General features: G+C 31.0%; 7 protein-coding genes and 1 pseudogene across 10 annotated transcripts; 2 read left to right on the forward strand and 6 right to left on the reverse strand.

Moving 5' to 3' along the window:
- The first annotated feature begins 3,019 nt into the window (after positions 1–3,019).
- Positions 3,020–5,478, forward strand: LOC124926843 (nudix hydrolase 16, mitochondrial). The gene is made up of 4 exons (XM_047467153.1): positions 3,020–3,397; positions 3,764–3,875; positions 4,596–4,679; positions 4,967–5,478. Exons 1-4 carry the CDS (start codon positions 3,327–3,329, stop codon positions 5,207–5,209), a joined length of 510 nt encoding a protein of 169 aa, XP_047323109.1. The 5' UTR covers positions 3,020–3,326; the 3' UTR covers positions 5,210–5,478.
- Positions 5,479–6,172: 694 nt separating this feature from the next.
- LOC124925618 (mediator of RNA polymerase II transcription subunit 15a) lies at positions 6,173–18,839 on the reverse strand. Of its 2 annotated transcripts, XM_047465670.1 has the most exons (13): positions 18,385–18,839; positions 18,174–18,265; positions 17,948–18,063; positions 17,476–17,587; positions 14,356–14,479; positions 10,992–12,326; positions 10,640–10,710; positions 10,429–10,503; positions 8,077–9,327; positions 7,700–7,996; positions 6,875–7,081; positions 6,701–6,789; positions 6,173–6,585 (listed from the first exon to the last, which is right to left on the reverse strand). In XM_047465670.1, the coding sequence occupies exons 2-13, from the start codon at positions 18,186–18,188 to the stop codon at positions 6,375–6,377; spliced, it is 3,903 nt and encodes a 1,300-aa protein (XP_047321626.1). In that variant the 5' UTR covers positions 18,189–18,265; positions 18,385–18,839; the 3' UTR covers positions 6,173–6,374. The 2 variants fall into 2 exon arrangements, with proteins under 2 accessions (XP_047321626.1, XP_047321627.1); XM_047465671.1 differs by lacking the exon at positions 18,385–18,839 and having other exon boundaries at positions 18,174–18,283.
- On the reverse strand, positions 7,528–7,639 carry LOC124928323 (annotated as a pseudogene).
- An 18,105-nt stretch (positions 18,840–36,944) lies between the features above and the next one.
- Positions 36,945–40,830, forward strand: LOC124926084 (dr1-associated corepressor-like). The gene is made up of 6 exons (XM_047466249.1): positions 36,945–37,248; positions 38,880–38,952; positions 39,030–39,123; positions 39,538–39,654; positions 39,739–39,796; positions 40,024–40,830. The coding sequence occupies exons 1-6, from the start codon at positions 37,216–37,218 to the stop codon at positions 40,555–40,557; spliced, it is 909 nt and encodes a 302-aa protein (XP_047322205.1). The 5' UTR covers positions 36,945–37,215; the 3' UTR covers positions 40,558–40,830.
- Positions 40,831–41,012: 182 nt separating this feature from the next.
- LOC124927830 (protein LATE ELONGATED HYPOCOTYL-like) lies at positions 41,013–45,532 on the reverse strand. 2 transcript variants are annotated; one of them, XM_047468313.1, is made up of 7 exons: positions 45,307–45,532; positions 44,907–45,029; positions 44,632–44,743; positions 44,366–44,427; positions 42,645–42,866; positions 41,631–42,542; positions 41,013–41,555 (listed from the first exon to the last, which is right to left on the reverse strand). In XM_047468313.1, the coding sequence occupies exons 2-7, from the start codon at positions 44,943–44,945 to the stop codon at positions 41,163–41,165; spliced, it is 1,740 nt and encodes a 579-aa protein (XP_047324269.1). In that variant the 5' UTR covers positions 44,946–45,029; positions 45,307–45,532; the 3' UTR covers positions 41,013–41,162. The 2 variants fall into 2 exon arrangements, with proteins under 2 accessions (XP_047324269.1, XP_047324270.1); XM_047468314.1 differs by lacking the exon at positions 45,307–45,532 and having other exon boundaries at positions 41,014–41,555; positions 41,631–42,539; positions 44,907–45,113.
- Positions 45,533–52,427: 6,895 nt separating this feature from the next.
- LOC124924882 lies at positions 52,428–53,081 on the reverse strand. The gene has a single exon (XM_047464867.1). It carries the CDS (start codon positions 53,079–53,081, stop codon positions 52,428–52,430), a length of 654 nt encoding a protein of 217 aa, XP_047320823.1.
- A 2,755-nt stretch (positions 53,082–55,836) lies between these two features.
- Positions 55,837–56,493, reverse strand: LOC124924883 (NDR1/HIN1-like protein 1). Its single transcript, XM_047464868.1, has one exon. It carries the CDS (start codon positions 56,491–56,493, stop codon positions 55,837–55,839), a length of 657 nt encoding a protein of 218 aa, XP_047320824.1.
- Positions 56,494–64,726: 8,233 nt separating this feature from the next.
- Positions 64,727–66,163, reverse strand: LOC124927451 (transcription factor MYC2-like). 2 transcript variants are annotated; one of them, XM_047467859.1, is made up of 2 exons: positions 65,596–66,163; positions 64,727–65,512 (listed from the first exon to the last, which is right to left on the reverse strand). In XM_047467859.1, the coding sequence occupies exons 1-2, from the start codon at positions 66,122–66,124 to the stop codon at positions 64,890–64,892; spliced, it is 1,152 nt and encodes a 383-aa protein (XP_047323815.1). In that variant the 5' UTR covers positions 66,125–66,163; the 3' UTR covers positions 64,727–64,889. The 2 variants fall into 2 exon arrangements, with proteins under 2 accessions (XP_047323815.1, XP_047323814.1); XM_047467858.1 differs by having other exon boundaries at positions 64,729–65,515; positions 65,596–66,161.
- Positions 66,164–72,089: the final 5,926 nt, after the last annotated feature.

Genomic DNA, 72,089 nt, shown 5'->3' on the forward strand with positions numbered 1-72,089 from the left:
ATAATGATTGGGCTTCTTAGGGGATGTGTCCGTCTTTGCACATGGATTGACTAAATTTATTCTTATGAGAGTTTACTTGAAATTGTAAGAGTTTAATTGAATATTTTTTTATAATCATAATCATAATTTGTCACTATTCTTTATAATCATAATTCGTCTTTTTATAATCATGATTCTTCTGAAACATTTTTAAATGGGAATTAAACCTAAATATTTGGTCTTTTATGTAAGTCTGAGTCAGTTTGGAGCTTATCTTATACATTTGAAAATCAAGTCCTCTAATATGTGTTTTGTAGATTCTTTCCCCTCTACTAAGACTTTTGTTTTTATCTCGAAATAAAGGGTGGATATAATGTTCATCTTTTTTTACATATTGCTGGATAGAGAAATCTTTGTGAGTATGGTTTCTTATTTTGTCACATAATTGTTGGATTTAATAAAATATTTTTTTATATATTATTTTAATATTTTAGAGCTATCTAAGATTATTATTATTATTTTATAAAGACATCTAATCAATTGAGATTTACATATAAAAAAACTAATGAATAAATAATGTAAAATCAATATATAAAATCAATTCAAAAAATTGATGATTTAGATATTAAATTATGAAAATAATTTACAAAATTAAAATTCTTAATAGATAATATCTAACAATCAAATAATTTGTTGAGCGTCATTGGATGAGTCATTGGATGATTTAGATATTAAATTGTAAGAACAATTTACAAATTTAAAATTCTTAATATAAAATATCTAACAATCAAACAATTTGTTGAATTTGTTGAGCGTCACTTAATGATTTAGATATTAAAATGAACAAAATAAAAATTCAATATTTTTTTTTTTGAAAAATGTTTATGTATATTAAAAATGATAAAAATTGTTTGAACATAACGACAAAAGTATGACATGAAGAGAAAATAAATAAAAAAATAAAAAACAAAAACCAAAAACCAAAAACTAAAATATAACAAATGTTACTCAATAAATTATCGAACTCGTAAGTCTTTGAGAATAACAATTAACTTCACGATGGACCCAACCGACTTTTCGGAATGAATCTTAGAAAACATCATAATAATAATATTATGAATGATATGCATTAGACGACTACGATCAGTGAAAGTTCGACGATTTCTCTCCAACTAGATAGTCGACCAAAAAATAATTGGGATGGTAACCCAATTATGTAGGTCATCCATATTAGCCGCATTAATTCAAATTTCTCAACAACTACCTAAAGACTCGGACATCACCTAATGAATCCTAGTGATACTACACAAAAGACTCCAGATACTAGCCACCGCTTGACATGCAAAACTAAGTGAGTTGTCAATTCAACCTCATTGTAACACATACGACAACGATTAACCAAAATACAATATTTTTCATTCACATATCATCCGTAAGAATTCTACCGTAAATAACGCTTCATCCAAAGAACGAGAGGATGAAATATTTGACTCCCAAAGTTTATCCCAAAAAAAATTATATGAACTCATCTTAGCAAACAACTTGTAATGATGCCTCACGTGTAAACTATCCATGTCTTGTCAACGCATAACGTCTTGTTCAGACGGGGACACTTGTCTGCGTCTTACCAAAAATAAATTCTATTATGAAACGAACTCTACATAATGTTTAATCTCCTTGTATATCTAATTCGGCTAGAAAATCTACTAAACTGAGGATCAAACATGTCCTTAACTGTGACATTTCTACATATAGCAATAGAAGCAAGCTCATAATACGTCGTAGCTAGATTTTTGACACTACATCAACTATCGTCCCAAAAACTAATCGAAGAACCATCCCCCAGAATGAATCAAGATTGCTCACGAATTTTTTTTCCACAAAGAATAAATTCCCCTCCAAATACTGTACCCCGCTGGATAATTAGACATTTTTGTAAACCAACCAGACCAATCGTAACCATATTTACATTTGATCATCGATGCTCAAAGACTATTCGATTTTGTTGCAAATCTATAACGTCATTTTGATAGAAGAGCCTTCTTAAAGAAAATAAGATTTCAAATATCAAAACCTCTTTGATTTTTAAAACATTTAACCTTATTCCAACTAACTAAATGACAAAACGATGAGTTGAAGGATCCTCATAGAAATTTACACATTATTTTCTCTATTTTCACCGTCACACTCTTTAGAAAAATGAATAACGAAATTATATGTGAGCATAGATGACAACTGAAGATTAACCGACCCCTTTTCGAGATTATTTACTTTTCCATCTAAACAGATTACATTTTATTTTAGTGATAATCAGGTCTCAAGAGACATTGGATCGTAATTTAGCACCAAATGACATACCAAGGTATGCTGATGGAAGATCACCAATTTTAAACTCCAACACAATTGCCAACATCATCCTTCTTTTATTCAAAACAAAATTAATTTTTTTAATAAAGAATATCTAACCATCAAATAATTTGTTGAGAGTCACTCCAAAACGAACTCATTTGAGTTTCTAAACAATAAGTATTTAAAGTAGAGCAAGCCGAACGAACCAATGAAACGGTGTCGGAAGAATTTCTATCAAATAGTATGAGCGACAGTTTAAATTATCCTTAGGCGATGGTAGGTAAACAACGCCGAAAATGATCTGCCAAATAATAATTGATAATCTATATATACAACTGAAATAGTAAAAACTTCGTATAAATAATGGAAAGATATATGTAGGAGAATTTCATATGAAAGATCAAATCAAATAATTCATTATTTAAAATATAAAATAAAAAGATTATAAATTCGATAAATTTGTCACATTGACAAATATAAAGTCAAGAAAACATCACAAACACAATCAGAAGATACAAATAAATAGCAAACAACCCATCGAATATTCATAATATTATTTGGATTACAAAAATTCGGGAATAAAATTATTTATATTTCTTAATTGAATATGAAATTGTTTTATTTATATTTGTATGGAAGGAATATAATATATATTTCTCTAGAAGGAAGGAAGAAAGAAATATAGAGAATTTAATGTTATGTGTGTAACTGACTCCACTTTTCTCTCTCCTTTGTAACGCCCAACCGCACATCGGCGGCTGTGTATTCACATGCCAGAGAGAGGGCCCAGGGCGATTCATTATCGACGAGCTTGCGGAAAGCCTCCGAATCCATTCCAATGATGCCTCCGCACTCTATCAAATTGCCGCTGGATCCATTCTACTACCCACAACTTTAATTTCTATACAATACATGCTGCATGATCCCTGATCTCTCTCTCTCAATAACTATTACTACAACACTCGTATATCTACATTGTCCGTCGCATCTGATCTACCATGTCTGATCTCGTGGCCCGGACAGGTAGGCTTCAGCAGAGATACGAAGCCGGGTATCGCCTCATCGCTGGGTCAGTTTCCTTTTTCTTTCTCAATCTATTTAATTTGCCAATGCCCCCCACCCGCATAACACGCATGCATGTTCGTTCTTCTTTTCTGCTACAACTTTTTCTTCATTTTCTTCCATCCCCAAATTCAATTCTAAAGAGGAGGAGGGTTTGATGAATACCCCCTGTACTAGTGCTGCAGTTGGACATGTAAATTGAAAATCTTTCCTCATTATATTGTTTTCCGGATGTTTAGTATTGATTTTGTTTACTCTCGTTTGCTGTTCTATGTTCTGGATTAATTAATTTAGATGGGATTTCTTTGAAATGTTGTATTTTGTCTTAGATGTGAACCTTGACTCGTAAATGACATTTTTTTTGTTGTTGCAGGTGCATTCCTTATAGGTATAGAAAGTCTGAAGATAGTGATGCTAACTCGAATAAGGTAGTTGAGGTTCTCATGATAACCTCTGCTAGTGGACCAGGTCTTCTATTTCCTAAGGTACATTCATTTTTGTCTAATTGATCAGGTGAATTATCCCATTATATTTCTGTTACTTCTCCGGGTTCATGTTCAAGCTATGAAATCACTTAAAAGTATGTTTAGTTCACTTGGTGGAGTGTCTCAATGTCTCATTCAAATGTTCTTCTTTTCTTTACAAACTATGAGAAAGAATCCTTTAGATAGATCTATGTTGATTGAGTCTTTCCTTCAAATGTTTTATTTTCTTTCGCCCCCGATCAAATTCATCCTCCAGTCCTTTTTAAGTTAGGCTGTTTTCGCCCAACCAATCCATTAATCCCAAAATTAGTCAATGGATCTTGCTGCCATGACTCAGTTAATCTTGGGAACCTGACAAAAGAGTAGCATATGATGGATAGATTCTTACAGAATGTTCACACAAACAATATTTGCCATCTATCTTGTGGCAGAACCATATTTTGTATTGCTGACTATGCAAAGAATAAAATCTTAGTGGGGATTGTAGTTTCCTTATTTTCATCCACGGGAAACTAGGAATTGACTCATTTGAAAGTATCTCAAAAAATCATTATTTTTCCAGCACAACTGGTCTTTTTTTTTAAGTGATGAGATTGTGATTCTCTAATGTTTGTTAAACTTTCAGTTGACTGTCTCTCCTTTGTCAACTTCCTAAAATTCTGGAGAAGAATTATGAATGGGTGACTGACATGGTACAAGAATGCTGCTCTTGCTTTTCAGGGAGGATGGGAGACTGATGAAACTGTTGAAGAAGCTGCAGCAAGAGAAGCTATGGAAGAAGCCGGAATTAAAGGAGATTTAATGGTGAGTTTTATTTAACTTTTCATCTCCATATTTCTGAATTCCTCCTTTTTCTTGTATTAGACCTACTTTTGAAGCTGCAAATCTAAGCTTGTGCCCATTTGGAAACACTTTCTCTGGATCTAGATGAAAAATGTGGATCCATGTTATATCACGTTTGGAAACAGAACTTAATGACAAGCAAATTCATAAATTTTTCCTCATTCGCATCCAGATCCAAAAAGTGTCTCCAAATTGGACAACTTACAAAAAAAACAATTCTAAGAGATAAAATATGATATATATTATAGGGATTGCTGGGGTATTATGAGTTTAAGAGCAGAACCCACCAAGACGAATATAACAAGGAAGGATTATGTAGAGCATCAATGTTTGCATTACTAGTGAAGTCGGAGCTTGAGTCATGGCCGGAGCAGAGTACTCGAAGGAGGACATGGATGACTGTAAAAGAAGCAGTGGAGAATTGTCGACATTCTTGGATGAGAGATGCTCTTCTCCAAGGATTTGTCAAGTGGCATGATGAAAAAGCATAAAGAAGAAAGAACAACCCTTCTTCTTCTTCCCCTGATCAAACCAAACTACTGTTTGCTTCTTCTTCTTTATTAGGGTAAAAAAACCATTCACGTTTTCATATGAATTAAGATACTGTTGCTTCCTTCTTTAGGATTATGACAAAATTATTCAATATTTTATAATCCATTTGGATAGTTTTCATTTTTCTGCTGCTTCTAGAATTGAGATGGATGAATATTTAAGTGTTGTGGTATAATAAAAAGCATATATAACACTATTTTTATGTGTTCATAGGCTTTTTGAATATCCTCCCACTTGGAGCTAACAGCTTGATTCCTTTTTGATAACTTTCTCAAAAGAAAAGGAAAGTGAAGGGAACAAATCCTTATAAAGATATACTAATTGATTAAGGAGTAGTGGTGTGTACTCTTTTTTGTGATGAAAGTTCAAAAGTAGGGTTTGTTTATCTTTTCTTTTTTATATAAAAGTAATGGTCACATTTCCAAATACCTTTTTAGGTATAGGTCCTTGTTAGTTATTATAAAATGGCGTCTCATTGAGATTCATATTCGAATAAGAAACTTAACAAAAGAAAAAAAAATAGTGTTTCCAAATAGATTACCCAATTGGCTGGATTTGAATCAAGCTTGTTTCTATTTTTACAAGATTTTTTTTGTTGTTGGTTCACAAACTACAAACTGAATTTGACAAACAAAGTTGAGCTATGCGATTAGCAAATGATGACCTATCTTGTAGGCTATATCATACCTTCTTAAATAATGGTGAAAATGTAAATTGAAATGAAAATTATATATATAAAACTAAGATCATAAATATAGTCAAGAAGAAATAAACCTTGATAAAAAAAAATCTACTTTCCAACAATCATACATTTCAAAATGTTCAACTATTGTTCAAATATCATTATCCAAATTGTAAAATAAAATAAAATATTACATCATCCACAATACTGTTTTTTAAAAAGGTAAAACACTTTTTTTCATTGTCCCCCAATACTACTGCAACCAATAACACAAACATTAGAGTTTGAAAACTACACTCCAGAAAAATAAGGTACAGAAAAATAAGGTACAGAAAAGATAATGTACTTTGTTACATTTCTGTATAATGCAAAGTCTAATAAATAGTTTAATTTTTTCAACCTGAACTTGGTGAAAGAATCGATCATTCCACTGTGCTGAAGCAGTTATCCCAAGATCCATATTTCGAGCTGAAACTCCCACCTCCATTTTGTTGTGCATACTCTAAGATCACTGCACGAGCACATACATCCCACATCTTTGCAATTTCTCCGAGCGACATCGGTTGTGAAAGGGTTCGCAGAGATATGCTAAACCTTGATTTTGTCTTTGCAGATAAATCTTCACTCTCCTTACTGTAAACAAACAAAACAAACAAGCAAAACTCAGTAAGAAAATAATTTGTAAAGAAATATACACTTAGGGCTCGAATGACCAGTATTTACAAAATAATAATGATGAATATCTCACCTTGGCTCAGTTGGGAACTTGTCCATGAATATAGGAGAGCAATTTGGGTAGTTATTGGGAACAAGCAAACGTAAGGGCTGAATTTGCGACTGCAGCACAAATTTGAAATTGCATAAGTATAAAAATAAAACTAAAATGAAAAATAACATCATCACTAGGTTTGAAAACATTTACCATTTTTGCAGAAGCATAATGCGCTTTAAAGGTGGGGCTGAGAGCAACAGCTGCGTAAGAGCATTTAACTATAGTTCCTTCACCACCTTCAGCTGCAGCAGCTGCAGAAGCAATAGGATCAACTTCCTCGTCATCACTAATATCCACAACTGTTTCTATAAGTCGCTCATTTATCTTCCTTATCTCCTCCAAAAGGGAATGATTTGCCTGCCAAATGGGACAACAATATTAATATTATTCATAGTTATGACAAATCTGATGCGAAGAGAAAAATATTACATATTACAGATAAAATCTTTGCAGTTTCTGTATACTTTAGTAAATGTATTCATCTACTATCTCAAGATTCTTATCACAAGCTTAATGAATTGAAGTATTGTTTCAGACAGACGCACTTCACAAGGACCTTAAACAAATCTGGAAATTTGCATATATATGAAGAACCTAGATAAGCAAGTTGATAAAGCAACTAGTCCGTTGGTTCTTTTTTCCTTTTCTTTTTTTAGACCAGGGTTTTTTACATGGAGGAGGCTTTCGAAAAATCTCACCGCGTGACCTCCCACTTCAATGGAAGTGCTTTAGGTGGTAATCGAACATGAGATCTCAGTCTATTAGTTAAAAAACAATCACCACTTGAGATACCATGGGTGGGTATAAAACCACTACGTCCTAACCATTTTCTGATTTGTGCGTGTCATACTTGCGCATGGGCCATACTAATATTTTCTATCTCGTTCCAACTTTATCGAATGTCCCCCAAAGGACGGTTGTATTAAAATATATAAAAGAGACATAAAGGAAAAAAAATCATAAAAGAGATGATACCGCCAGTCGAGGCCATTTGACACCAGATGTAGCAGTTGACTCTGCGTCAGAATTCTCAGAGCCAGTCACAAAGTTGGCTGTTGTATATCGCTTCATTCTCCTCATGCCATTAGCTCCATCTTGCATTGCAAAATTCCTTGCTTGTAAACGGCACTTGGTCATCGCAGCTAAATCCTCTCCAACAGCAGCTCGGGAACCATTACCTGGTGCTGATCCAGCTATCCTATCAAACATACCGACAATTGAGCCGATATCCCTCACGGAATCACTCAATGCACTTGGCGACATCGACTTTACCTGATTAAACATAACAACACATGTGAGTATACACAATACAGAAAAGAGTGTCAAAATATCTGAATCAAAATCAAACTGACCACTCTAAGTAACCGATCCATAGGCAACTCTGTAATGCTGGACTTGCCAGAAGCAACTGCAAAAGGATTAACATGATTCTCAGGGCTAGTGGACTCGAGCAAAGGGGATGCAGATATTCCAGGAGTTCCAATAGCAAGCGACTGTGAAGAAAGGGCTGTAGGATGTCCAATATTTGTAATAACGACTTTTTCAGATTCCCCAGGCATTGGTGATGGAACAAGAGGAGTTGGAGGAGATGGAATGATGTAAGGCGAGTTTATAGACTGAAGAGGGGTTCCAGTCTTCGTAAGAGATGACAGCATGTTTTGCTGATCAATTTGCGGAGACGGATTCTGAAAAAGTTGGGGAGATGATGCAGTCGGAAGAAGCTGTGGTGACGAAATAGGAAATGAATTAGTAGTTGACTTCACCTGTTGATGTAGTTGACTTCTCTGCTGCTGCTTGTTAGCCAACTGCTGTCTGATCTTCAAGTCGCTCATGTCAGACATCTGATGAAGCTGAGAGATCTGGTGGGGCTGTAATTGTGCCGTTTGTTGTTGCTTCATTTGCTGTGTCTGTTGTTGCTGCTGCTGGTACAATTGTCTCTGCATCAACTGTTGCTGAATCTGACGTTGCTGTTGTTGCTTCATTGGCTGTTGATTCTGTAACATATTTTGTTCTTGTTTTATATGCTGGGATGGAAGACCGGAAGCATTTGACTGAACGACTGATGAGAGGTTCTGCTGAAGCACGTTGTTCATGTTAACTTGTTGGGGAACAACACTCATAGGATTTTGCTGCAAAGATCCGACAGAGACGGGCTGCTGCATATTATTTAGGTGATTACCTTGGCCTGAATCATTGGAACTAGGCTGTAATGAATTCTGAATGCCTGTTAAAGATGGCGGCATAGGATTCTGCTGAAGGCCTGTCATTGCTGTTATGGGATTTTGCATGCTCATCTGTTGAAGCTGCTGGGTGTTCATTTGATTCTCATGTGGCTGCATTTGAGAATGCTGTTGCTGCATGGATTGCATCTGAGATTGGCCAAGCTGTTGACCTTGCGGCATGATGGGACCCTGTTTACGAGGCCTATTTGAATTCAGAAAATTTATTATTTGTTTTTCATAAGAAGGCAGTTTGTCCCTGTAACTAAGCGAAATATTGTTTTTGGTAATCTGCAGCACCGAAATAATTCGCTCCAACATGGTCTTGAATATTTTGAGCCTCTCAGCTTGTTCATTTTTAGGTTGCTGAGGTTGAGGATCATGCTGAAACAATAAAAAAGAGGTGATGAAACAGGCCATAAGAATAAAAATCAAAATAAGGTCTATGCCAAATAATTGTGAACATGTGCACAAATAAGAAATGAGAGTCCTAGGACATTGGATTCTCAACATACAAATGGCATTCTTAAGGTGTATTCCAACAAAGTTTAATATAAAAACCAAAACTCATAAAAGTTTGAAATTTGACTTCATTTTTTGAAAAAGGATGGTTGATGTTTTCAAAAAATTGGGGACGTGTACGGGAAAGAGCGTAAGTGCACACCTTGCTCGTCGGAAAAGGTCTCTAGTCGGATAATGCCAACACTATTTCTCTACTAATTCTAAATAATTGTGAATATATACACAAATGAGAGTCCTAGGACATTGAATTCTCACATACAAATGGGCATTTTCAAGGTGTATGCTAACAAAGTTTGGCTTGGGATAATTTCCTAATCAGAAGCACTTCCAAAAATAATGAGAAATGGAAGAAAGGGCCAACAAAAAGAGTCCAATTGTTGAATCGGGTCTGGTCTGGTCGGTTTCGGGTTGGATTGGGTTCTGGTATGGATTGGGCTTGGGTTTGAAACCAGGTTTAGAATTGGATTTCAGGACTAGGTAGCTAGGTTGGGTTGGGTGGAACTGTGTTATGACATGGCTCAGATTTGAGTCAATATTGTATCTAGGTCGATTCATGGTCAGGACAAGATCCGGATTTGAAACCGGGTATGGATTGGGTTCGAGTACAGGTAACTGAATCTGGGATTTAGGTCACAAGTACTTGGGTCATGGCATGGATCTTGGATTCCGGCTAACAGGTTGTGGAATCGGATTCCAGGTTACGGGTCGCAAGGAGGGGGAATGAGTGTCTACACAGATGCATCAAGAATTTCACAGAAAATAACTTTTCGGAGTGAAGCTAATTAGGACAAAATTTTTCCATGTCATGCAAAATGGTTTAAAATGGACTAAAGATCATTATCCAATTTTACCAAGACTCCATTTATTCGAATAGATGATTAATATGTGATTTGATTAGCAAAGTTATTAGACTTCATCAGAAGCACTAAAATGAACAGTCTTCTGAGAATGATATATCATTACCTGCTGCAACTTGAAAGAAATCTTCTGATACATTTCAGCCAGCTCTGGTAAATATGTCTCCTTCAGGGATTTAACCTGCCATTAGAATATGTTGTACAAACTCATAAAACTTATCTACTAAGGATAAATGATTGATTGTTTTACATAAGTTATGACACCATTAATGTGACAATTGACCAAAACTATAAGGTGTAAGAAAATGGAGTCGTACCTTTTGAAATATTTCCTCTTGCCAATCTCCACTATTTGCAGTTCCTGTCTGAACTGTGGAGTCCAAAGAAGCTAGTGGAAAAAAAAGGTAATCAAGTGTCAATGTATGGCTTATACATGTAACTGATGCAAAAGACACATAGAAAAACCTACCAATCAAATTATCCAAGAACAAGTATCAAAATCTTGTGGAGCTGAACTAAATATAGCAAACTTTTTCTTTCTTTTTTTGTCTCAAAGACTACAAAATTATTTTCTACTTATTTTGGGAGAAATGATTTAAATCAAGGATGAGAATTTGTATTGATGCCATTTGCAAACATAATTTAAGTGAGGCAACTTGAGTAACATACTTGATGATGCCTCAGAGACAGCCCGTTGAGATTGAAATATTTGTTTCTGCTGATCAATCATATTCTGCTGTTGAAGCAAAGGGCCAGACGTTTGATGCCTTTGCTGCATATCTCTTTGTACAGAACTAGACTGCTGTTGCATGCCTAACTGTTGTTGCAACTGCCCAGTTTGAGACTGAATCTGAGCCATTGATTGTTGTGATGATGTCTGCTGCTGTGATGTCTGACCACCCAGGTTTGGCAACAATGTTGTGTTACCCTGCTGGCTTTGTTGCTGAAGAGGGATTTTAGGCTGTTGCATTATTGGTAAAGAATGCTGATTAGTCTGCAAATTTGAGCTACCCGGCTGAGTAACAAGAGATTGTTGTGGTAATCCAACAACATTATTTAGAGAACCCATTGACTGGTGATGCACATTTGAGAGATTATTGGTCTGGCTCATAAGCTGTTGTTGCGACTGCATATTGGGAAGATTATTTTGCTGACTGAGCATCCTTTGCTGCTGCTGTTGTTGTTGCATATCAGAAATGTTATTCTGCGGACCAGTTAGTTGTTGTTGCATATTGTTTGCATTTGACTGTTGCCCAATTAGCTGATGTTGCTGCATTGGCTGCCCAGTCTGCTGCTGTTGGTGAATCATTGAATTCTGCTGTTGCTGCTGCCTGAAGACCGCTTGTGAATTTTGCTGTAGCCCGGTCTGTGTAGGCTGTTGAACAGAAATCTGTTGATTCTGTTGAAGACCAGATAAAGAACCCGATTGTATGGTCGAAGGCTGCATAACTTGCTGCTGAGAAGACGACTGCATTATGTTGGGTTGTTGCTGGGACTGCTGTTGCTGCACGTGAGATTGCATGCTCGAATGGGATAAGTTCCCTTGGTATTTCGGTTTCATAAGTTGCTGCTGCAACTGCTGCTGGTATAGATAATTCTGAGACTGCTGCTGTTGTTGTTGCTGCTGTTGCGCCTGTTGGGGCATTATCTGTTGCCTCCCCGCTCCTTGCATTTGCCTCTGCTGCGAATTCACCATCATATTTGATGAAATCCCTTGCCCCATCGTATTTCCCACCAAATTTTGTTGAACTCCAGACATGTTTTGCATGTTTTGAATGTTAGGATTTTGGGAGGCCACATTTGGCATGTTGGTAGAGGGTAGACCATTGATGGAAGTCATTCCTGATGTTAATCCGGACGAACCTTGTTGAACTCCACCTGGCGCAATGTTATTCTGAATGTTCTGGGATATTAGCTGTTGTCGTGCTTGAACCTGGTTGTTTCCCATCGGCATGGGCATTTGTTGCCCTTGGTTTCCGGCCTGAGACTGCATACTGTGTGATCCTAGTTGAGGTGAAAGGACAGAATACACAAAGCAAAAATTAAGATAATGATAAATTAAAGAAATGTAGACAGGAAACATTAACAGATCAAGAAAATACCACTAACAGCTTGAATGTAGGAAGGATACATAATGAGGGTAGAGACTAGAGACCAAAGTTTAATTTACACTAGTTACAGTTAAGGAAACTGAGCTCATTGTAGAAAAAGTAGTGATGTAATAAACCAGTAGCAAGATAGAACAAAATGGGAAATAACTGTAACTATATTGTAATTTGTAGACAATAGACATCTTAGGTTAAGACATACAAATCTTAGTGTTCTTAGAGATTTTCCAAACATTAATGTCCCTTACAAAGTCAGAACTGCATATTAATTGCTAAATCCACAAATCATTTTTTTCCTCAGAAAACTCAAATCAAGAAGCCTCTTGTGTATAAAATATTTTTTTTTTCTGAAAAGAACCTTTTTTCATTAAGATAAGCTGTCAATGTGAATGTCACATCAACCGCATGGAAAATTGAACCAATTCAGAACAAATCACATGTATTTTCATAAATTAACAAAATAAGGAAAAAATAAACATCAGAACAAAAGACCAGGTGTGTCAATAAGGAATGTGTTGGTCAAACTCATAGTACTCCCAACTCCAGATCATCGTGCCCACTTGCGGAGCGGTGAAGTTCTTACCTTGATCATCGTTCATCTCACACTCTAACCTCTGCTGTTCATTCTCCTCATTGGATTTGATCAACATTTTTTTTCTTGCAATTTGCGTTTTGGACCTTTCTTAGATGAGACATCAATTCACTTTGTGATCATCAATCTTTCTTCCTGTGCCGAATTTTATAGATAAATATCTACTTTGGCACAGTCCTAGTGAGCTTATGTAACATCTCAATATATTTAGGGTTTACGATGATTTCAGAACGAAAGAGAGGATAATAGAATGAGAGAAAAGGGAGAATGGGAGGTGAGGCCAAGTTAAAAATATTCTTACAGATTTTCCAATACCTGGCTATCTATCTATAGTAAATAAAGATTCTGAAACAAAATAATATTTATCCTACCAACCCTCTAATTAACTTTCTAAAAGTAAAAACATAATAAATTTGAAAGGCTATTTTACTAAATTCGCCCTATCTACTAACCATAACTCCACTAACACATGACGATATAATGCTTAGAAAGTGAAAGACTTAGTGATCCATCCGATCTCCTAATTTTTTTTGTTTTGTAAGACCGGGATTTATTTCCTGGAGGAGGCTAGCACCCACCCACTCAATTTAATCAAGGTGCTTCCAATGGGAATCGAACTTAGACATCAACCTCTCAAGTCTAAACTTTTTCCACTTGAGCTACCCTTAGTGGGTATCTAATGTCCTAAACTATCCTTTAATTTTCTTTGAGAGCATTAGTGATGCCCAATAAGTATGAGTTATTCGTTTTCCAAAATTTCAGAAAACATGACCATATATACCTTTTCTAGTCATACAAGATTGTATGAAAAGTCCATTGCACTCAAGTCAAAAGAATTCATAATCTAGGCACATTTTTTAAGTATTACAGAGTTTTCCCAAATCTGAAGCATTGACAAGATTGTGTAAACAATAATTTATTTGAAGATCTACAAAGATTTTGTACCTTCCTAATCTAGTTAAGATTTCAGTTTTAGGCATGGTTTAATACTATCTTAAGATTATTACATATTCTACCTAATAAACTATTTCTTAGATTTGATCAACTATATCGACATGTGGTTTTTCTTCAAGGCAATAATTTATTTTCCTTGACCAAGAATTTGATCCTTGTTTCAGTTTTCTTCCAGTTGTTTCTTCAAACAATATAATCCAAAAATAATTAAATAAAAGAGGACTTGATCTTGAACAGCTAGAATCATTTCCACACAGATCATTTTGTAATCAAAATTTTTGTAGAGAAATAGAAGCTGAATTGAAAAGATATTTAGTTATTTACTAAACAATACGAAAATAATGAATAATAGTAATATAATGGCTCTCAGTGAAGTTACCTGGATCTTGAGGATTCTTGTTATTACTGATGGCAGAAGTAGGTTGTGCAGGATTCACCATGCTATTTTGAGATTTTGTCTCCATCGTTAGCATTTTCAGTGATATTTTTCTCAGATAATCCGTCTGCAAGAGAAACCAAGAAGATTTGTATTTAGCTTATATAAAATATTTTGAAGATTTGTAATTGAACTAGCATTCTCTCTTTTGACGTCTTTTTATGGACTGGGTGTTTGCATTTACTTTTGATGTCCGCATGATCTTTTATGATGATTATGTTCATCTTCATTGATGTATTTTCTTATTTCATTTGTGACAACTTATGCCGCAACTTGTACTGTATCTGGTTATGTTTTACCCATGCAAAGTGTAAGCCTCTCACCTTTCATGGACAAATGAAAAGTTTCTCACTTAGCAAAAAAACTCATTATTTAAGACAGGGTGACTCAGGGTGAGAACAAAATAAATTACTATATTCATACCGGAAGAGAAAGAACAAACAACTTTTTTTTTGAATAAAGGAGAGCTAGCATGACACCCTACAGCCATGACCCCCCACTTAAACTCAAAGCGCTTCCAGATGGAATCGAACCCGTGACCTTTTGGTCTCATAAGCCGACTCTTACCACTGGGCTACCTTAGTGGGATAAAGAAAGAACAAACAAATGTCAACCTGAATGAGCTTCAAATATGTTAACAAAGAAACTAAAAATGCTAGAATGTGTTTGTTGGAATATTCTCATTTCGTGTTATAAAACATGAGGACATAGAGTCTTAAAACCACCTAAATTCTCACTCCACGATGAGGACCATTGAGTCTTTCCCAAAGATAGTGTCACCTTGGTGCAACATGCCCAATGTCTGTGTGGATTCAAGATTGTAAATGAGAATGAATAAGACCAAGAAAGGTCGATGAGAGGGTTTAGACTTGCAATTATCCAAAATTACTTTTTCATATCATGGATAATCCTATACAAGTCATTGGAACATTTTCTTGCTCCTTGACCAATTCTTGCAATGCCTTCTCAAGTTGATGTTTTATTTTCTCAAATTGCAGATCCGTACAAATTTATTGTTGATGCGAACAATCAGACTCTTGTTACAGAAGACTGTTGTTGCACGAAAGCAAGATAATCTTACTAATATGTTTATTTGCCATTTTTTTCTACGGCTTCAAAAATGTCACATCTTCTTGTTGGGTTGATCTCTTCTTGCATCCAAGTTTCTTGTCATCATCTTGCAGATGGTTCTGAAAAAATTTCAATGATGATGGTTTTTTTTGGCAGCATATGAAAATTGAATCTGGTTGGTAGGAAGAAAACTGTATCGACTCTTTACAGGGGGGGAGATCGGTATATATGATGCCAATGGTACGATTCAAGATCGTAAATGAGAAGGAATAAGACCAAGAAGAGGAGATGAGAAGGTTTAAACTTGTAATTATTTAAAATCACTTTATTTCATATCATGGATAATCCTATACAAGTTTATCTTTCACCTATTTATACACCACAATAATCAAGAATACCAAATGTATTTCCAACTAACTTGTGTACTCTATTTATATCATAACTAATACTTTAGGGACAAATTTACATATTCTATCTTAAAGAACAGTTCCCCTCTATTATAACTAACCCTAAGACATTCTATCTTTGATGGAAGTTCATTGCAAGTTAAAGAAATTGGAACATTTTCTTGCTCTTTGACTGATTCTTGCAATGCCTTCTCAAGTGGCTGTTTTATTTTCTCAAATTGTTGATGCGAACGATCAGACTCTTGTTACATAAGACTATGTTGTTGCAATATGTTTATTTTCCATTTTCTTTTTCTACGGCTTCAAGAATATCACATCTTCTTGTTGGGTTGATCTCTTCTTCCAAGTTTCTTGTCATCTTCTTGCGGATGGTTCTGAAAAAATTTCAATGATGATGGTTTTCGGCAGCGTATGAAGACTGAATCTGGTTGGTAGGAAGAAAACTGTATCGACTCTTTACAGGGGGAAGATCGGCATATATGATGTCAATGTTACGATTCAAGATCGTAAATGAGAATGAAATAAGACTAAGAAGTGGAGATGAGAAGGTTTAAACTTGTAATTATCTAAAATCACTTTATTTCATATCATGGATAACCCTATAAAAGTTTACCTATCACCTATTTATACACCTCATTAATCAAGAATACCAAATGTATCTTGAACTAACTTGTGTACTCTATTCATATCCTAAAAAATACTCCGGTGACTACTTTACATATTCCATCTTCAAGAACATTTCTCCTATATTATACCTAACCCAAAGACATGTTACAGACTAATACAAGTATTGCATGTCCCCAGCATGTCCCCATATCAAGTAGACACCACCAACTATACCTCTTGACGTGAGATGTCACACATCGAGAAATTACAAGAAAATGTAAATTACTTATAAATGTGATGAGGTTATAGGTACAGTCATCTTAGAAAATATCTTTTCAGATGAGACTTGTTGGCTTAGTTGTTTTTCCTAAACAGTTTATATCCTCACAGTTTGTGTGGCATCAATAGGGCTTGATTGGTGGTGTATTTGTGGAAGGCAAAAGTGCAGAAGTGGAGTATCCATCTATGGTTCAATTGACAATAACTTATTTGGATAAGGAATCTACTTAATGAGATAGGGAGGGATTCATCAAATGTCAAAAATGCAAGTTTGGTGTGGTAAACCAAGTTGCAAATTTGTTCACTAAAGCCTGATATGGAAATTAAATAAATGACATATTTATTCTATATTTGTAACTTGAAGAAGAGTGATAACTGATAAGGAACTAGTAGAAAATAGTAAATTATGAGATTTGATTTCTATCCATATTCTTAGTATTGTAACAATATATATGATTACATAAGCAATTAATGAAATATTACATTGAGTGTTATACAGAATTTTGTCTTATACAAAATAGAATACATACTTATGTTTTCTATTTCTCATTTGACTCTTGCATATATTATAATAGAACAATTATTCTATACACAACTATTTTTAAGCTACTTCCAAATACCTTGCTAAAGAAGTTAGCATACAGTTTTTCATGGTATAAATAAGTTTGTCATAAGAGGGAGAAGTAAAGAAGGTCTATACCTGGCTTATGGCAGCAGAGTAGATCTTCTCCTCAAATCTTATAGCAATTTTCTTGAGTTCTTGAAGACCATCTGGCCCATGAAAGGGAAGATGCCTCTTCAGAGTATCCATTCTATCCAAGAAACACACAACTGATAGTTATCATCATGCCAACTTATTATTATGACAAAAAATTAAACAAAATAGAGGAAGGTCAGCTACCAAAGCTTTCAAGAATAAAAAATTTGATGGACAAAGGGGAGTAGTGCCAATCAGCATGCAAGAATTTACTGATTAGTATCATGTATAACAAGAGCTAAACACTTAAGGACAATTGTTTTTCTAAAGAAGCATAACATGATGCTTATAAATCTCGGCACCAACAGCTTGAAGCTGCAAACAGACCATTTTGCATGAAATGAAAAATAAATGAACATGAAAAGAAAACAGATAGATAGCCTGTAAATGATATTCAGCCAAGAAAACAACTCACATCTTATTCACAATCCGTTGCCTTGAATCAGGTGGTAATTGAGACCTCCAATCACCAGTATCAACAGCAGGCTCACCGCCTTGGGTGGATCGCCAATTGTTCGAATCCATTCCAACCTATCGAATTTAGCACTTACACAAATATTAAACATCTCGCAATATAAAGAGAAAAGATTGGTATTGAAACAATCAGAACTATAACTAGACAGGATGAATGTTTAACATACTAAGTCTGAGTCCATTTGTTCGTAGATCAGTGCATATAAAGAATCTTCAATAGTCCCTCAGACAGGCATGCTTAGTTATGCTGAATCCCGGTCTAGACAGAAACGCCTAAAATTAGTACAGAGAACTCCAAATACCGCAATCTATTGGAATCATTATCGAAATCAAATAGCTGAAAACGTATTTGCTAAAACAATAAATTACTCAAGTCACCTTAGAGATGTTCAATCGGTTGTTTGAATCACAAAGCCTGCTGCGAACTCTTCTTCTGAAGACGAAACTACTCAATCAGCTGGAAAACAACGCTATTCTTTCTTCCCTTTCAGCAATCGCTAAGAGATAATCGAGGAAATTTCACGCTGAAAATTGTGTAAGAATTGAAGAAGCGACCTAGAAAAGGACTAGAAGTTATGGTAATTACTAATTACCATATCTTCTTCTCCACCAATATGTCATTATCACTTTTCTCCTTTTCACTTCAAAGAACTTCCTTTTCACTTGAACAAAGTCTATGATTACTTGCAGCGTCGTAGAAGACGAAGTTTCTTCACCGGATAACGGCGATCGGAGATCGGCGATCAGCGAGCGGCGAGAGCGGCGGCGAGGACAGCGAGGCGGGATCCGGGGAGACGAAAGTGGGTATCGGATCTTTCTCTCTCTCTCCTCTTTTATTTTATAAAGATCAAATGAATTTTAAATTTACAAAAACAAATATTAATAATTTTCATGGAAGAATTATGAATAACAGGGAGAAAATACTAATTTTATCCTCATATAGTTATTTTGTGTATTAATTCTAAAGAAATTATTATTATTTTAAACAGTCATTAATATTATTTCTAAAATGATTTTTAATAAATAAAAATTGAAGGATTATTTTTTAAATGTCAATAAAAAAATCATTTTTTTAACCATTTCAATCCTATTTTCAATAATTCTTAAATGTAATTAATGATAATTATGATGAAATATATTTTATTAATAAAATTCACTTTTTATTTTATGACAGTCTTATCTAGAAAAATTATATATTTCTTAAAACAGATTAAATTGAATGGTCAAAATCAAACAGAATATAAAATAGAGACAATTTTTATTGAGATTATAAAGTATAAATTAATAACTTTTAACATAATTGTTTTAATGAAAAATTAACAACAATCTTTATCCATTTTAAAAAAGTCAATAATGCTTTTTTATTATCATATTGAATGTGGATTGTGTGGAGTGATTAATTAATAGTATTTTGATTTTCATATAATCATTTGTTGGGGATAAAATAAATAATTAAAATTATGAAGATTGTATTTAATGTAAAAAAAATCAAATTATTGTTAGGGAACTTTAAGTTGGTCTAATTTTTTTTTATAAAAAATATGTATTATTATTATTTTAAAAAAATTAGAATATATATAATAACTTCGTAGAACACCTACATATATTTGATCTTGATTATGTTTATGAAATTTTAAAGCTAGTATACTTAATTTTAATTTTAATATAATGTAAAAATAATTAAATTTTAAAGCAGTTGTACAATTAATTTCATAGATTAACCCAATATCTATTTTAATATTTGCATTTGGGTGGGTTAGGTTAGGTTTGTGATTACTTCTTAAAATTATATATTTATTTTTCATATTCAATCTCAGATATATGGTTAATAAACTAATTCACATGTGTGAGATAAATTTATTAGCTCATTTTTGTAATTTTATTGAAAAAATAACTATTTAACTATGGCTATATATTTGTTTAAATGTTTTAAAACATGATGAAGTTTTGAGAACAAAATTCTGACACAAATAATTTAATTTCATTTTAGCTCAAGGCTTTGATCTATGTCTAATTTAAAAAATATAAATTATCATCAACATAATTATTCCAAAAGGCTACCATCAAGGACGGGTCTAGGAACAAGTGTGATTTTGTATGTAACATAAGGACGGGATTAGGAACAAGGGTAAGATTTTGTATGTAGTAGGCATGTTTAATATTTGATATGAACTGAAAATCAATCGAGAATAAACTGAATCGAATTCATTTTCAAATTTGGGTTTTAACTCAAAATCCAAACAGAATTCATTTTTTATTATATATTATATATAATATATAATAATTTCTCTCTCGTTATTCAATTTAATATCATATATATCCTCTAACCCTAATTTATTTGTCGTTAACATCATTTATATTATCTAATCCTTTTATATTCTCTAATCCTTATCTAATTTATTTTCATCACTTATTCAATTTAATATTATATATATTCTCTAACCCTAATTTATTTGTCGTTAACCTAGTTTATATTCTTTTCCCTGTTTATCTAAACATAAGTTTATATTCTTTAACCCTATTTATCTAAACATAATTCTTCAACGGACCTCATATACCTTATATATATTCATTAAACATAATCTTTTCTTATTCTCTAACCTAATCAAATAATCTATTTAGTTTCCCTATTTTTACTCTCATATCAAAGAGATTATCATCTTCATTGGTAGACATGTTTAATATTTGATATGGACCAAAATTTGACGAATAAACTCAAAGTCGAAATTTTATTTTTGGTTTTCAAAATTCGAATTTTAACTCAAAATCCAAACCGAATTTATTTTATTATTTATTTTATATAATATATAATAATTTATTTATTTTATTATATATTATAGATAATATATAATAATTTCTCCCTCCTTCTCTTGTCGTTTATTCAATTTAATATCATATATATTCTCTAACCCTAATTTTATTTTTCGTTAACCTCATTTATATTCTCTAGCTACCTAATTTCTCAATTGTGCTCACCTCATCTTTATTATCTAAACATAATTCTTCAACGGTCACCTCATATACCTCATATATATTCACTCATATATATTCAGTAAACATAATCTTTTCTTATTCTCTAACATGATTAAATAATCTCTTTAGCTTCACTATTTTTACTCTCGTATCAAAAGATTATCATAATATTTGATATGAACCAAAATTTGACGAATAACGAAATTTCATTTTTGATTTTATAAGGTTTTCGTTTTTAAGTTTGGTTTTAACTTAAAATTCAAACTGAATTCATTTTTTATTATTTATTTTATTATTTATTATATATAATATATAATAATTTATTTATTTTATTATATATTATAGATAATATATAATAATTCCTCCCTCTCTCTTGTCGTTTATTCAATTTAATATCATATATATTCTCTAACACTAATTTATTTGTCGTTAACCTCATTTATAATTCTATAACCCTAATTTCTCAATCGTTGTCCACCTCATCTTTATTATCTAAACCTAATTTTTCAACGGCCACCTCATATATCTCATGTATATTCACTAAACATAATATTTTCTTATTTTTTAACATATTCAAATAATCTTTTAGCTTCCCTATTTTTACTCTCATATTAAAATATTAAAGAGATTATCTTAAAATATTAAAGAGATTATCATTTTTACTGGTAGACATGTTTAATATTTGATATGGACAAAAATTTGACGAATGAATTTTATTTTTGGTTTCAAAATTCGAATTTTAACTCAAAATCAAAACCGAATTCATTTTTTATTATTTATTTTATTATATATTATATTATTTATTATATATAATATATAATAATTTTTTTATTTTATTATATATTATAGATAATATATAATAATTTCTCACTCGTTCTCTTGTCGTTTATTCAATTTAATATCATATATATTCTCTAACCCTAATTTATTTATTAACCTCATTTATATATTCTCTAACCTAATTTATCTGTTCACCTCATCTTTATTATCTAAACATAATTCTTCAACGGCCACTTCATCTTCTCTATTTTTATTCTCATATCAAAGAGATTATCATCTTTATTGGTAGATATGTTTAATATTTTATATGGACCAAAATTTGACGAATAAACTGAATTTGAAATTTTATTTTTGGTTTTCAAAATTCGAATTTTAACTCAAAATCCAAACCGAATTTATTTTATTATATATTATAGATAATATATAATAATTCCTCCCTCGTTTGTCGTTTATTCAATTTAATATCATATATATTCGTTAACCTTATTTATATTCTCTAACCCTAATTTTTCTGCTCACCTCATCTTTATTATCTAAACATAATTCTTCAACAATACCCTTATATACCTCATGTATTTTCACTAAACATAATATTTTCTTATTCTTTAACATAATCAAATAATCTCTTTAGCTTCCCTATTTTTACTCTCATATCAAAATATTATCATACTGGTAGACATGTTTAATATATGATAGAAATTTCATTTTTGGTTTTCAAATTCTAATTCAAATAAGGTTTTCTTTTCAAGTTTGGTTTTAACTCAAAATCCAAAACGAATTCATTATTTATTTTTTTATTTATTTATTATATATAATAAATAATAATTTATTTATTTTATTATATATTATAGATAATATATAATAATTCCTCCCTCTCTCTTGTAGTTTATTCAATTTAATATCATATATATTCTCTAACACTAATTTATTTGTGGTTAACCTCATTTATAATTCTCTAACCCTAATTTCTCAATGGTTGTTCACCTCATCTTTATTATCTACACCTAATTCTTCAACGGCCACCTCATATATCTCATTAATATTCACTAAACATAATATTTTCTTATTTTCTAACATAATCAAATAATCTTTTTAGCTTCCCTATTTTTACTCTCATATTAAAATATTAAAGAGATTATCATTTTTACTAGTAGACATGTTTAATATTTGATATGGACAAAAAATTAACGAATAATTTTATTTTTGGTTTTCAAAATTTGAATTTTAACTCAAAATCCAAACCGAATTCATTTTTTATTATTTATTTTATTATATATTATATTATTTATTATTTATTATATATAATATATAATAATTTATTTATTTTATTATATATTATAGATAATATATAATAATTCCTTCGTCGTTTATCCCTAATTTATTTGTCGTTAATCTCATTTATATTCTCTAACTCTAATTTCTTAATCGTGATCAACTCATCTTTATTATTTAAACCTAATTCTTCAAAGCACACCTCATATACCTCATTTATATTCACTAAACATAATCTTTTCTTATTCTTTAACATAATCAAATAATCTCTATAGCTTCCCTATTTTTACTCTCATATCAAAAGATTATCATCTTTATTGGTAGACATGTTTAATATTTGATATGGACGAATAATTGGATTTTCATTTTTGGTTTTGAAATTCTAATTCAAATAAGGTTTTCGTTTTCAAGTTTGGTTTTAACTCAAAATCCAAACCGAATTCATTTTTTATAATTTATTTTATTATTTATTATATATAATATATAATAATTTATTTATTTTATTATATATTATAAATAATATATAATAATTCTTTTCTCTCTTGTCTTTATTCAATTTAATATTATATATATTCTCTAACACTAATTTATTTTTCTTTAACCTCATTTATAATTCTCTAACTCTAATTTCTCAATCGTTGTCCACCTCATCTTTATTATCTAAACCTAAATCTTCAACGAACACCTCATATATCTCATGTATATTCACTAAACATAATATTTTTTTATTCTCTAACATAATCAAATAATCTCTCTAGATTCCTTATTTTTACTCTCATATTAAAAAGATTATCATCATGTTTAATATTTGATATGGCAAAAAAATGGACAAAATTTATTTTTGGTTTTCAAAATTACGAATTTTAACTCAAAATCCAAACGAATTCAATTTTTATTATTTATTTTATTATATATTATATTATTTATTATATATAATATATAATAATTTATTTATTATATATAATATATAATAATTTATTTATTTTATTATATATTATAGATAATATATAATAATTCCTCCCTCGTTCTTTTGTCGTTTATTCAATTTAATATCATATATATTCTCTAACCCTAATTTCTTGCTCACCTCATCTTTATTATCTAAACATTATTCTTCACCTCATATACCTTATGTATATTCACTAAACATAATTTTTTCTTATTCTATAACATAATTAAATAATCTCTTTAGCTCCCCTATTTTTATTCTCATACCAAAAGATTATCATCTTTATTGGTAGACATGTTTAATATTTGATATATGGACCAAAATTTTAAGAATAATAGGAATTTTATTTTTGGTTTTTGAAATTTGAATTCATATAAGGTTTTCGTTTTCAAGTTTGGTTTTAACTCAAAATCCAAACCGAATTCATTTTATTATTTATTATATTATTTATTATATATAATAATTTATTTATTTTATTATATATTATAGATAATATAAATAATTCCTCCCTCTCTTTTGTCGTTTATTCAATTTAATATCTTATATATTTTCTAACACTAATTTATTTGTTGTTAACCTCATTTATAATTCTCTAATCCTAATTTCTCAATCGTTGTCCATCTCATCTTTATTATCTAAACCTAATTCTTCAAAGACCACCTCATATATCTCATGTATATTCACTAAACATAATATTTTCTTATTCTCTAACATTATCAAATAATTTCTTTAATTTCCCTAGTTTCACTCTCATATCAAAGAGATTATCATCTTTACTGGTAGACATGTTTAATTTGACGAATAAACTGAATTCTCAATTTCATTTTTTGTTTTTGAAATTCGAATTCAAATAAGGTTTTCGTTTTCAATTTTGGTTTTAACTCAAAATCCAAAATGAATTCATTTTTTTATTATTTATTATATTATTAATTATATATAATATATAATAATTTATTTATTTTATTATATATTATAGATAATATATTATAATTTCTCCCTCGCTTTTTATTCAATTTAATATCATATATATTCTCTAACCCTAATTTATTTAATTTATTTATCGTTAATCTTATTTATATTCTCTAACCCTAATTTCTCAATCGTTGCCCACCTCATCTTTATTATCTAAACCTAATTCTTCAACGGCCACCTCAATACTTCAGGTATATTCACTAAACATAATCTTTTCTTATTCTCTAACATAATCAAATAATCTCTTTAGATTCCCTATTTTACTATCATATCAAAATATCAAAGAGATTATCATCTTTACTAGTAAACTTTTTTAATATTTGATATGGACCAAAATTTGACGAATAAACTGAATTTGGAATTTCATTTTTGCTTTTCAAAATTTGAATTCAAATAAGGTTTTTAAGGTTTTCATTTTCAAGTTTGGTTTTAACTAGAAATCCAAACGGAATTCATTTTTTATTATTTATTTTATTATTTATTATATATAATATATAATAATTTATTTATTTTATTATATATTATAGATAATATATAATAATTCCTCCCTCGTTCTTTTATTCAATTTAATATAGTATATATTCTATAACCCTAATTTATTTGTCGTTAACCTCATTTATATTCTCTAACCCTAATTTCTCAATCCTTGCACACCAACTGCCACTTCATAGTAATATTCACTAAACATAATCTTTTCTTATTCTCTAACATATGTTTTCTTTTTCAAATTTGGTTTTTAACTCAAAATCCAAACAGAATTCATTTTTTATTATTTATTTTATTATATATTATAAATAATATATAATAATTCCTCCAGTAGTTTATTCAATTTAATATCATATATATATATACTCTAACCCTAATTTATTTGTCGTTAACCTAATTTATATTCTCTAACCCTAATTTCTAAATCGTTACCCATTCATCTTTATTATCTAAACCTAATTCTTCAACTACCACCTCATATACCTCATGTATATTCATTAAACATAATATTTTCTTATTCTCTAACATAATCAAATAATCTCCTCTAGATTCCTTATTTTTACTCTCATATCAAAGAAATTATCATCTTTACTTATAGGCATGTTTAATATTTGATATGGACCGAAATTTGCATGTTTAATATTTGATTTGGACTGAAATTTGACGAATAAACTGTATTCAAATTTTATTTTTCGTTTTCAAGTCGAATTCAAATTAATAATTCAAATACTGTGGTCAAATACGATGGTTTTCGAATTCAAATACGGTGATTAATGGTTTTAGAATTCGTTTTTCAAATTTGGTTTTAACTCAAAATCCAAAACGAATTCATTTTTTATTATTTATTTTATTATATATGATATTATTTATTATATATTATATATAATAATTTACATATAATATATAATAATTCCTCCTCGTTCTCTAGACATAATTTCTCTTCAACTTGGCTTATTCATTTTAATATTATATATATTATCTAACCCAAATTTATTTGTCGTTAACCTTATTTATATTCTCTAACCTTAATTTCTCAATCTTTATTATCTAAACCTAATTTTTCAACGGCCACCTCATATACCTCATGTATATGTAGGAATTTTCTTTAGTCCTAAATTCATGATTCTAAACAAATACATATTAGATTTCTTTTTTTAGATTGATAATATCTAACAGGCATGAATCACAATCCTAATACATAAATTTCTCTATGTCCATAAGTTGATTAAACAAGCGAAAGCGTACCCGAATTCATGATGGAAGATATTTGAGTTTGGGTTTGCTCTTCCGATTCTCCAAACGGTTTTCTCCCTTCTTTTCTCTTACGATGGAGTTTAAGAAAATGAAAACTATCAACTTGTGAATCTGGAACCACAACCCTTTTATATTATATTTCTTTATTTATTTATTATTTAGCCATCATAAATAATAATTATATTAATTATGTGACTTATTCAATAACAAATAATAAATATTAATTATATTAATTATGTGACTTATTCAATAAAAAATAATAAATACTTAATGATCACTCTATTTTTATTGAATTCCGAATAAAAATAACCCAAATACATTATTTATATTTATTAGTCTAATAAATCTAACAATCTCACACTTGTACAATATATATAATTAAATGTGTTCATCTTTATGCGCAAATAATGTGGCTATCATAATTTAAAGTTACTCTAAATCAATCTCGTCCATTAATCATATCAATATTGAACCAAAGCGGTTTAATTACATTAGTTCGTAATTCAACCCATCAATGATCACGAATATCAATATAATTAAATGACATAGATCATAGTACGGATGTGTAGCATAGAAATGACATCCAGTGTGATCCATCATGTCAACTTCTAACTGGTCCCTAATGAGATCAAAATTTTCCATAAACAGAGTGTAACGAAATTCTTTATTATCCATAAACTGTAGTAATCAATAAGTCTTTATAACATACATATATATAAAAACAAACTCTCACTAAATCTGAATATCTTCAAATAACATAACACTCATTTGAGCAGTATGCTCCAAAAAGACCTTGAGTGGTAGTCCCTTAGTTAGCGGATCCGCAATCATAGAGTTTGTACCAATATGTTCTATATATAAATGACCACTCTGAACTCTTTCTTTAACAACTAGGAACTTGATGTCAATGTGCTTTGACTTAGTTGAACTCCTATTGTTGTTCGAATACATGACTGCTGATTTATTGTCACAGAATAACTTTAGTGGTCTTTCAATTCATTTCACAATCTTTAGCCCAATGACAAAATTCCACAGCCACATTCCATGATTGGATGCCTCATGACATGCTATAAATTCAGCGGTCATAGTGGAAGAAGTAGTGAGTGTTTGTTTAACACTTTTCCATGAGATTGCTCCTCCAACAAGCATGAAGATATAACCTGAAGTGGATCTCCGACTGTCTTGGCATCCAGCAAAATCCGAATCCGAATATCCAACGATCTCCAGTTGGTCCGATTTCTTATATGTGAGCATGTAGTCTTTAGTTCTTTTCAAATAACGCATAACCCGCTTGACTACTACCTAGTGATCCATACCAGGGTTACTCAGATATCTGCCTAACATTCCGACAATGTATGCCAAATCTGGTCGAGTACAGACTTGTGCATACATCAAACTTCCTACTGCAGATGCATAAGGAATTTTATGCATTTCTTTAACTTCAAGATCATTCTTAGGACATTGTTGAAGACAAAATTTGTCTCCTTTAACAATAGGGGTGTTTCCTAATTTACAATCCTACATGTCATATCTCTTTAGTACATTTTCAATGTAACTCTTTTGTGACAATCCAAGTATACCCCGAGAACGATCTCGATGTATCTGAATTCTAATACAAAAGAGGCATCACAAAGATCTTTCATTTCAAACTTAGTTGAAAGAAATCTTTTAGTTTCATGCAGTAAGCCTGTATCATTACTAGCGAGCAATATATCATCAACATATAAAATCAGAAAAATATGTTTGCTCCCACTAAATTTGTGGTATACACAATCATCAATTAGATTACTCTCAAAACCAAACGAGATAATAATTTCATGAAATTTGTGATACCATTGACGAGAAGCTTGCTTGAGACCATATATGGATTTCTTTAGTTTACAAACCATTTTGTTTGGATCTCCCACCACAAAATTTTCTGGTTGGTTCATAAAAATTGTTTCATCAATGTTTCCATTTAGAAACGCAGTCTTAACATCCATTTGGTGTAGCTCAAGATCAAAATGCGCCATTAATGCCATGATCGTCCTAAAAGAGTCCTTTGTCGAAACAGGGGAAAATGTTTATGTAAAATCAATACCTTCCCTCTGAGTGAAACCCTTTGCAACAAGACGTGCTTTATATCTTTCTACATCACCCTTTGAATCCTTTTTTGTTTTAAATATCAAATTACAACCAATAGGTTTCGCACCTTCAGGTAATGAGACTAAATCCCAAACGTCATTGTCTTCCATAAACTTAATTTCTTCATTCATGGCAATAATCCATTTATGAGAATTAGAACTATGCATTGCTTGATGTAAGTTGATAGGATCATCTTCCATCATTTCAACGCTATCCTCATGTTCTTGGAGAAATACAATATAGTCATCCGAAATAGCATTTCTCCTTTCTCTCGTGGATCTCCGTAATGGAATTTGTTCTTGAGGTTGTTGAGTTTGTTCTTCAGGAATGTTTACCTCATTTTCAATGGGAAGATTTGTATTATTGTCTTGAAGTTCTGGAATTGATTCTTGATTAATATCATAAATAAATTCATGATTATCATCAGTAGCAATTATAGGAATTTGAACAAATTCCTCTTCAAATACAAATTCCTTAGTATTTCTCCCCTCAAACTCAATATCCTCAAAGAACACTGCATTTCCCGTCTCAAAAATAGTTCTGTTCGTGGGAACAAAAAACTTATAACCCCTTGATTTCTCAGAATATCCAATAAAGTAACAACTAACTGTTTTGGAGTCCAATTTCTTTTCATGAGGCTTATAAGGCCTTGCTTCTGCTGGACATCCCCAAATATGAAAATGTTTTAGGACTGACTTTTTACCGGTCCAAAGCTAATAAGGAGTTTTAGTTGTTGCTTTAGTTGGAACTCTATTGAGAATATATGCTACAGTCTTTATTGCTTCTCCTCAGAGAGATTCCGGTAAAGTAGAATGAGAAATCATGCTTCTTACCATATTTTTAAGAGTTCTGTTTCGTCTCTCAGATACACCATTCATGCGAGGAGAACCTGTCATAGTGTATTGAGGTACAATTCCACATTCCTCTAGGAATTTAGCAAATGGTCCTGGACGTTGTTCTCCTGATCCATCATATCGACCATAGTATTCACCACCACGGTCAGATCTGATAGCTTCAATTCTTTTACCAAGCTGATTTTCTACTTCAGCTTTGTATGCCTTAAACACGTCCAGTGCTTGGGACTTCTCACTAATGAGATAAAGGTAGTCATATCTTGAATAATCATCTATGAACAAAATAAAATATCGTTGACCATTCCAAGAAGCCATAGGGAATGACCCACAAATATCAGTATGAATTAGTTCTAAGACGTCTGTAGTTCTGTTGGCACCAAATTTCCTTACGTTTGTTTGCTTTCCCTTAATACATCCAATACAAACCTCAAAATTGGAAAAATCAAGAGAATCAAGAATTCCATAATTTACAAGCCTTTCAATTATGTGTTTAGATATATGACCTAAACGCTTGTGCCAAATTGATGTAGAATTTTCATTTGTTAATTTTCTTTTAGTACCGCGATTACTTGTATGCAAAGTTTCATTATATGAGGCAATTGTATCAAGTAAATATAGATTATCATAAACTGAAAAAAAACCATTTGCAATAATATTTGAATTTAAAGAAAGACTAAACTGACCATTTCCAAATGAACAATAATAGCCAAATTTGTCCAAAACAGAAATAGAAACCAAATTCCGTCTAAAAGACGGTACAACAAAAGTGTCTTTCAAATCCAAATAAAAACCAGTTCTTAATAATAATCTAAAATTCCCAATAGTCTCAACTTCAACTGATTTGCCATCGCCCACAAAAATGAATCTTTCATCACCACTTGGCTTTCGGCAGCTCAGGCAACCCTGCATAGAAACACTAATGTGAGTAGTAGCACCAGAATCTACCCACCAAGTGTGACTCGGTTCTGAAGTTATATTAACCTCAGAGCAAGCTAAAGTAAGAGATTCACCTTTCTTTGCACGCCATGCGTGATATTTGGCGCAGTCCCTCTTCAAGTGTGTGGATTGCCGACAAAAGAAACAACTAAATTTCTCATTTTCTTTAGTTTGTTGTTTCTTTTGCATGGGACCACCTGCAGCTTCTTTAAGGTTCTTCCTTTTATTATTTTTATCTCTGAAATTACTTCCTGAAGCCAAATGAGCACTTTCAGTCCGATCTTGCTTCAATCTCTCTTCTTCTTGCAAACAATATGAAATTAACTCATTAAGAGTTCATTTCTCCTTCTGACAGTTATAACTGACCTTAAACTGATTAAATTGTGCAGGAAGAGAGATCAAAACCAAATGCACGAGCAATTCATCAGAAAGCTCTAACTTTAGTGCTTTTAGTTTTGAAGCAAGGTGAGACATTTCCATTATGTACTCTCTTATGTTTCCTTTTCCCTTATACTTCATTGAGGTCAAACTCGCAAGAAGCGTGCTTGTTTCAGCCTTATCATTTTTTGCAAAACGTTTCTCAATTTCCTCAATGAATTCCTTAGCATTAGTGACTTCAGAGATATCACCTCTAAACGTTTCTGAAATTCCTCGCTTAATGATCATTAGACACATGCGATTTGATCTTTCCCATTTTTCAAGGTCCTGTTTTTCAACAAGGGAACCTTGATTCGTAATAGTGGGTCGATCAATCCGAAGCGCAAGGTCTATATCCAAACACCCGAGGATAATCAAAACATTTTCTTTCCAATTCTTAAAGTTATTTCCATTCAGTATAGGAATAGAATTGACATTGGCAGATATTGTAGATGCAGAAGCATTAACTGAAATTAAACAAAAAAATACTATTAACACATTTTTCACATCTTGATTAATAAATTCACATTGAGATTTTTCCATCAACAAAAAAAAAATATCTAGCACAACATTAATATTTAGTCTTTGGACAGAAATATTAACTTGTAAGTGATATTTTGTGCAATGATCAAATACTGACAATAAATCCTGTCAAACAATGATTCTATCTTTGGATTGAATTATTGTTCACATGGAACCGAATAATCGTCACATATTCATCATCACAAGTACTTCTGTAATTCGGCCCGACAATATTAATCTATCTTTGGACCGATATAATATCCGCGTGAATTACAGACGTACTTATCATTTAAAATCTATATACCGAATCAACATTCACAAGATAGATTACTTTGGTAATATGTTGTTTCAAAAAATGATTGGTTAGAATAATAAACTCCTTAAATCTCAAAAAACCGAATTGAATTTATTAATTAAATTCTTAATTCTTTAAATTCTTAATTATTTTCTTAATATTATTTTATTTAAGTCATAATATTATGAAAGAGATACATAATAACCCGTATATATATTTTAAATATAATTCTTTAAAAAAAATATATAATTCTTTAATTATATTTTGTATGTTCCAAATAAATAAATATATATGACATAATAACTAACTATTTTATATATATTCAATAATATATATCTTAATTATAGGTTATATGATTTATTTATAATAAAATCTTTATTTATTAAATAAATAATTAAATTTCTCAACTTTTTCAAAACTCCGTACATATATATTTAAATAAATAATATCAGTCAAACTTAATCTTTAATTAATTATTTATTTAAAAAAAAAATAACCAGCAAACCCTAAAAATCATTCTTCCTAAAAATTATTTTTTTTCAAATCATCATCTTTACTACGATATCTGAATTCATGATTTAATCATAAAAAAAAATCTGAATTCATGATTTAATCATAAAAAAAAATCTTAATATCAACAAACTAATATAGAGATTGGCTCTGATACCAATTATCTTAATATCAACAAACTAATATAGAGATTGGCTCTGATACCAATTGTTGATACCAATTATTGAAATTTTCTTTAGTCCTAAATTCATGATTCTAAACAAATATATTAGATTCTTCTTTCAGGCTTTAATCTATAATATCAAATTCATGATTCTAAACAAATACATATTAGATTTTCTGACTTTAATCTATAATCCTATCGATAATATCTAACATGCATGAATCACAATCCTAATACATAAATTTCTCTATGTCCATAATGAGCGAAAGTGTATCTGAATTCATGATGAAAGATCTTTGAGTTTGGGTTTGCTCTTCCGATTCTACAAGCAGTTTTCTCCCTTCTCTCTTATGAAGGTTAATGAGAAAAACTAGCAACTTGTGAATCGGGAACCACAACCCTTTTATATTATATTTATTTATTTATTTATTATTTAACCATCATAAATAATAAATAAATTGACGGTTTCTACACATAATTAATTAGGTGACTTATTCAATAAAAAATAATAAATACTTAACACATTATTTATATTTATTAGCCAATAAATCTAACATATATTCACTCAACATAATTTTTTCTTATTTTCTAACATAATCAATAATCTCTCTAACTTCCCTATTTTTACTCTCATATTAAAGAGCTTCAGGCTTCAACTCATATTCTCTTTTATTTATATATAAAAGCTATAAGCTTCAATCTATCTAATCTATCTCTTAACTTCTTCTTTGTCAAAACTCTTTAGTCTTTATCTATCTTTTGTTCAACACATATTTTGAATTCAAAATCTATTTTCTCGTTCAACATCTTATTTCAAATTTTGTTTTGGATTTGAATTCAATATTTAACAATAATAAAAAAAGAAAGTCGAATTCAGTTCAAATTTGAATTATTCAAACCGAATATCAAATTTGAATTCGGTTCGGTTTTCAAATTGGCTAAAAAATCTTAAAAAATAATTGAACTGAAGAACTCGAATAATCTAAAATGAACAGATGAACACCCTTACTTATTGGTATTTTTTGTTGCTAAAATAAATTAACGAAAGTAAATTATGTATATTATATTTATTTGTTTGCTATTATTATTAATTTAGCCTGACTAGATTTTAAATCTTACCTCCCTACATGATATCTCCCTACATGATATGAATTTTATACTTAGGGATTGTACTTAGTGATGACAACTAAGTATATTAATAAACTATTTAAAATGAGTAATATTTAAATATTTAAAAAAAATGAAAATATTATTTATATATATATATATATGAAGCTTAAAAAATTCAAAAGAATACAAATTAAAGATAAAAATGAATAACGAAAAGAGAGAAATAACATTTTATTATTAAAAGAAAAGTGGAAATGAAAAGATAAATTTTAATTTTTTTTTGAGATAAGAATAAAATAAATAATGTATTTATGATAATGTTCTTCATGATTATGTATTTGAAAAATCAAATTAATCCTTAATAAAAAAAATATATTTAATATTAATATAATTGGATATCATGTTGATTCGAATAACCACATAAATTAATAACAATAGAGAAAACAAAAGAAAAAACACAAGATCGAGAATGTAGTTAAATATATTATTTCACTCTTATAGCTAAAACCCTATATTATATGATATCTATATATATAATGATGCTTAATTTTAAAAGTGTCCGGATTGCCAGGGTCGAGAGCTGTGGTTAATTTGGATATATATGTTAGAGTAAATGGATACTTGGGTCGGATTCTGGGTTGACCCGCCCATAAAATTAAAACGGTTAAAAATAAAATTAAAAATGTTATAGGTATGTTTCAAACTCGCAACCTAACAAAAACAAGTATAACCCTTTAACCAACTAGGCTACTAACACTTTATATTTTAAATTGAACATCAAATTTGATGAACGTAGAACATTTTTAACTAACTAATCTATATATATATAATGATGCTTAATTTTGAAAGTGTCCGAATTGCCGGGTCGAGAACTGTGGTTAATTTTGATATATATGTGAGAGTAAATGAATACTTGGGTCGGATTCTGGATTGACCCATCCAAAAACTTAAAACGGTTAAAAAAATAATTAAAAAAGCTATAGATATGTTTCGAACTCGCAACCTAACAAAATAAGTACAACTTTTTAACCAACTAGGCTAATAACACTTTATATTTTAAGTTGAACATCAAATTTGATGAACGCGGGACATTTTTAACTAACTTATATATATATATATATATATATATAATGATGCTTAATTTTAAAAGTGTCCAGATTGTCGGGTCGAGAGCTGTGATTAATTTGGATATATATGTTAGAGTAAATTGATACTTGGGGTCGGATTTTGGGTTGACCCGCCCATAAATTTAAAACGGTTAAAAATAAAATTAAAAATACTATAGGTATGTTTCAAACTCGCAACCTAACAAAATCAAGTACAACTCTTTAACCAACTAGGCTACTAACAAAGGACGTTGTAACAATATATTTTTATCCGTGTGCATCGCACGAGTATCTTCCTAGTTTATAGAATAGTACATAAGGTCAAAAATACTAAACTATTCTAGACCTGACCCATTAAGTATAAACTTAATTAACATGTGTATATACAAGGGCGAAGCCAAGATGAAAAATTACCTGGGGCTGATTCCAACTTACATCTCAGATTTAACTTTTTATGCTCCGTTTTTTTTTTCCAATAAAATTTCCACGATTATTAGAAGATGGAGACTCGTCATGCCCTCTCAATGTACACGCTTGCAAAGTGAGTCACCGAGTGCTTTCAATAGTTGCTATAAGTCGTAATTTGTTATTTTGTTTTTCATCTGAAGACTGTGCATTCAGTACTTTGTCAATATGACAAGGATATTCATTAGATTATCAAGATATTCAACTGCCCTATTATGTGGTGAAATATTACATCCTATATGCATAACAAAAGAGCATCTATCCCCATCATTAACTCGCTTTCAATATTTGAATTTATCTATTATAAATGTAGGTTTTGGGGTTGCTTATGTTCAAACAAGAAACATGGGAAACAAAAAGTAGCATCTTTCAAAGTAGAGTATTCTAACCAAATAAATTTCTTAAACCAATGACTTTGGAACCGTCGATTTTGATTTCCAAATTTGGTCGACGGGTACTCATCCTTAATAGGTTGATATGACCCCATCTTGATATAAGCTCGTCTAATTTTATCCTTTTGATTAAAATGATATTTTCATATCGGAATACGTGATGCTGGATCAAGTTTAAGAGAACTTACATCAATATCAATTTTAGGAGATTTGTTAAGTTTTGAGCAGGGATATCAAATTCTTTATTTAAATACCGAACCAAACCAATGTAACTATTTTAACTTGTTTATTAATATTAATTTATATTTTCTTATAAAATTTTGAAATAGTTTAAAATTAAGAAATATAAAACACTATTATTATTTTAATTTTTATATTTTACCCATATAAATAATTTATATTATTAATTATATTGAAATAAATAAAAAAATAATGTATAATTATTATATAAATATAATTTTAAAATAAATAATATTATTATACTTTATTTATATATTAATTAAAATTTATGTATTATTATAAATATTGTTAGTATAAAATTAAAATAATTAAGAATTAGTTTATAAATATAATATTAAAAGTGTGAGGCAGGGTTTGATCACCTGACCTCACATTTATAGTTTAAATACTTAGCCAATTGGGCTAAGGGTCCTATATCAAACACATATATAAAATGTTTTTCTTTAATATTTTAATTTAGGTGGGGCTGGAGCCCACCCTAGCCCATGTGTGGCTCTGCCCCTGTGTATATAAGTCACATACACAACGTATAGAGTTTTGCACGTTCCTCATCTCTGACCCCGATTATGTACTATTCTTCCTCCATGCCCAACTCCGACCCTAAATCCAATTTAAAATATCGAAACTCGACTATCGAATACCCACATATATCGTATATCATATATATATATATATATAAAAGTACATTATTATTCTAATTATATTTGTTCATTTATTTAATTTATTTTTGTCCTTTCAAACTTAATCAATACACACTTAATCAATAGAAAATGTATCAGCCCCTCCTATCATATCGTATTAAAAATAAAAAAAATAATAAGATTAATAATTATTTCCATTGTGTAGTAACCATACAATTTGTTTTTCAACCAAATATATTGTATTATAGTATTTTGACCTCCTTACCTAACTCAGTCTGACAATATATGTTTAAGTAAATCTTTCAACAATTGGACCTTTGTACTTTCTATAAATTTATTAATATATATTTATTTATTCTTATTCAAACTTAATTAGCTATAAATCAATAAATAAAATAAAATAAAAAATTCTAAATAATTGAAAATCCTTAATTAACTCAAAAACAAATAAACCTTATAAAGTAGTCCTTCGCTGTGGCAAAGCCGCACGAGCCGGTTTTGTATTGTGCCCCAAACCAAACCAGACGCGCGCACGCACACACACACACTCTCTCTCTGCAAAGACTCGTCGGGCGCGAGAAGGTGAATTGCTTCCATGCACGACGAAGGAGACGACTGACCGTGAAGTAGAGACCCATCGATCAGCCCGAATCGTATTAGGTCCGATCTACTTCCTTTTGTCGCGTCTATTTGTGCCCTATCAGGGTTTGTATCCACTTTTCTATTCTGAGATCCCCAATCGGACTCTATGAAGAAGAAGCTTGACACTCGTTTTCCTGCTGTGAGTTCTCTCCCTCCCTCAATCTCCTTCGATTTCATTTTAACCGCTTTACTTTGTACCTATGGATAGAGATTGTGGCTTTGGTTTGCTCATACATGTGATTTTTAGGTAAATTAATTGTCGCTTTATCTGATTTTTGGTGTGAGGGTCTTGAATCAAGACAGACTTTTGGGATTAGGGCTGAGGTTATTAGTTCAATTGACTTGAACATAGGGTTTGGTTTGACTTTCTTGAAGATTGGAATTAGGTTATATTTTTTCTTGCTTATTTGATTTCAATCAATCATGTACTTATTGTCCTGAATCCATTTTTCCTGTTTTGTGTGTAATAGATATATTTGTCTCTCCTTACTTTGGATTTCTTCATGAATTCTTCAATGGAGACTTTTCTTTAACACTAGTGTGTATGAATGTTCACAATCCTGGCTTGGCTGTATATTCCGTTTGACTTACATGAGAGGTTACATTGCAGCATTTCTATGTACTGGACAATATGAGAAGAAGAATATGATGCTTGCTAGTTGCTGCCATTATTTTTTTTTGTCTACTTATGACGAATTTGCTGTCAAAGACACGTCACTGCACTTGATTCTCGTTCATTTCATGTTGATTCATTGACAATGCATCATAAATTTCTTTAGGAACACTAGCCTGCTGTCGATATGTGTCATGTTAGGGAGGAAGAGATTCTAAATGGAAACATCAATATCCCTGTTTTCATCTAGTACAAATTAAGCAAAGTCACTTACAAAATAAAGATGCTAATTATTACAAGAAGAAACAGTAAACTTAATATGACTGAAAAGTGAAAAAAGTTTGAAGGAAAACAAGATTTTATAAGGCAAACCTCATAGCATTCTATCATTATTTCCCAAATAGCACTGGGAATTAGGATTATGTAGGGGAGATCAGTCTTAAGTAAGTCTGTACTCATACTCCATTCTATGCACAGAAGCTTGTTAGTACGATTGTTGGATTATTTCTCCAGCTTCTACTCTGTAAATCACAACATATTATAATCAATTTTTCATATTTGTTTATTCTGTTTGCTTGGCCTCCTACTCCTAGTTAAATTTTATATAAATCAATTTCTTATGCTTTTTATCCCAAAATATATCTAATCCTCTTTGTTCACATTTCAAACTCTTGAGTCCATGTGATAAATTGGTCATCCATCTGATCATATGAGTAAAATACCTGTTCCTCCTCGGGTTTGAAAATTGGTAATTGTCTTGTCTTACCCAATGATTGTTTGTGACACGGTTGTGTAAATCTTTCTCAATATATAATATGCCCCATTTGGGAACACTTTTATTTCTTGTTTATGTATCTGAATCAAATGAGAAACAACCCATAAATTTTGTAGTTTGTTTTGTTTATGCTTAAGTTTAGTTTCCAAATGTAAAACAAAAAATAAAAACAAGTGTTTCTTAATGGGGCATAGTCTCATATATGGTCTACCTAACTTCATCTCTTATTCAACATTTAGCTTTATTGACATGCTTAGTTTGGTTCTTGTTTGTAAGTAATTTTTTTTTTTTATAAATGAGAAATATTTCAAGAAAAAGTTTCCTACTGTATCAAAACTGTTTGGCGTTCTTAACTAACCTGTAAAAGAAATTAATTACACAGGCTCGGATTAAAAAGATAATGCAAGCAGATGAAGATGTTGGAAAGATTGCTATGGCAGTTCCTGTTCTAGTTTGTAAGCTGTTTACAGATCTTTCAGATTCTATTAATCATTTGCTATATTTAGTAATTTTGTCTGGGATGATAATGCAGCAAAAGCTTTGGAATTGTTTCTGCAAGATCTCTGTGATCGTACTTACGACATAACACTTCAAAGAGGTGCAAAGACGATGAGTTCGCTGCACTTGTAAGTAATATATATAGTTCTTTTAGTTGATATATTACTTTTTTTTATGTTTTCCACGCTAGATTTGATTGTTTTGCATTTATCAAAATCACATACAAGAACCTCATCAATTGTTATTTTCATTTTGTTCCGTTGATAATGTGTTCAAAATACATTAAGGCTTGTTTAATAGAATAACCCAAATATTATTTTCAAATAACCTTGTTTGACGTTGGTTATTGAAAATCAGCTTATTTTAGTAAAATGACGGTATAAATATATAATGAAAAAAGAGGATATTTTGGTTGATAATTTGAGTGATGTGATTGACAAGTAGATTGTTACTGAATAGCGGATTATTTGAAATTATTCTCAAATAACCCACGTCAAACAAGACCTACGGCTGCGGGTTAAATAACGAACTCTGTATTGCAGAAAACATTGTGTGCAAAGCTACAACGTGTTTGATTTCCTGAGGGATGTTGTGGGCAAGGTTCCTGATTATGGTCAATCTGATGCTGTCGGTGAAGATCGAACCGTGTCAAAAAGGAGGTTGACATCATTAACCTGTTTTGTTTCTGCGTTTCTTTTAGTTCTATTTATTTCCTTGATAAATTTTTATTTCCGGTTTTCCAGGAAAGCAACAGGAGATGAATTAATTGATAGCGACGAGGAGTCAAAGAGTAGGAGAGTGGTAAGATCTCTTTTCTTGTTTTATTTGTCTTTGTCAAGTATAAACATCTCAAACGTAAAAAAACAAAAATGGCCCAAACTGGATCAAGATGAGAAATTGTCACGTTTTGATACCTTGAACAGTTGGATGCATTTTAAAAAATGGTTATTGAGAAATTGTCACGTTTTGATACCTTGAACAGTTGGATGCATTTTAAAAAATGTTTATTGAGAAATTGTCATTTGCAGAATGAGACGACAGCTAATGCAAGCAGCAGTGGAAGAGGACGAGGCAGGGGAAGAGGGAGAGGGAGGGGTAGGGGCCGAGCGGCTGCCAGAGAACAACAGCATGACATCATGATGGAACCGGAATCTTCAGCGGCAATTCAGAACGCGGTCAAGCAAGCACCACCAAGTCCGGTGAGACCGACGGTGGATCCCAGTCCAGAAAAACCAAAGGAGCTAGTAAACGATGGTTCCATCTCTGCTGCTGAAACTGCGAACCCTTCTTCTTTACTGGACATTGACTTGAATGCAGACATTGTTCAAGAGAATAATCCTGAGAGAATGGTCCCTTCTTCTTCTTCTTCAACAGCAGCAGCTGTTTCAGCTTCAGCTTCGGGTGAAGCTAAAGGGGGGAATGGTGGTGCTTCAGCTTCGGGTGAAGAGTTTCCTGGATGGTCAATCTCTGAGATGGAAAGAATGGCTATTGACCCTATTCAGTTTGCAAATATGAACTCGAGATTGGATGAAGAAGATGAGGACTATGATGAGGATGGTTAAACTCATCAAAAAAGATTAAGACACCATTCATTATTTTCCTGGGAAAAAAAAGGTTTTTTTTTTTTTTTCTTTTCTTATTTTGTCTCTGGTTCAACATGGTTTCCTTTGTTCCCATGGTTGTATTATCATTTCTCTTGTTATAGTAGTATTTGCTAATTGTAGTTTTTGTGTTGTTTAGGGTATTTGAAAGTAGGTAAGAATATTTTGTGTATTGTTGACCAAACCCACCCTTTAGTTATCATAAGGGAACAAACAAACAAACAAAATTGCAGACTCAGAATAGAGCTAGTTGTTAGCTCAAAACTCTTTCTTCTTCTCTCCAACCGATTGGTTCTTTTTGCTAATCTTACATGATGGTTAAGGATAACTATGCCTCAATTTGTATTATCACAGTAACAATAATTGTTTATATATCTGATCAACAATAACAACACAGTCTGTTGATACAAAAAGAAGAAAAGAAAGTCACTAATATACACTTAAAAGAAGGAAAACAAATACACATTATCCGAAAGCAATTTTTTATACAAGAAACAAGTTTATCGTGTATGCAATGAAAATGGGATATATAAATAATAATAAGCTGCTGGTGGTAATGGTACCTCTCAAGACAAAACCTGCTGTTCCAAGCATATTCGCTTTGGGTTTTTTTCCCCACCATTTGAATTTATTGTCGTCATCGTATCTTTCGCCTCCAGTACTGTACTACAACACCTTTTATAAGGCTTGAATCCAGTCCTACGACCTGCTTTATTATTATTATTATTTAGCTTACTAAGACCCAGTTCTAAATCAAGCATACTTTCTTGATCACCATCATTCATTTGTTTCACTATATTGTTATTGTTATTATTGTTGTTATTCATGCTTTCTTGAACAACAGCATACTGAGTGTTGAGTCCTAACCGTAATGCATATTCAACGTTATCTATCGGAGGATATTTGAAGCTCTGTGGAAGAACTTCTCTAGAAAAAAGTGCACGAAAGGCCACTCGTCCCTGCACCATCAAAACATAACCGTATTTAAATCATCAAATCTTTAGTTTGATGGAATTTCTGTATTTAGTTTTTACCTCTTCAGAGACTTCCTTCCACGAATCGGTGATTATGGAAGAGTTCTTACACCGACGATTCAAACTGTCACCAATTAGATGGTTTGCATTGTTGTCGTCTTCTTTTGGGAGGACTTCAATCTCTATCTCGCTACCTGATGCATTCGAGCCGCATGAAGAATGATCAACCGGTTTTCTATCCTTTAACTTGTTAGGATCGTCAATCTCAATCGAACCGGCTTTATCATGGTTAGCAGCAGCAGCAGTAGCAGCTGGTTTGGCACTGGAATTAATATATGGAGTGCATGAAGGAATAAGTCCGTGGGCTGCCCACCAGGCGGTTGCAGCTGCTACTGTAGTTGCGACAATGGCTTGCATGCTTGGATGATCCGGATGACAAGTTTCTAAATTTTGATCGAGAGGCCAGAGGGTAGCCGAGAGAGTAGCTGCGCGATGTGCTGCAGGGTTTTGAAGAAGAGCTGATATGATTTGATTCCAAAATGTTGGCATGTTAAAGAATGATCTGAAGTCATAATCTTGTTGATTATGGCAAACAGGAGGGCTAAAGAAGGGATGGAAAGATGGAAATGGCGGCGGGTGATCAGTTGTTGTACATGTAGCTGGATTGGTATCTCTATTATGATTCAGTTCCTCATTGACATGTGAAGAAGAAATGTTTGAATGATGAGGATATGAATTAGTTGAGTCAGGGATCATATGATTTAGATTGAGTCCAACAGGAACAGCCTTTTCCTTTTCCTTTGCCTCAGCCTCAGCTTCAAAGGAAAAACAGCTATTATTGTTTTGGTAGACCAGCTCCTTTCTCACTAATGGAGTTGGAATGCAGTTTTCGCTAGCCATGGTCATGGAAGAATTGTATGTTTCTTCACCAATGTTAACAGTTCCAGAGCTGCTGTTCCCATGGGGTTTCTGCTAAACAAGAGATGCAAAATTAAGAAACATAAAATGCTTAAAATTCGGGATGGGAATTTCTGCAACTTATCTATTTTCTCAATATGAAGTATTGATAAATACCTCAGGAAGTGGTTCTTTCTCGATATTCAATATTTGACTATCAGGGGTAACAGAAGGTGGTAGTTTCCCATCGGCTGTCTCCGCCGCAGCAGAGAGAGGTCCAACAGCTGCAGTCTTTCGAGGAAAAGGATTACTTGGCTTCCTCTTAGGCCTCGGAGGAGGAATCTCAATGTCCAGAGCTTGTCCTGCAGGAATCCCTTTAAGAACAGCTTCTTTCTCCAACTGAACATTAAATATGAAGTTTGTTAAACTTCCAAGTTTTTCCATTAGAATATGTAAATGAGACAATGAAAGAAAATTTGCAAGAAGTTACACATTTCCAATGTTGCAAATTCTAGTTCCCATTTGTTTTTCACTTTATTTGCTGTGCTACTTATATGATCATAAAGCTAGTATTGTCATTAGTATAGTAAGTTAGTGGGATAGTAGAATATGTATTATGAGCAGAGATATATAAATTTGAATATGGTTTTTTCATCTAAAGGATTAAGATGTTGACAGACCCTATTATTCTAAGCCCGGACCGATCTCATTCAGAATGCAAAGAGGCAAAAATTTTGGAAATTTGGGATGAAAAATGAAAGTACCTACATAAATCCACTCCCTAAGGAATGGAGATCCTCCATAATGCTCATTCCAAAATTTTAACTGTGCTCTCCAATGATAAATGTGAATCACAGTCGAAAAGAGTGGATAAGTTCTCAACTTACAAAGCTTGGGAGTTAATTAGAAACAAAGTCGAACCAATTAAGTGGTGACAGTTGGTATGGTTTTCAATTCTCATACAATATTTTAAGGCACCAATTCACACTTTAGCTGGCTTTCCTTGGAAAACTCATGACTAACAATGGGTTAGCAGATTCAAGTTCATTGAGGATGAGTCGTGCCCATTGTGTCAGAAAGAAAAGGAGACTCTTGATCATCTCTTTTTTCAATGTTTTTACACTATGGTTATATCGCTCAAGCTTAATTAAAGTATGATAATGTGTTTATAATGTATGGATTAATGTAAAAATTGACGTTTATTATGAGTACAGAGAGGAAAAGTATTTTTTTCAACTTTGATGAGGAAATAATGCTTATAATGTTTGGATTAATGTAAAAATTGATATTTATTATAAGTATAAAGATGAAAAATATTTTTTTCAGCTTTGTACAAAGGTTCATTTGCAACTTGTGTTTACGAAATCTTTAAAGAGATGCAATAGTTTTTGGTTCTAAATCTAGAAGAAAAGGAGAATCAAGAATGTGTTATTACACAAAGTGGAATCTCGAATAAAGTTGTTAACTCCAATCAAAATTTGTTACTTTGCAGTGAAATAGGGTATCGACACTTAGACAAACGATGATTGGTTTGGACACTTAAAAGAACGATGATTGGTTGCCTCCGTTGAATGAAATTTGTTTTTTAGTTCTTTCCTATTTTGCTGAATAAATGTAACTAGTAATAATTTATATTTGAAGTGTTTCCTTTTTATTTAATAGAAAATAGTATTTTGTCCAAAAAAAGGTAGTAGCATCTTTCAATATCAATGTTGCTGATGTTTAAGTATAAGGGTTTATAACAGAAGTCAATCCACTATTAGTGATAGGTCAAACTCAATTTGGTGAAGAAATAGAACTGTATGTATCAGATATGCCAAAAGAAGATACCAAAATACAGGTTGACACATGTATGTACTAACTACACTGAGGTAAAAGAGAAGGCATGATGATGTGACCTTTGTGAAGAACTTCTGCGCATGACTTCGGATTTGCACAGCAGTCTTTGTTCCTATATGTTCTGCTCAACAACAAATTAGAAACGACACAAGACACCCGAATTAGTTAAGAATTACATTTAAAACATAAAGCAGACCAAAATACGAGCTTAAACTAGGAATCAAGAAGCCAGTCAATGGAATTGAATCTAGGAATCAAAGTATCGTATACAAGTATCAACTAAGAAGAACTGGAGCGTCAAGAAGTAGCCACAGTCATATCATACCTTCAATTCTCTGCCAGGCTCGTCCATAAAGTTTTATAGCCTCCAGGAACCTATTATGTTCCTCCTCAGTCCATCGCTCTCGTTGCTTGGTAATTATATATGGCTTTCTTGCCTGTAGGTAAACAAGATTCATAGTCTATAGCCTAGCACTAGCACAAGGTAAAGAAAGATCTGACACCTCTGTAATATCAAGATTATCTCCAAATGATACATATATAATATACAAGAGGAGCCAGAAGTTCAAACTTCTGTAGAATTTGTACTAGATCAATCACCTTAATAGTCAAATCTTCTCCAGATGAACAAGTATCCATCCTACTGAACTAAAGCAGTTACCGCTGCTTCAGATCCTGCCTAAACTGCACTTTCCTTTCATCTCTCACGAAAGCAAGAGAATACTAAGAATTTCTTAACATCGTTAGATACAATACCTGACAAGCTAACGCAAGGCACAAACACACACACACACACACACACACACAGAGAGAATCAATCAATAATCAGATTGGAATAGATAAGATTCCATTCAAGTGGATCTGTCTTAAGATAGATCGATAACTTTTCTGAATTGGAAAACGCAGAAAAACGAAGAAGACGGCGGAAAGAAGCTTGAAAGAGAATATAATGAACTGTATGAGTCAACAAATGTAAAAATGATAGCAATATGAGGCGCACCTTGAGCAGAATCAATGGAGAAGATGCTGAAAATCCGTAAAAGCTGAGGTTGCAGTTAATTGATCATGATGAGAGAGAAGGAAATGGTGGATCGGAGAGATAGAGCAGAGAGAGTAAAGCAGTCAATTATCAAGAAGATATGGGAGACCTAAAACAGAAACGGTTCAAAAGTGTGAAAAGCAATCTCAGCCACTACAATTTCCAGAGGATGGAAATGGGAAAAATAATTAAAAAATGGCGGGTTTTAATTTGAGGCTGGAAATTGAGTGGCCATGAGATCCGCCTTCATAAGAGAAAGGATGCTGACAAATGGCATTAGATTAGTGGCTGATTTGGCATTACCTGGCCCACCATGCACTTTTTTTTTACAGATAGAAAAGATATGGGCCGCATATTTCAGATATCTTGTTAGGTTCCTGCCTGCCTCTTATTTATTCTATTTTTTTTTTATAATTTTCTTATAATTTTTTTTAATTTTAAAAATGAGAAAATATGACATGAAAAAATAAAATATAAAAAGTTATTTAATAAATTATCGAACTTGTATGTCCTCTAGAAAAATAAATATAACTCTCCGACAGACTGTCCTGAATTTTTGAAACGAATATCAGATAGTGTAATAATAATAACATTATGAATGATACGTATTGGACAATCTTGATCATTGAAAGTTCAACGATTTTCTCCAATCAGTTAGTCCACCTAAAAAAATTTGGGATGATAACCCAAGTATGTAGATTTGTCTATTAATCCTAACTTTTTACTTTTTAGCAACTATCAAAAAACTCTGACATCACTCAATGAATACCAATAATATTCTATAAAAAGCTTCATATACTAGTCACATTCGATAATAAAAAAGTCAGGGCCGGCCCAGCAAGCCAGTAATATTCTATAAAAGGCTTCATATACTAGTCACCATTCGATAATACAAAAGTCAGGATCGGCCCTGGGGCAAGCCCAGCAAGCCCCCGGGCTAGAGCAGCCCACTTCCCAGGGCAGTCCATTTATTAAAATAAAGAAAATATTTTTAGTATATTTTAAACATAAATATATCTAGCCTAATAGTTTAGGATTAAATAAAAAATTTATATCTGGTCATTAGTTCTAATTTCACAAAAACTTTTTTTATCATTTTTTTAATTGTCAAAATTGACGTTTTTTTTAGGCTAGGGCAGCCCAAAACTCGGGGCCGACACTAACAAAAGTAAGTGAGTTTTCGATTTAACTTCATCGTAACATATACAACTAATCCTAATATAACATTTTTTCATTCACATAACATCCGTAAGAATTTCACCATAAATAATGCTGCATAAAGAGAAAAAGATCTTTGACGTAATATATGTGACTCCCAAAATTTCAAAACTTAATCTTTAACCAAAATTATGTATTATACATATATATTTTACTCTCTTTCAATTTTGATCAGATAGTTATAATTTTTTTGATTTGATCTCTTAATTTTGATCAGATAGTTATAATTTTTTTGATTTGATCTCTTAAATTAATTAGAGGTTGATCAAAGTTTGAATAATATGAATAAAAATAATATTAAATAAAATAATGGTCAGACCAAGATGTAAATGTGTTAGAATTTTATATTGATAGGACTTGGCAGATGGGCTTCGTTGTACCTAATAATAATAAAAAAAAATAGTATACATGCGTCTCCATTCTCATTCCATGTGCCAGCAGGATAAGCCCACTTGGTATTCTCAGCTTTATGTTTAGATTCTTTATGTATGTGGCCGACTAAGATCCTGGTATATCTTTCTACTTGGATAGAATCATTAGAGGTTGGAATGCATCTATTTTGGAATCTTATATAAATTATGGTTTGTATTCCAATTATTAATTCCAAAATATTTCTATTTCCAATATTCTATTATTATGGACTCTTGCAATATCCTCAGAAAAAGACTGAGGTACATACTTAATTTGATTCCCATTTAATTTAAGATGATGATATTAGTGTTATCCTAAAGGAAATATTGTCATTGAGCACATAATTGTAATTGGTATATGGGGTATAACACCAACTCGTTTAAAAGCAAACGGTTAAACTGAACCTGTATTATTCGGTTAGTAATCTAACTCATATTATTACTAATATGAGTTGTATACATGTTGGGTCGAATATGGATTGAGTGACCTAAATTAATATTTTTTTTTCCGTGTTTAACACATATTTGATTCATTTTTAACACGTTTAACAAATATTTGAATTGTTATACTTTATTTAACATGTTTTGACTCATTTTTATTTATTTAAAAATAAATAAATTATTTAACACGTTTTTTACTTATTTAATATATTCTTAGTCTATTTATTTAATAAATATTTAACTCATTTATCTCCATTTAACACGTTTTGATATGTTTTTATCCACCTAACACATTTTACATTTTTACTCTACATGTTAAACAAGCTCGTTTTACCATATATTTGGACTCGACTCGAGCTTAATGTATTTAGTTCGGCTCACGAACCACTCCTGCTAGGCTCGGCTCGAGAAAGAGAGCACGTTTAGCTGCACCTTGTTTTGTTGTTGAATCCATGGTGTATATCATAGATCGATATATAGAAGATGTAAATTGGCTTGATTCCTGTTTAGTTAAAGTTTCAGAGAATGAATAGGAATCTAAAAAATTCTTTACTGGGGATTCTTGATTCTGTCGAACCTTCTGCAGATAATATTGATCATCTTTCTGCATAGGCTAATCTTCATAATGAAGAGTCTTTCATTAAAGTTGGATGATGCTGAAGAGATCATTATGCTGAAGATACAATTAAATAAATCCAAGTAGAATTAGTCTCCCTGTTTATTCTCGAGTTACTTTTGTAACATAGTGTTAGTGTCATCATATTGAGAATATGTCAAATATCTTATGCAGGTTAATTAGTGAGATATTTTCTCAGATTCAGTTAGTTAATTTTAGTATAAATTGTAACAAGGTTATCAATAAATGGTAACTCTTGTCTTCATATATTTACACATTAATTATTATATTCAAGATGAAAACAACACTAGTGAAAATGAAGAAATATAATAAATATAGATCAAGAACTAATGCTGGAAACTCACCTGTTCCAGTAATCCAAGAATTTCAGGACAACACTTGTGAAATTGTCAAATTGGGGAAGAAGTGTGCAGACCTATATGAAATCTCCTTCTCGAAATTTTGCCCGAATAAGAATAAGAATGAATATATGCAAGAATCAAAACGATTATTCAATAGTGTTGTCAATAGAACAATTTTTTTGTGGACCAATGTTACGAATTGTTTGCTAAAATGATTATATATATAATATCTTGTTTTTTTGGATAAAGCATTATTCACGGTGAAATTTTACTAATGATATATACATAAAAAAAAAATTTGTATTATGACTAATTATTAAAATCTTGAAAAAAAAATGTAAAAACTGAAAATGTATTATTCAAATTATAATTCAAACGAATTACAATTCTCCTTTATATAAGAATTTGATTAATAACTAATTAATTATAATTAATAAAAACAAACTAACAAGTATTACTAAATTAGTTTAAACTAACTAACCGTTTATAAAATTATTTTATTACTTTTCTACATACTCTTCTGCTTGATTCCGCCTGCATCATCAAGTACTCAAAACTCATTTTCTTTGACCTCCTTACATGTTTTTAGATCCATTCATAGCAAATAATTTTTTTTCAATATCATTTCGCTCGCTCGTTGTCCCGTATATTCTTCTTCTGTCTCATTTCTTTTCTCGGATAACAGAATCTCTCGAATAGATCAGACTCACGAGAAACGAAATCAAGAACTCGAGGAAGTCCAGCGGTCTCACTGAGAAAGACTTTCCCCAGGACGTTGTAAAATAATAATCAATAAACTTTTCAAACTCATAATCATATTTTTATAATAAAAATAGTAAGTCTTAAATAGTACATGAAATAACTGATGTCCTACAAAATAACAAACACTAACTAATAAGAAAACTGTCAAACACTAACCCATTACTTAGAATAGTATCAACTTAGTCTAACCAACTAATTAAAAATAACCAACATTTTATTCAAACAAATTCTAACAAATCCCTCCCTTAAACTAGATTGTATTCTAGTTTAACTTTTAGTGACACCCATCAAACTTCTCAAATCTTCAAAAGTCTTTAATTTTCAAAGCCTTTGTCATAATATTAGCCAACTGTTCTTCAGTCCTGCAATGAACAAGGTTTATCAAACTCTCATTGGATAAATCTATGAAGAAGTGATAACGAGTGTCAATGTGCTTGCTCCTTTCATGCAAAACAACATTTTTAGACAATTTTATTGTGGAAATATTATCACAAAAAACTGTAATGCATTTGGATTGTGACTGATGGAGTTTTTGCAAAATTCTTCTAATCCATTTTACTTGACATACTGCAGAAGTGGCTGCCACCAATTCAGTTTCAGTAGAGAAAAGTGTAACAATTGGTTGTTTTTAGATGACCATGCTACAGCTCCTCCTCCCATCATAAAAACATACCCAGCTTCTACGATCATCAACATCTCCTGCGTTTTCACTGTCTGTATACCCAACAAGTTCTCGTTGCTTTCCTTTTTCATATAGTACACCCAATCCAACAGTTCCACTTATATACTTGAGTATCCTTTTTTATAAGATTCAGATGCAATTTAGTGGGTGACTCCATGTATCTACTTGCTATTCCAACTTAAAACATTAAGTCTGGTATAGTGAGCCTGAGATATCTCAAGCTACCAACCATTTGTTTGTATCTTGTTGAATCAACTTTATTTCCACTCTATCTTTGTTAAATTTAGCTCCAGGATTAATTGGATTTTGGATAGGATTACAACCAGTTAATCCAAATCTTATCTTTCCAACATCTCACATGCATATTTCTTCTGGTTTATGAAAGTCCCCCTGCTATCTTGCTTTATCTCAAAATCTTGCATCATAGCTTTTTGAAAACATCAATCATTTGTTCACTACTTCCTGTTAAAACCAAATCATCAACATACAAGCTAACAATCAATATTTTTACTTCTGCATTTACATTAACAAACAAAGTTGATTTAGATGAGCACTTTTCAAAGCCTTGTTCTATGAAATAAGCTTCAATTCTGCTGAACCAAGCCCTTGGAGCTTGTTTTAATCCATACAAAGCTTTTTATAGTTTATAAACTTTGTCCTTCTCCCCTTTTTTCTCAAATCCCTTGGGCTGGACAATAAATATTTACTCAAGTAGTTTTCCATGAAGAAATGCACTCTTCACGTCCATTTGATTGAGATTCCACCTTTGTTGAGCAGCTATTGCAATGATCATACGAATAGTATCCCAGCGAGCTATAGGACCAAATACTTCGTTATAGTCAATGCCCTATTCTTGAGCGTACCCTTTAACAACTAGTCTGACCTTATGTTTATCAACTTCTCCATTCTCATTGAGTTTAGTTTTAAAAACCCACTTCACTCCTATCCTTTTTGCTCCAATTGGAAGTTTCACTAGCTTCCATGTATTATTTCTCTCAATGACTGATATTTCTTGATTCATTGCTTCTTTCCATTTGTCATTAAGTACAGCTTCTTCATAAGTGACTGGATCAAGAGTAACAAATAAATCCACATCACTCCATCCCTCTTCCTCTGATAAATCTTCATCAAATACATAGTCTTTGTGCCATTCAGGGGCCCTTCTAATTCTTCCCGATTGGACAGTAAGTTAAGTAGGTTGGATTATTGTTGTTTCTTGAGAGGAGTTAGAAATAGTAAGTTGGTTTCTTATTATTTCTTCAGAAGATGAGCTGGAAGATTCAAGCTCATTTTCATTTTCAAACTACACTTCTGTTTGAAAATACAACATGTTCTTGTTCTGTTTTACTTTCTTCTTCAATCACACCACTTTTCCAAACTACTCCATTATGAACTTTAGGCATTTCTTTTTTCCAGTTCCACCATTTTCTTTCTTCAAATATCACATCTTTGTTCACAATGATCTTTCTTAATATTGGATCATAGAGTTTATATGCCTTAGACTCTCTGCTAATACCAAGAAATATACAAATATGACTTTTATCATCAAGTTTATGTCTTCTTTGTACAAGAACTAAGGTGTGAGCTATGCAGCCAAAAACTTTCAAATGACTTACATATGGTTTTATGTTGCTCCATACTTCTTCTGGAGTTAGTTTCTGCACAGCAGAAGTGTGACTTATGTTCATTAGGTAAATATACCAATCAGTTGCTTCTGTCCAAAACTCTTTAGGCATTTCTCTGCTAGCCAACATGCTCCTTACATAGTTCATGATTGTCCTGTTTTTCCTTTCTGCAACTCCATTTTGTCGATGAGTGAATGTTGCAGTCAATTGCCTCTTAATTCTCCTTTCCTCACAAAATTGGTTGAACTCTTTAGAGGTAAATTCCCCACCTCTATCGATACAAAGGCAAATCAGTGGTAGTCCACTCTCATTTTCAACCATTAGCTTGAAGTTCTTAAACTTCTCAAACACATCTTTTTCATATATAAAATATGCCCATATTTTTCTACTATAATCATCAATAAAAGTTAGTAGGTACCTTTTCCCTACATTAGAGGCTGGAGTAATAGGACCACAAAGGTCTGAGTGAATTAATTGCAACTTCCTTGTAGCTCTCCATTTACTTTTCTTTGACTGTTTCTGCCTATGTTGCTTTCCAATCATGCAATGTGTGCACGTGTCTTCAGGAATGGTGATTAAGGATAGTCCTTCCACCATCTTTTTCGAATGCATCTTTTGTAAACTCTGATATTTAAGATGTCCCATTCTACAGTGCCATAATAGAGATTCCTCATCAAAAACAGCTTGAAGACGTGTAGTTGTAGAGGCTGTTATTTTTATTCCTTTGGTTTTCTCTTCGAGTGTCATCTTCTTAGCATTGATCTTAAAGAGTCTATTTGACCTCATCTTTGTGGTCATTATTAATCCCCTTCTTGGATGATAGATTTTGCATTCATTATCTAGCACAAGCAGCCCTATACCTTTTTGTTGTAGCTGACTCATACTTAAGAGGTTATATTTCAGCTCTAGAACATAATAAACATCTTCAATCAATTGTTTAATGCCATCAACTTTAATTTGAATGCTTCATTTTTCTAATACATCAATTTTCATGTCATTTCCCATTTTAACAGAGTGATTGAACTTGGTATCCAAGTGTGTGAACCAATGTAGTTCTCCACACATGTGATTTGAGCAAATTGAGTCTAGAAACCATTCATTACTCTTGAGCTCTACTTGTACTTTTGGTGGAGCTGCTGTTGTAAACTCTGATTCAACATTAGCCATAATTAAGACTTCTTCTTTTTCATCCTCTGCAGCATAATTGGCTTTGTCCCACTCAGGACATTCAATCTGAAAATGTCCTAGCTTCTTGCATTTGAAACATTCAATACGTGACTTGTCAAAAGCCCTTTCGTCACTTCCTCTATTCATCCCTCTGCCTCTACCTCTTCCTCTAAATAAAGCAGACATTCTCAAGGCTTGATCTTCTTCCTTTTCGATGGGCTTGAATTTATACTCGTGTACAGCCAACGAGCTTTGTAGTTCATCAACTAACATGGTTTTTACATCTCTTGCCTCTTCTATTACAACCACAACATAAATAAACTTTTCAGTCAAGGTTCTCAAGATTTTTTCTACGATAATGGTGTCCGACATTGTTTCTCCATTGCTTCTCATCTGGTTTGCTACAGCCGTAACCCTCACAAAATACTCCTTGATCGTTTCACTCTTCTTCATCTCCAGGATTTCAAATTCGCGTCTTAGAGTGTTGAGAAAAGATCTATTGACCCTGTCGTTGCCCCCAAATTTGCTTTTAAGAGACTCCCAAACAATCTTAGCTGAACTGCGGTCCAAGATTTATTCAAAAGTAACTCTATCGATTGCTAGGTAGAGGAAGTATTTCACTTTGCAATCCTTGTTCTTCAGTTCTTCAATTTGAGTTTCGCTAAGACGATCTGCCTCTGCTTGTTCTTCAACATTTTTTTTGATTAGATGCCACATCCCTTTTGCCCTAAGCAAATTTTCCATCAATTCATTCCAGTGGTCATAGTGCTGACCAGTAAAGTAGGTAACCTTGCGAGGATGTTGTCGTTCTTCTCGTCCATCCTTGTGAATCGAATGCATTTACTTCGCCCCTTTCGATTATAAATCAAACTCTGATAGTTGAATCTGGCTCTATACCAATTGTAAAATAGTAATCAATAATCTTTTCAAGCTCATAATAATATTAATAAAATGTATTCGCCCCTTTCGATTATAAATCAAACTCTGATAGTTGAATCTGGCTCTATACCAATTGTAAAATAGTAATCAATAATCTTTTCAAGCTCATAATAATATTAATAAAACAGTAGGTCTTAAATAGTACATGAAATAACTATTGTCCTACAAAATAACCAACACTAATTAATAAGAAAACTGTCAAAAACACTAACCCACTACTAAATAAACTGTCAAACAATAACCCACTACTAAATAAATGGTCAAACACTAACTCACTTAGAGTAGTATCAACTTAGTCTAACCAACTAATTAAAAAATAATCAACATTTTATTCAAACAAATTTTAAGAGAGTTCTTCCATTTCATACATGATTGCCATGGATTCTTGAACAAACAATACAGTGTTTTTTTTTTAAAAGAATTATTCTACATATTTTTCAACAAATATTGTAACTCAAATGAACTACATTAGTTTTTGCAATTTTGATGGTGACTATCTATGAAGGACTAGTATTTAGGTTTACATATTTTTGTTAACATTTTAACTGTTTTTTTTTGGGTGATAGTAGAAAAATTGTTTTTTTGGTGATAGTAGAAAAATTGTTTTTTTGGTGATAGTAGAAAAATCGTCATGTTTATAATTGTATTGTTTATAATTATAATACCAGAGTTCTTTATTGAGAATCATTCCAAATTTTCAATAGAGAAAATATGATTAATGGGTGTAAGGAATTATCATTAGGTGATGATCATTGTATATTTGTATCATATGACTTTTATTAATAAGGTGATTATTACATTAATTAAACATGAGTGACTAATATATATATACAGGGGCGGAGCCAGGATGAAAAATTACCTGGGGCTGACTCCAATTGCACCTCAGATTTAACTTTTTATGTTCGTTTTTTTTTTTCCATGTAATTGATACAATAAATTAATAAATTCAAACATATAAAATAAAAGATGTATGAACATTTACTTTATGAAATTATGAAACAAAATAGTACATTCAAAACATTTAAAACACACATTATTGAAGTTGTGCCCTTCTATTCTTCTTAGAATAAAATTCTTTAATTATTGTATCATTATCAATGTTTTCAAACAACTCTCGTTCAATATAGACGATCATAGAATCTGTTAAAAACTCTTCTTCCATCTTGTTACGAAGAGTTGTTTTCACGAGCTTCATAGCTGAAAATGCTCGTTCCGTTGTTGCTGTAGAAACGGGAAGAGTTAAAACAAGACGAATCAACCTGTCAATTAAATAAATATATTAGTATAAGTAAACAATATAACTATATTTCATAGATTATAACAAATGATAAAATTACCTATCGATCAAATTGTAGGTTTTTGACTTATTTGTCTCAACTAATCTTCGACATAATTCAGAAATAGTTGATAAATTCTGAAATCTTTCATCAACGGGCATGTCAAACTCATATTGAACCAATTGTGTTCTCAAGTGGTGCAAATCTTGTGCATCAAAATCTAGATGATATAATTTCTCAGCAAGTTGATAGATGTGATCAACATTAAGAAGTTTAAAGTTGTCTTTAGGTTCCAAAGTACCACTGAGCTTAAGAAGTTCGACTGCCTCGTCCTTTAATCTACTATTGAGCTCTTCAATTTGAAAATCTATTGTAGCAACAAATACATCAAATTGATAGTGGTGCTTTGATTAGTTTGCGATTGATTGTTGATCAGAATTTGAAATATAACAGAACATATTACAGATAAAAGAGATTAAGAGAATGAAACATGTAATGAAGGAGGAGAGTTAAGCCGATCTTGCAATGCGTAACATTAGTTCAACTTCCACTTCCTCCGGTAACAATCATCGATCATATATGCTCAAAAGATTTGATGTATGTATTAAACATTTAAGAAAAAAAAACAATTGTGGGCATCTTTATAAGAAAAACTATAATATAATATATTATATAATATAATATAATAATATAACAATAATCGCCGGATATTTTTTAATTTAATTGGGTGGAGCCCACCATAATCAAAAAAAATATTTTAACTTTTAATTTAATTGGGTGGAGCCCACCATAATCAAAAAAAATATTTTAACTGGATTAGAAGTTTGATCATTCTTTAGAGGGGATTTTTATTCACTTTATTTATTTTTTTTATTTTCATTGGGTGGAGCCCACCAGAATAAAAAAAATATTTTAATAACCTGGGTGGGGCTGGAGCCCACCCCTAGCCCCCTTGGTGGCTCCGCCCCTATATATATAATGAATAACTTTAATTATACATAAACGTGGCATACATTAGAAGATGACAATAACGGCACTTGTCCAGAAAACCATTTCTTGAATCCGACCGCCACATCACACCTAACAACAACCGATTTTCTCGTCGTCAGAATGAACCCCGCCTTCCACCGTAGCTTCCCCGTCACCACCACCCCAATCTGCACCATTCCAAATCCTTCCAAATCCTCACTCAACCCATTCGACACTTCCTCCGGCACCGGCACCGGAAAACCCATCAATTTCGTACCACCCATCACCGGCGACAGAATCACCGTGCTCCGTTTCTCGTGAAACAACGGCGGGAGTTCCACCGGCGGTGTGATGGGTCGATTATGATAGGATACGACTGTGGAGAGACGATCGTAGAAGATGGATACGCGTTGGTTGGGGTTTCTGGTCACGATTGTGAACTGTACTGAAGCGGAAACAGAGGATACAGGTTGGAGAGTGACGTTGAGAGCGTATATGGAAACACTAACGACGGTGAAGATTGGGGTTTGAGGTCGGTATACGAGCCAGAGGATGAGGGCGATGATAACTATCAAGAGAAGGAATATTGTTATGCCGGCGAAGATATTTTGACGGGTTTTATTTGGTGGGTAATTATTACTGGAAGATATCTCGTCATTGTTCTTTCCTTTGTCAGTCATTTTTGGGTCTAGATGAGCTTGATCATTGAATCTTGCATAGTTAGAGAGAAGAACATTGAATTAGGAACGAACGGGTGGTGGCCGTCGTGGAGGGTGAATAAAAGGTACAGGTTCAATTTAGGAAGATGAATCAGTGGACAGATGGAGGAACCATGAAAAAACAGAGGTTTATTTCTAAATAATTAGAAAAATGATAAATTCAACCAAATATTTAATGAAAGTAAGTCTACAAATCAACGTGACATTACACGTGAGTTGGAGAGAGAAATTTTTCAAAATGTCTCGAAACGGCTTCATAATGTCCCGAAATGGTCATTTCGGGACAAAAAAAATAAAGTTTCTTTCCGAAATTAGTGGTTTCGGGACCCGAAACGGCCACTTCGAGATAAAAAAAATTCTTTCCGAAATGACCGTTTCGGGTCCCGAAATGAGTAGTTTCGAGACCCGAAATGAGCGCTTTCGGGACGTGGGGACACCTGACAGGTCACGTCGAATTCGTGGACCTGCTTTCGTTGAATCTTTCGTTGAGTTTATCAATCCTCTTCAAATTAATAGAAAGGTTAGGAAGAAATAAGTTGAAAGATTAGCGAAATGTACTTGAGCTCGACTTGATTAAATATTTATTAGTTTGACTTGAACTCGAGTATAACGAGTTTATAAATTTGAGCTCCATTCGACTATTTACCTAAAAGTTTGGCTTCACTCGGAAAAACTAGAACTAAACTTAAAATTTTAAATATTTGTAAAGAAAAGTTATTTATTTTAAATTTAATATTAAAATATAAAAAAATATTATTTATTATTAAACTCGAAAAAATTTGACAAACCATCGAATAAGTATGATATGAGTTCGACTTGAAGTTGGTCAAAATCAAACTCGAGTCGAGTTTTAACTGAGCAACTCGCAAGTATCTCGACTCATTTGCAAATAATTTTGTTTAGTATCAAAATTTTAAATAATTTAATAATTTAAATCATTTTTTTTTCTGAAAAAATTAACTTATATATATATAAACCTAAAACAATGTTTTTTTTTTTTTCAAAAGCCTACTACTGTAGTCAAGCACAGGCTCTTCAAGGAAACATCAAATAAGGCCGGCCCAAAACTAAAGGAGAAAAGGTCATAAAGTGTCACTTTAAAAACACTCATTTCTGTATGAAATCAAGAAATGTTTTTGCTAGATTTGATCCAAATGGAATCCATTTGTGGAGTAAGATAAGGAAAATTTAAATATTTTAGAAACTCAATAATGTAACATGTTTTTAATTAATGTTTTCTAACTCCCTTTGAATTTATATTTATATTCTTGTGGTATTTAAGTATTTTAATTTTTATGACTTAATCTTTAGTTTATATTGAGGGATGGAATCTATACTTCATTAAATGTTTGAAATTTTCAAATAATTTGGTTAGTTTTGTTTGTAAATTCATATACATAATTTGCAAATGATTAAGTTTACTCTATTTACCATTCTTTTTTCATTTCATTTCTCCATTCACTATTAGTTACTAGTTTCATGGGCTGTGAATTCCAAGACTATCAAAGTTTAATTTCAAGATTGACATAAAACAAAGAATATTACTATTGAAGGTAGATATGCTACCTTGTCTTCAATTTTTTTATTTTATTTTATGGAGAACTAATATGAAACCCCCAATTAAAGAAATTCCGGTGGATTGTCTTTAACTATAAAATCATTACTATTTGATTTCAATGTTAAACTAGTGAATAAATGAGTATTTGACCTTATTATCTACCCTAATGAAATCTTTAATTGTAAACAATTATTCGCATAAATGCATTTATGTTTAATAATTGCATTTCTTTTAAAATGATGTAATCTTCAAAAATTCTTTAACAATAAGGAAAGGAGGCCCAAGTTCTTATGTTCTTAGTGGAAAATTGAAGATCAATATTGATGTCCATTTTTACTCAAATGTGGAAGTTAATTCAATTGAGTAACTTAATAAGTACTACTTGAAGACATTAATTAATCTGAATAAGATTCTTCAAAAGATATTATTAGTATTTAGTAATTAAATAATAAGAAAATGAGAAACCTCTCCAAGTTCCTCCAAATTAAATGAATGCTAACTCTAGCCTTAACTTGTTGAGATATTCACGTCCAAATTTAAAATATGGAGGCATTTGATTGGGATAAGATGTGCTTGTTTTACGTAATAATTTGCTACAATAATTTAATTTATGTAATAAGTTAACAAAAAAAATTATAATAAATAAATTTTACGTATAAATTTAATTTTCTTTTTTATCACCCTAATTTAACTTTAATAAGTTTGACTGAAGTATATAAGATGCATATTATAAAAAAAGTATAGGAAAATAAGTTAAATATAAGCTAATCATATTAAGCATATATAATAAGAATTTACACCTACTTATAGAGAAATTAATTAAAAAAATATTATTTATGGCCGGTGTCCTTTCTCTTTATTATTATTAAAATAATTGTAAATTTTTGTAGCCACTACCGGCCATCTCTCCTAGAGGACCTAGACTGATCCTAGTTCTATTTCACGTGTAAGAGTACTAATTCTCACTTATTAAAGTCTCTACAATTATGTAACAAATTAATATTAAAAATTAAAAACCTAAGGTCTTGTTTGATTAGAATTTTCAAAAATAATTGGTTATTTAGAAAGTAAATATTAGTGATGGTTTCGAGGAGATAGAGATTTTTTTTAATAAAAAAACTGAAAATATATTAATATATAATTATTAAATAAAAAATAATAATTTAAAATATAAAAGTAAAATAATATTTGTTAATTGAGTTATTTAAATAACCCAAATAATATAAGTGCGTGATTCAAAGTAATTTTTTTTTTAAAACTTAATATAATGAGATGGGTATCTTTACCGACACTATTTTAAAGTTAAAAAAACATATATATGTTATGTAAAAAACATCAATTTGAAATATAATATTATTTGTGGCAATTTTTTGTTTTCTTGGTTGTCATTTGAACCAATTATAACAAAATTTATTTTGTCAATGTAATTAATAAAGTAAGAAGAAATGTGGAGGAGGAAAAAAACAAAAGAAATACTTTATGCAAAAGAATTCAACGATACTGTCACGCATTCTCAAGTGTGAGGTGACTTGTTCTTTAATTATATATATTTTATTTATGGAAAGATGTCTTTATAACTATTTTCATACATTGAAATTATTATATAATTTTTTATTATATCTTCATTTAATTTCACACATTGAGATTGTGGGTGTTTACCTGTCCATAATAATTAGAATAAATTGGGCATAGATATGGAATGGAAGGTGAAGGTGAGTTCTCTCCATCATTATTGGGAACCGTTTGGCCGGACTTTTAGCTTTGTGAAAAAATATTATTAAATTTATTAATTAGCATATATATATATATATATATTCCTTTAACACATTTTAAGATATAAATTTCATAAAAGCTAGAATCAAATCTATTTAATTTTTATCAGTGTATAAGTGAAGTAAATGAAATAAATAATAGTAAATAACATTGATTGGAGTATGATAAATATAAGTGTAGAAATGATTGTTAGAGAGAATTTTTATGATTTTAAAAAGAAATAAAGTGCTTAACAAAAATGACGCGACGAGAAATATGTAATTGATTAATAATAATGTTTTATGCAATACTATTTTTGTGGTTAAGATATTTGGAAGAAGACGTGTTAATGAGATATGAGATTTTAGAAATACATTATCTCAATAAGATAAAAGTACAAAGTTAGCAAAAAGAGTGAGACTAATTTCTCTTAGTCGATGAATCTTACATTCGAAGGCATCATTTTCTTCATATATTGATTGACACAATTCAATATATGATCGAAGAGTCATATATATTCTTCTACTCAATCCGATTGAAAAACTTTGATAGCATCGACGGTGTTAATTAACTTTTATGATTTAAAAGTAGCTAAGAGATTGAAAAATAAGAATAAGAGATAATTAAGTTTAAGAGTTGCATTGTTATTGCTAGATAATTAATATTAAATTAACTAGTATTTATTGTCGGCCTAAGAATTAGATTGCCTCAACTCATGTAGAAAAAATGGATAAGTGCACTAGAGTGAGCTTGCTAGGTTTATCATAAATCCGATCTAGTTGGACTCTCCTAGTATTTATAGTAAAGAAAATAGTAAACTAAATGTTACAAGTAAATAACATCTTCAATTTATGTACTCTTCATAAAAATTAAGAGTCTTTAAAGAAAAAAAAGTCTTTTTTTAGACACGTAAATGGTCTTGAATTTTGATCTTTGAGTGCATTGATAATATTTTAGTTTTAATAATATCAATTATTTTATAATACTTTACAACAATAAAATTAAATACGAAAACATTGTCAAATAATAAAAAAATATTTAATCAAAAGTTTTTGAAAAACTAGTCAGACAAAAAATGTTACTAAATAATTTCATGTCACATAAACTGCATAAAAATGACTACATAACATGGTACAAAAATAAAGAAATCTTAAAATAAAATCTTTTTATCCAGATAAGTTCAAATTTATATAATAAAACCCTAATTCTAATTGATAAATTTGGTTTGATTGTATAATTTTAATAGAAGTAAATAAAATTTAAACTATATATCGTGCTTCTTGTTCTTGGTACAGTTTATTGTGGACTGAGAATAGATTCATTTAGATTCACATAAAATAAAATAAAATAAAATGTCAGTCGAACTGTCTAGTAATTTATGTCCTCACACACAACTGACAAACAACATTAATAAACCAACAAAACACTGCCATGCCATATAGGTCTATATTAATATTATGTCGTCGTACCCCACCCACATTCACATATCTAGTCCCCACAACTATTCCTCCAACCAACTCATATTATACACGTGTGAGGATCTCCATATCCTAACATAAGCCCAATCTTGTTCCATTATTCAAATCCAATAAAAATTCATATAAAATTAGGAGATGGACCTCACATCAAATTTAATTATAAACCTAATTTAAACATGCTAGGATACAGCACAGATCTCGTCCACATTAAAAAAACATAAACAAACCACTCTAATTTATATTAGTATACACTTTTATCGTATAATTCTATAAGTTGGGTTTTGTCCACCTAAATGGAGAAACCCAACTTGATGTGGGCTTTATTTAGGCTCAGAATATATAATATGAAGTGATATTATCTTTCCTTTAGGTTAATTGAGTTTTGAGAATAAGAAGAGAGATCAAAGCAAACACAGATTCAAAGGTTTGAGGTAGCAACTGAAGAAGATTTCTGTTTGCTGGAGTTTGCACCGTTTGATCGGCTTAAAACGTTGATAACTTGTTGATTATTTCTGGGGCTACATTCTAAACGATGAAGATATATTTTTTTGGGTCTTCTATGTCAGTTGAAGTGAAACCAGAATTGCAGAATTGAAAATGTTGATTGGTAATATTTGTGTGGAGATGACAAATGTTATTCCTGACATTCGTTTCAATCTTTTATCGGTTGAAAGACTGAATGATGAAGACTTCGGTAATTCTTTTTATGGCGGTAAATGAAAGCTTAAAAGGGGATCAATAGTTGTTGGTAAAGGTAAGAGACTTTTGAATCTGTATATTGTTCGTTCTGGAATATCTAAATGTTACATCAACACTTGTGAATTTGATTCTTCTTCTGAGTTGTGGCACAAATATTTGGCTCATATTAGCGAGAAAGGCTTAACTATATTGGCTAAGAGAAATGTGTTATGTGGAGGCTCAAATGTGCACTTGAAAAGATGTTTAGATTGTTTAGCTGGAAAATAGAGACGAGTGTCATTTAGATCATATAAATCGAAAAGAAAGTCATAATTACTAGACTTGGTGCATTCTAATTTATGTGGGTCAATGAAGTCAAGATCACTTGGTGGTTCATACTACTTTATAACCTTCATTGATGACTATTCCTGAAAGATTTGGGTTTATACATTAAAGATGAAATATCAAGTACTAGACACATTCAAAGTATTTCAAGCCTCAATTGAGAGGGAAGCTAGATAAATTGTGAAATTATTCGAATAGATAACGAGGGAGAGTACATTGGACCTTTTGATGAGTATTGTCGACAACAGAGTATTCTTAATCAAAAATCGCCTATGAAAATATCACAGTTAAATGGGTTGGCTGAAAGAATGAACTGAACACTGGTGGAAATGGTGAGATGTGTGCTTTCACAAGCAAAGTTTCCAAAATACTTTTGGGGTGAGTCATTGAGTACAGTGATACATGTGTTAAATCTCATACTATGTGTTCCTTTGAACTCTGATGTGCAAAACCATGTTTGGAGTGGTAAAAATGTGTCTTATGATCATTTTAGAGTATTTGGGTGTATGGCTTATGTGCATGTTCCCAAAGATGAGATGTCAAAGTTGAAAGACAAATCCCCTCTTCTAGCCTAGTGGCAACAAAAGGTGGATATCTCCCAGGCCTCCATGAGGTCCTGGGTTCGAGCCCGTCAGGCGGCAAGTTATGCGCCTGGTTAATTGGTTAAGTATGTTTGCGGGCTATGTACTTAACCCGCGGGGATTAGTCGCACTCCATAGGAGTAACGGAACCCAACGTTCTCAAAAAAAAAAAGTTGAAAGACAAGACCAATAAGTGTGTGTTTGTCAGCTATGGACTGGATGAGTTTGAATATCGTTTTTTGATCCGGTTAATAAGAAACTTGTATACCATTGAAGATATCGACAAATTAGCCGAGGTTGTTCCCACTCAAGTAAATGAGAAGATGGTTGAAATTAATTCAATTCTAGTTGCTCATAACTTGATAAGAACCAACAACGATCAAACTGAAAATCAAGGTATGAGTAATTCTAGTAATCCTTTAAATACTAATGATTTTGTTGATGTTGGTTCTAACAGTGAATCTAATGCTAGAAATGAAAATGAGCAAGGGAATGAAAATGTTGAGTAGTCCATACCTTCTAATGAACCAAGACGGTCTACTCGACAGAGACGTCCTTCAGTTAGATACTCATCAAATGAGTATTATTTTCACTGATGATGAAGAACTTGAGGGTTTTCAAGAAGCATTGGAAAGTAAAAATAAAAAGGAATGGATGGATATCATGGAGGATGAGATGCATTCACTTCGTGTGAATAACACTTTTGAGCTAACAAATTTGCCTAAGGATAAGAAGGCTTTGCAAAATTGATGACTTTATCGGTTGAAGCAAGATAATCATACTTCACAGACTATATATAAGGCTCGGTTGGTTGTAAAGGGATTCTCACAAAGAATTCTGCAATTGAGGCAACAAAAGAGTTATTGTAGTTGAAAAAACTCACAATGGAACTTGAGTTGAAACAAGAAAGGTACGTATTATTTTGTGACAATCAAAGTACAATTCATCTTGTTAAGAATTCTTCATTCATTCAAAGTCAAAATACATTAAAGTCCGTTATCACTAGATTCGTGATGTTTTGGATGAGAATATATTAGAACTCGAAAAGATTCATACAGATGATAATGAATTATATATGATGACAAAGGTGTTGTCACAAAACAAGTTTGAGTTTTGTCGCTCGGTTAACGGGTTTACATTACCCTCGAACTAGTCGGTCGGGGGAGTTTGTTGGGTTTTGTCCTCCTAGTTTGAGAGACCCAACTTGACATGGGCTTTATTTAGGCGCATAGTATATAATGTGAAGTGACATTATATTTCATTTAGGTTAACTGTGTTTTAAGAATAACAAGAGAGATCAGAGCAAAAACAGATTAAAGGGTTTGAGGTAGCAACTAGAGAAGATTTCTGTTTGCTAGAGTTTGCACTGCTTGATCGGCTTGAAGCGTTGACAACTTGTTGGTTATTTATGGGCTACATTCTAGATGGTGAAGATTTATTTTATAGGTCTTCTAAGTCGGTTGAAGTGAAATCAGAATTGCAGAATTAATAAGGTTGGTTAATGTTACTTTTTCTGTTTTTTGTTGTTATTTGCTAAGATTATTGTGTGATCTTTGTGCAATTGATTAGCGACTCTAGTTTATATCTAGTTTGTAACATTGTTGATGATAGTGGATTGTTAAGTGGCATGACTAGTCCTATAATTTTTACTCCCAATTTGAATAGATGTTTTACACGCTAAATATTTTCTTGCATTATCGTTTTAATTTCATTCTGTTTTGTTTATCTTTTATACTCAATTAATTAGAAAAACGTTATGTTTAAAGAATACATTTTCCCATCAATACACATATCCTTATATAAAAACAACTAGCTAATTATAAATTTAAAAAAAAAAACATAATAATATAGAATTAGATACTATTTTTTTAGTACAAACATAAATTAACATATACATTACTAATTAATGATACAAGGGTCTATTGAAACACACTCAACAACTCGAACCCAAAGACCTGGTGGAGTCTAGGGATAGAGGTTATTGAATTTGGCTAGAAGAGCTGCTTTGAGTGAATGTGGGTCTAATTCATCTCTAAGATTTTGAGGGATTCCGATGACCACATCCTGCATCATAAGATGGTTCGCCGTCGAAATAATAGCTTGATGGATTGGCAACTCCATTCGCCGGAGTGCGTCCATCAGTCTAGCTGATGGGTAATTCACGTTCTCCGATTGAACCCTCACAATTGCGTCCGTCCCCACTATCTTCAACTCCACCGATGCCGACGTCGCCGATGAGTTTGGGAGGTCAGCTTCCGACGAAGTAGTGTTGCTCAGGTCGTCGTCTCCGATTTCAGGAGGATGGTTATCATCATCATCATTCTCCGTCAACGTCGTCGTCTTCAGCTTGGATTCCAGTTTCGATAACTTGGCGTTTAGTTCCCCGATGTAGGACACGGCGTCCGAGAGGAGAGACGCCTTATCCATCTTAGACACGTTTGGAACAACCGACCGGAGAGCATAAAAGTGTTTGTTCAGTTTCTCCCGGCGCTGTCTTTCCGCCTCCACGTGATTCACCGGTACAACTCGACCCATCCCAGGCTTCCTCCCCCTCTTCTTCGTCTTTCTCTCTCCTTCTTCTTCTTGTTCTTGTTCTTCTACACCAAAATATTATTTATTGTAAGATTATAATTAAATCAAGATTTATATATCAATGTTTAATTATTCTTACTCGAGAATTCAATCATTGAACTTGGTCCAACATCACCGAACACCGATTTCACCTGGTGAACGAGCTCCAACTTTTCTCTAATAACATTGCCGGAGCCCATCTCCAGCACTCCGGCGACCATAGGGATAAAGACTAAAGTCTGGATTCCATGGATCTGAGCTTCTTTGACTCTTTCGCATTTAAAGTTATTAAGTTGTTGGGTTCCGGCAAGCCAGATGGGAGAGCCGGAGCTGAAAGCTTTGCCGAGGATTCCTTCTCCGGCGAGGTAAGAAGTGGTTACCGACACAGAGAAGAACCATTCCATGTCGGTAATTATGTAGCCGTTGGCGGGGGAGTTGGTGTCTGGATATGGGTTTGATTCTTTTTTTGTTCCTTGTAAATGACCATCTTCCCATGAGAGAATTAGACGGCCGGAGTTGTCGTTTGAGGATTTCCAGAAGATGAAATAAGACCACCATTCATTTTGGTTTTCAACAATGTATCGGAGCTTTTGTTTAAGATCACTTGAAGAAGAAGATGATGATATCATTTTATCCCATCTAGTACTTTTGTATATAGAAAATAATATATTTATATAGAGAGAGATGATGAGTTAGGTGCTGTTAAGCTCTCTTGTTTGATTTTTTTTTTATCTAATCATTTATTTTGAGAAAGAAAAAAATATAGTTTTATAAAAAAATGATTTGTTAGAGATAAAAGATGAAAAATATATATATTTAAAAAGAAATAAAATGTGTTTATATTATATATATATATATATATATATATATATATATATATATATATATTTAGTATTTAAGTAATCTTATCTCAACCAAAAAAAAAAAAAAAAGTTGTTAAATGCCTGATATGGATTGATTGGAAATGTGGATTAGTGTGGAAATATTATCAACTTTGTATAAGCAAATGAAACATTATGTTAGTGATTTTAAGTTATTTCATTATAACAATTTATCTTCACTTTTCTTGTTAAGATTACATATCAATTAAATGCTCTATCAAATAATTGTTTTAATGTAAAAACAAATATAATTGCTATATACTTTTATTTAAGGAGAAATAATTGAGAGAAGTTGAGAGATAAAATTAATCTGATACTTTTAAAAATTAATAAAAATTTTCTTTATTCTCTATTTTACCTTTATTATTTTTCTGTATTCAGTAATATGGTGATATGTCATTTCATCTCATATTCCTTGTTCCAAATTCCCTACTTTAAGCTTATGGAATTACAACAAAAGATGTTTATTTATCAGTTTATTAGTCATGTTTTCAAATATTATTTTTTATTAATATGCAAAATCTGTAAATAAAACAGATAAAAAAAAAAATACAATTCTTGTTGTGTAGACGATAAATAAATTTACAATTTTTTATTTTTATTTTTTTTTTCGATTTTAACAATAAGTGTAACTTTCTCAAAGATAGATTCTTCACTTTAAAAAAGATAGATCAATATGATAATTTGTTTGTAATAATGATAGAATAATCAACCTCATACAAGGAATAATTACTTTGAATGATATATAACTATCATACAAATTAATAACTGCCACCAAATAAATATAAAAAATAACTTGTTCAAATGATTGTAGGGATTTTAAATAGATTATAATTTAAATTTTTACCTAAAATGTCATAATTTAAAATGAAATTTAAGATTAATGTTAAAAATAGAAAAAATAAAATAATTTCTTTGATGGAGTAAAATATCTTTTTAAATTATCTTTCTTATTAATATGATTATTCACTTAAATATTATTAGAGAAATAATTTGGAGAGTAAAATTTAGGGAGTGAATTTTAAAAAGAATTAGCAATCTAATTAGTTAAAAAAAATTAATAAATTTTATCTTTCTTTATATTTTATCATTTTTCTAGTAGTGAGTGATGTAGTCATTTTCTTTTCAAAATTTTCTCCCCTATCACTCCTATTATTATTATTATTATTATTATTATTATTATTATTATTATTATTATTATTATTATATATTTATATTAATAATACTTTTTTTTATCCTACTAACAACTTAGATGAAATTAAATTGTTTAAAAATAATTCCAAATAGTCATAACCAAACAAGGCATCAAGGCTGAAGATATTTCAGGCCTAGACTTCTCTATGTTGTGGGCAAAGAAAAGCAGCAGATAATGTAGTCGTTTAATTAAATAAAGAAATTGAAGACCACCTGATAATATTGACCCCATTTCGAAATAATTATCCTATTTTATGTAAGCAAATAAATAAAATTTATAATTTAAGTGAACAAATTGACGTGATAAAAAAGTTAAAAGAAAAATCAAATAACCCAATAACAAACAAGATGAGTTATGTTGATTTGAATTAAATATATTTTCATTATATAATATATCTTCTTAAAAAATAAATTAGTTTAATTCATAAATTAAATTAACTAAATTATTTTTATTTTGATAAAATTAAATATTTTATTAATTTTATTAAAACAATCCTTTTGAAGGTTCAAGTCAGTATCTATTTGGTGACATATAGGAACTTGATCAATCTCAAATAATAGTTAACCTCATCTTTATTTTATTAATTATATATTTAAATTATTAATAAAATATTTAAATTATTTTATTTATATATAAAAAATATTTATACTAATTTTTTATATTAAAATAAACTAAAATAAATTATATTTTGATAATCCAATTCTAATAAGATTATGATTATTCAAATAATCATATTTTGAACAAGGTTGTTATTGAAGTCTTCAACCTATAGAATTTAGTTTATTTGGAAATTTAAACTTTGTTAAAAATTATAAAATAACAAGTTTGGTAAAAATAATCATTAATATACTTTTCTTTCAACTTGATCTAACAATTTATCAAAAAATTAATTTTTATATATTTTTTACATTAAAAGTTTAATTTATTTCAGCAGTAAAATATAAGGAAAATCACTTTCATATTATTTTTTTAATTATAATTTTTTTTTAGAGTAATTATAATTCTAATTTAGAGTAAGTTCAAGTCTTTGTTAGAATTGGGTTTTAAAAACTTAATGCGAGAAAAAAATAATAAATGTTGATTATTTTAAGAATTTGATAATTATTTTTTAGTAAAAAGACTTAAAAAGTATTATATATATATATAATAAAATATAATAATTTAAAATAAAATTATTTTAATATTTTAATTAATAAAATGAATGATTTTATTATTATAAGTGATTAATTAAAAAAATTAATTTTATTTAAATTATTAAAAAATAATAATAATAAAATTATTGTTCAGGACTATTTTGACTTTTTCTTCTTTTGTCTAGTTTTATTTTCTGTTATTCAATATTGAATTATTTAAAATAAAATAACTCACATCAGACATTTAATTTTTCAAATAAAATTGACATTCGGAGACAATGCATAAAAAGTGGGGACAATCTATCATTTAATATTTCTCAAGATTCAATTCGCACGTGATATAAAACGACGTGCTCACCTGTCACTGTCAAACTGTGTGTAAGTTTGATGGACTACATAATCAACTTCTAACTTTAATTAATAGTGAATATGTTTGATTAAGTTTATACATATAATTAATTTATTTTTTATATTTAACTATATATATATATATAAGGTTATATATATTTAAATATATTTTTAATATTAATCATATTAATTATTTTAATAATTTTATAAATTGGTAAAATAATAATTTAATATTTAATTATATTTTTATAAATTTAATATTTTTTATTTAAAATAATTTAAATTTTTTATTAACTTAATTTTAAATATTAATAAATTACTTAAATAAAAAAATAATTTATTTTAAAATAAATTATATGAATATATTAGTTTCAATAAATGTTTTTATATTTTTATTTTGTTTGTATTTTAATTTTTATAAATTTTTGTTTTAAAAAATAATAAAAATAGAAAAATTAGGAAGATAACTAGAAAGAAATCATTTGGTATTACATTTAAAAAAGAAAAAGTGTAATTTTATTGTTTAATCAGATTCCTACCCCAATTCATTTTCCAATTCTTTTTCTAAATTCTCTTTTTTATAATTTTATTTTTTTATTGTTTAATTTTTATCTTAACATTTAGTTTATTCCTATTAAATTTAATTTATTAATCTTTTTTAACCCTACTAAAACCCTAAAAAAAATATAATATTATTAATTTTCATATTATTGGTGATATCTTTAAAATGTGAAGTTTCTAAACTCACTTATATATTTTTATTTTATTTTGTTGCTAATAATTTTTAATATTTAGTATCTAAATAATTATAATTAATTATTTTAAAAAATAAAATAATATTATATTAAGGTGAAAAAGTATATATATATATATATATATATATATATATATATATATATATATATATATATATATATATATATGTTTAAATTTGTGTTTTTTAGATAAATGAGTTTTTATTAAAAATGAATAAATAAAGAATATATATATATCTTTAAATTAATTTGATAATTATATAAATAAATAAGAAAAAGTGAAAAAATAAGAAATAATGCATAAATAAAAATTTAAAAAGATAATGAAAAAAAACTCGTAAAATTATAAATTTAAAATTTGAAAGAGAGATAAGGAGAAAAGTATATTTATAATTAAAATGTGTTTTATTATAATTTTGTAAGTTAATTTATTAGTTAAAATTAGTTTAACATGTTATTAAGCAAAAACGGTAATCTCAATTTATAAGCTCAAAATCTACCTAAATATATTTCCATCAACTCTATTTAAATTGAAGACATTGAATAATATATAAACTTTTGATGTTTAGATATTAATTTTTGTCACTTGATCTTCCATATAATTTTTTAAAATATTATTATAATTGTATGACCCCGGGAATAGGTTCTCCTCCGTAACTTAGCACGTATCGAGTGACGCGTGACAATATGGGAAATATATCGTGAAGTGGTTCGAAGTTCACTTTCTGAACGGGAAAGAATTTATTAGGCTGTCGGCCGCTAACTCTGAATCAAAGATTGACGCACTACCCATGAGTGCTTTGCCAACTCTCTGGATGATATCAAACTCTTTTGCCATCGTGGGATGGGCGTCAACCATAAGTTTGATTACATCGCGTTCAGTTCGAGCTAGGCGATGAAAAGTTTGATAAACAATAGCACGAACTCTTGCGTTTCAACCTTAATTTACGTGTCAAACATTTTATAATGAAACATTTAATTTTTAAAAGATTTTCATAATACATGAAGTTTTAAAGATTAATTCTATAAAAATAATTAACTTTTATTCAAATTTTAATAATCTGGAAACTTAAATAACAATATAATCAGAACCCGGTTTAAATTAATTAAATATAACTAATTTAAAATATTATTTATTTGAAAATTAGAGTCGCCAAATAATTTGATAAAATCAATAAAATGATAAGTGTATAAACGTATTTATACTAGAGTTTTTATAAGGGGTTCGGGTTTTGGTTACGCTTGGGCTTACGCGTTATGTACTCCGCGCCCGTCATCGAACGGTTTTATTTTTCCAAGATTCTGACTATTTTAAAGATTTATCTATAACATTTAATTCCATTTTCGTAGTCTAAAGGCCCTAAACAAGGATATGTTCAGATGGGTAAATAATTGTATAAAATTATTAAAAGGGGTATGTACCTGTTGCTCTTGTATCAAGTTAACAAAACTGAAAATATTAAAGGAAGGTATTAGAATTTTAAAATAAATTCAAATAGGGCCTTAGTTGAAAACATTTGTTTTTGAGAGACATCCCGGAAATATTTTATTTTCTGACATCGGGAAACAATTTAAAAATTGAACAGACTTCCTAAAATGATAAAAATAATTTTAGGTTTTGAAAAATTGAACCAAACAGGCCTTATGATCAGAATCCTAGGGCTTGGGTCCATTTAGATCGATCTGGGCTTAGTCGGGCTACTTGGTTAGGGTCCTAGGTCTAGGTTTAGGGTTAAGTCTACCAGTCCTAGGTTAAAATAGGGGCTCGGTCCTAGGTCTAGGGTTAGGGTTAGGTTTATCGGTCTTAGGTCAAGTTATGGATTGGTCCTAGGTCTAGGTTAGAGTTAGGTTTATTGGTCATAAGTCAAGTTAGGGCTCGGTCTTCGGTCTAAGGTTAGGGTTAGGTTTACCGTTCCTAGGTCAAGTTAAAGCTCGGTCCTAGGGTTAAAAACATCGTTCCTAGGCTAAGAGGAGGGCTCAGTCCTAAGTTGAAAAACTCGATCAGAATTCTCGGTCCTAGGTTAGAAAATTTGGCTGGGTTCCTCGGTCCTAGGTTAAGATTTCTCGGTCAAAATCTTCGGTCCCTACTCAAGAACACCGGTCCTAAACTCAAGAACATTGGTCCTTGGTCTCGAACTTGGACTCGATTTTCTCGGACAGGATCCTCGGTCCCGGACTAAGATCCTCCGTCCCTGCTCTCGGTCCTACGCTAATAACTTCGGTCTTTTCCTGGGATCAAGAGGACCAATGTGTCATTGTTTTGGTTAAAGTTGCAGGTGCTA

This window comes from Impatiens glandulifera, chromosome 2, assembly GCF_907164915.1.
Source record: "Impatiens glandulifera chromosome 2, dImpGla2.1, whole genome shotgun sequence".
Lineage (NCBI taxonomy): Eukaryota > Viridiplantae > Streptophyta > Magnoliopsida > Ericales > Balsaminaceae > Impatiens > Impatiens glandulifera.

Excerpts from the sequence above, each read along its gene's own strand:
- LOC124926843 (XM_047467153.1), top strand. The coding sequence starts at position 3,327 with ATGTCTGATCTCGTGGCCCGGACAGGTAGGCTTCAGCAGAGATACGAA. Across the intron at positions 3,876-4,595 it reads CAGGTCTTCTATTTCCTAAG|GGAGGATGGGAGACTGATGA; the intron begins GTACATTCATTT and ends CTTGCTTTTCAG. Across the intron at positions 4,680-4,966 it reads GAATTAAAGGAGATTTAATG|GGATTGCTGGGGTATTATGA; the intron begins GTGAGTTTTATT and ends TATATATTATAG.
- LOC124925618 (XM_047465670.1), bottom strand. Across the intron at positions 12,327-14,355 it reads CAAGAATCCTCAAGATCCAG|GATCACACAGTATGCAGTCT; the intron begins GTAACTTCACTG and ends CACCTCAACTAG. Across the intron at positions 9,328-10,428 it reads TTTCTTTCAAGTTGCAGCAG|CATGATCCTCAACCTCAGCA; the intron begins GTAATGATATAT and ends TTATTGTTTCAG.
- LOC124926084 (XM_047466249.1), top strand. The coding sequence starts at position 37,216 with ATGAAGAAGAAGCTTGACACTCGTTTTCCTGCT. Across the intron at positions 37,249-38,879 it reads TTGACACTCGTTTTCCTGCT|GCTCGGATTAAAAAGATAAT; the intron begins GTGAGTTCTCTC and ends TTAATTACACAG. Across the intron at positions 38,953-39,029 it reads GGCAGTTCCTGTTCTAGTTT|CAAAAGCTTTGGAATTGTTT; the intron begins GTAAGCTGTTTA and ends ATGATAATGCAG.
- LOC124927830 (XM_047468313.1), bottom strand. The coding sequence starts at position 44,945 with ATGGATACTTGTTCATCTGGAGAAGATTTGACTATTAAG. Across the intron at positions 44,428-44,631 it reads AGCCTGGCAGAGAATTGAAG|AACATATAGGAACAAAGACT; the intron begins GTATGATATGAC and ends GTTGTTGAGCAG. Across the intron at positions 42,543-42,644 it reads AGAAAGAACCACTTCCTGAG|CAGAAACCCCATGGGAACAG; the intron begins GTATTTATCAAT and ends TCTCTTGTTTAG.
- LOC124924882 (XM_047464867.1), bottom strand. The coding sequence starts at position 53,081 with ATGAAGAAGAGTGAAACGATCAAGGAGTATTTTGTGAGGGTTACGGCT.
- LOC124924883 (XM_047464868.1), bottom strand. The coding sequence starts at position 56,493 with ATGACTGACAAAGGAAAGAACAATGACGAGATATCTTCCAGTAATAAT.
- LOC124927451 (XM_047467858.1), bottom strand. The coding sequence starts at position 66,124 with ATGATATCATCATCTTCTTCTTCAAGTGATCTTAAACAAAAGCTCCGA. Across the intron at positions 65,516-65,595 it reads TTCAATGATTGAATTCTCGA|AAGAACAAGAAGAAGAAGGA; the intron begins GTAAGAATAATT and ends GTGTAGAAGAAC.